Source organism: Nicotiana tabacum, chromosome 1 (genome assembly GCF_000715075.1).
Source record: "Nicotiana tabacum cultivar K326 chromosome 1, ASM71507v2, whole genome shotgun sequence".
Taxonomy (NCBI): Eukaryota; Viridiplantae; Streptophyta; class Magnoliopsida; order Solanales; family Solanaceae; genus Nicotiana; species Nicotiana tabacum.
Genome location: NC_134080.1, coordinates 135,280,328 through 135,352,416, shown reverse-complemented (window position 1 = coordinate 135,352,416; position 72,089 = coordinate 135,280,328).

The following is a 72,089-nucleotide window of genomic DNA, read 5'->3' as shown; positions in this document are numbered from 1 at the left end:
ACATGGGGAACATTTGTGGAATCCAAGAAGTCTTGGAATTCCCATATGTCCCCCACGCTTCATATGTTGGGAAAAGCGCATGGGGAGCATTTGCGGAATCCAAGAAGTCTTGGAAATCCTTATGTTTCCCATGCCACATTTTGAAAATAACAATAAATATAAAAAAATAAAAATACATATAAAAACAAGGCATGAAAATTCAAAAGATTTTGTATGTTGTCATCATTTTCCACAAATTAGAAAATCGTGAAAAGATGAGGAAATGGCAGTGTAGAGATATAACTACTTATTTTTAGAAAGAAAAAAAAACAAATGTCCAAGTAGTGTCGAAACTCTGCCGAAATTTTGAGAATATAAAATAAAAAATATATGTCTTATTAGTTTGTTTTATTAAAAAAAAGCATTAATAGAAAAGAAAATTGTTTGTCTTGCCATAAAAATGAAAAAAAAGAGTCTTGTTTGGTGTGCCATTAAATGAAAATCAAAATGAATCTGGTTGTTTAAAATGTTTTTTTTTTCCTTATTTTGGTTGTCTATGAAAATGCCAAAAAAAATAAAAAGAGTCCGGCGTTGAATGTGATTTTATTATTTGTTCCAAAAATAAGTATATATATAATCCAAAAAAAAAATTCAAAAGAAAGTTCAAAATTCAAAAAGATAAAATAGAAAAAAAATCCGAAAATATTTTGATTTTTTTTTCTTTTTCGAAATTGAAAAGTAAATTCAAAATTCAAAAAAAAAACATTTTGAGAAGCATTTCTTTTATTAAAAGCAAAATTCCGAAAAATATTTTCTTCTTCTTCTCCAGAATAAAGAAAAAGAGCAAATGAAAATTCAAAAATATATATCTTAGAAGTGTTTTTTTAAAAAAGAAAATCAATCAAAAAATAATATTTCCTTGCTGCTTTTAAGGTAGTTCTTTTAAACGAAAATTCAAAAAAAGTTAGTTCATCTGCTTATCATTATTTGCCTACTTATTCTTATTTGCCCGAACTACGCGGGTTTGATTCTCACCGGATGTGAGATACGTAGGCAACCCTCATCGGGTCCAACCCCCATTTTGCAAAAAATGTCCTAAATAAATCGGGTGATGTCCAACCCCACCTTTTTCTAAAATAACAAATAATAAAAACATGTCAAAATTTTAATTTTGTCATAAGTAAGTCGGGTGGTGCTGTTTTGTCAAAAATAGCCGAATGTTCTCGAAAGGAACGCCGGAAGGCTGACTTTGCATAAAACGACCACTTTTGGGTCATGTTTAAGATTTGGTCCAGTTGACCCACACAACCTTCAAAATCTTCGTCCCCGAGGCGCTGAAGGGCCGTGTTTACAACGCCAAGTCTTTTATTAATTTGAAAAGAAAAAAAATCAAAGAGTCAGCGGTCAGGGGAATGTCGTCTTTTGTCATAATAAGCCGAGCCAGCTTCGGCCGCGTCTTAAACCGTTCTTGCCGAGATAGCCTTAGAGTATCTTTCAGTTGTCGAAAGGTTATTTTCGTAAAAGAATGGACAAATTTGTAAAGTGTCATAAAATAATCCTCCCCGGCCTCAAAATTTATATGAAATTTGGAAGGGGCCACATTTGCAAAAAAATAACCGTCTGGTTGCATTAGCAAATGGAAGAAGGAAGTTGGCCATTTTGTTTTTGAAGTTTGTAAAACTTTTGATTAAAATAGGCGGGTTGTTTGATTTTCAAGTTTGTAGGTCATCTTTAAACCTTTGAAACCCAGTTTGTTTTAATATGAAAGTGAAAAGAAAAAATGTTCATTATTGTTTATTTTATTGGCACGAACTACGCAAGGTCTGATTCATGCGGGGTCATGATACGTAGGCAATCTCCATAAGATTCGACCACAACAAGAAATGAAAAAGAGAATGAAAAAAGAAGGAAAAAGCGAAAGAAAATTTTTTTTTGAAAAAAAGAAAGAAAAACATCGAAAAAGAAAAAGAAAAAAAGATGTAAATAAATAAATAAATAAATATATATATAGGTATATTGATAATAATAAGGACCGACTGAGTCCATTCTAACATATTTGATTTTGAATTGTGAAGAAAATTGAGGTGGTTGGTTTGTGCCTCAAAGAAAAATGACAACTAACGTCGAAGCTGTTACAAGTGCTCCAGAGACTCAGAGTGGGAAGGTTCCTCGTCATGAGTCACAATTTGCGACACAACAAGAGCAGTACCACTCTCCTGAGTACCACTCGTACTCGTTTGATCTTGCTGCAAAAACTGAGAAGCCTGCCCGAAAGATGGTACAGGAAGAAATGACCCGAAGAGTGAAAAGCTTAGAACAATGGTTGGAAAACATGCAAGGGTTGGCAGGCCAAAAGAGTGTTGCCTTCAAAGATCTATGTATGTTCCCCGATGTCCACTTGCCGCCTGGTTTCAAGACTCCAAAATTTGAAAAGTACGATGGACATGGAGATCCCATAGCCCACCTGAAAAGGTATTGCAATCAACTGAGAGGGGCAGGAAGAAATGAAAAATTATTGATGGCTTATTTTGTGGAAAGCCTTACGGGAGTAGCCTCCGAATGGTTTATGGATCAAGACACGTCTCGCTGGTATGTCTGGGATGACATGGCACAGGCCTTTGTCAGACAGTTCCAATACAACATCGACATTCCCCCAGACCGCATGTCCCTTTCAAACCTGCAGAAGAAACCAAGTGAAAGTTTCAGGGAATATGCCATAAAATGGAGAGAGCAAGCAGCTCGAGTTAAGCCACCCATGGATGACCACGAGCTAATTACTGTCTTCCTTCAAGCGCAAGAGCCAGATTACTTTCAAAACATGGTGTCCGCAGTTGGCAAAACCTTCTCGGAAGCAATCAAGATTGGAGAAATGGTAGAGAATGGTCTTGAGACAGGCAAAATTATAAGTCAAGCTGTTCTTAAGGCCGCAACTCAGGCTGTCCGGGTTGAGTCAGATAATCTTAGCGGCACAAATGAGGAGATTGAAGAAATCATGATGACATCAGGGCCTAGAAGAGGTCCCAGGAGTACATCTCGAAGGTATGAGCAGCCTCCTCAGATTTTCTATGGCTCCCCTGAGCAGTATTATCCACCTCAGGACGCTCAATACTCTGTCGCTCCACCTCAATATGTTGTCCAGCCACCAAAGCACCCCAGGAGGCGAGCACGAGCATCACAAAATCTCCAGAAGTCTCCACAAAATTTTCGGGTGCCCTATAACCCACAAGCCAAGCCAGTGGTATAAAGGTGAACAAAGGCTGAAAGATAATTTTACACCAATAGGAGAGTCCTATGAAAGCTTATTTGAGAAATTAAAGAATCATGACATGATTGCACCTATTCCTCCAAATCATGTGGACCCACGTGCAAGAAGCTTTGACCCTTCTAAAAGGTGTGAATACCATTCCAATGTCCAGGGGCACAATGTTGAAAGCTGTCGGGATTTGAAAAGAGAAATAGAAAGAATGATCCAAGAAGGGCGGATTGTGATTAATAACAGTGACATGGAGCACTCGAACCTCCTCGAGAACTTGCCTGCGGAGGTTGATGAGGTTGAAGCTGGTAATATTGATGCAAGGCTCAGTGGCTAAAATGCCAATTTTGATAAAGTGGGAGGACGTTTTGTTCCTTGGTCAGCAAGAGAGAAGCTTGTGGTGGCTTATTTTGTTGTCATTTCTGTTGTCCGGATTATTAAGGTTGTAATTTGGATTTTGTCCTGTGTCAAACCTTCTTATCTTTCCATTTTGTCATAGCAATTTGTTTAAATTTTGTCCAGTCTGTGTTAGGATTTTATTCTGGTTGTTTTGTTTGTTTTTTTATTCAAACCATTTCGCCGGTAGTCTAATGCAAAATCCGGTCTTTGATTATTCTCAGTCATCTTTTTGTTTAGTCGTGTTATCATTTCGTTCAATGCCGATTCTAGGGACATGACATGCGCGCACACTTTGGGCCTAGTCTTTAAAGTTAATCATAAAACCCTGGAAAGGCGACCAGACCATTTAAAGAAAATAAGGACGGTTTGAGATTATTCAGAGCTCGAGTCATGTGGAACTGGGGCAAGTAAAATATGAAGAAAAACCGTTAAAACCAAGATTCGCCAAATTGGCATGAAGGGTGTTCATGATAATGAGAGTATCGCCCAGCGGTGTTTAGAAGTGACAAATGAACAAACAGATGTTGAATATAATTATCAAGTCTAGCACCATCGGAAGAGACTATAAATCTATTGTTTAATTGTGTTGTTTGCACTTGGCATGTCTTGAAGACTGGAATGACGAAGGCATTTTGTTCTACTACCCAAACACTTTATCCTTCGTTACCCCTTTTGAGCTTTATTTATTTTCTTTCATACCCCTCGTTCGGAATTAGTAGCAACGAATAAAATACGCGAGCATGGCAGGTAAGAGAAAAGAAAGAAAAGAAAACAACAAAATGGAAAAAGAAGAATAAAAGAAAAAAAAGAGAAAGAAAAAACGACAAAAAGAAAGGAGAAATGAAAAGAGAAAAGAAAAGAAAGATGATAACAAAAAGAACAAAAGAAAGTCAAATGAAAAGAGGAATTGGGAACTACGTTTGACCTGATTCCTCAAAGAGGATACGTAGGCGCTTCACGGCTCGGTCATAGTTTTGAAAAATGAAAAAGAAAAATCGATTAAAATATCCCCAAGCAAGAAACTGGGGCAGAGGTTGCGTTCGTTGTAAATAAATCTGGTCCCAAAGGTTGTAATTTTGAACCCAAAATTAATGCATTTTTGAGCCTTTTATACCCTTTCCTTCTAGCCCTATCCAAAACCCACATTACGGTCCAAAGAAAGACCTTCCGACCAGTCTTCAAAAGATGCCAAGTCAGACAAATAAGATTCTTACCGGCGAACATAACATTCTGTTTCCACAACAGAAAGGACTCTAATCTCCAACAAAAAGAGTCATGTCGGCAACACTCCAAATTCCCAGCTGGAAAGTGATACAAATGAGAGAGTCTTATTGGTGAAAACCTTCACAGGCACCATAAGGCGATAAAAGCTGAGAGAAAACCAAAATGAGAGAGGCTTGATAGTGAAAACCCTTCGGGCACTACAAGTCGAATAAGAGTGAGAATCGGATGGGGAATCGCCAATTGAAGATCTTGAAAGAGGATTGACGGTAAAGGATAGGCCCCATATGCATGTCATGGCCATTAGAGTCGGCATCTGCATTTGATAGGGTTTTTATTTATAGTTTCTTTTGTTAAAGAGTCATGTTTTTTTCCCTTTGTCTTTTTATTCTGTTCCCTTTTATCTTTCTCCTTTCATAGAAAAATCCCCAATAGAGTCTGTCCGGTCAGAACAAGTATGAAATGACTTCAAATAGGCCATCAGCTTTCCAAAATGAGATCTTACTAGTACATCCAAGTGGTATAGTCAGCAGGGAACAAACGCGAGGCCAGTGTCAAAAAAGATATCCCCAGCAAAGGGAATTGACAAAAGGATTGACAAGCGTCAAGAGGGATATCCTTGCCAAAACCAAGGTTATAAACCTCAAAGACAAGGCCCGTGAACAAAGCAAGGAGAGCAGTGAGCACGATTCGGCGAAATCAATGCTAGACTAAAAGGGCGGGGAAATGCCAGTTTCCAAGCTATGCCACAAAAGAAGAGGGATATCCCCTGCAGGAAGGGATTATCCCCAGCACATAATATCATCCCCAACAAGTTGTGGAACACAAAGCAAGGAGGGAGAAAGGGAAAACCATCCCAGCAGGAGTATCACAACCAACCACCATGATTTAAACTAACAATTTTGTTTGATTTGAAACAGGTAAGGGAAATGGCATTGAGGCAGAAACGCATTCCGCAAGGGATATTATCAAACTGGGGCAGAAAATTTTCCTTCCATTTAGAAAATTTTCTGGAAGTCAGGTACCCCCAGCTGATAACATTTTACCGCCAACAGGTAAGTAAATAATTCCTCAACAGTGTTATCCCTAGCAGTTGCGAGGGGTCCAACACAAGGTTGGAAAGTCGGTAGCCTCAGCGGTTAGACTTCAAAGGAGGAAGCTAATAATAATAATAATAATAAATAAATAAATAAACAAATAAATAAAAGAATAATAAAAATAAAATGGGGAAGGTAGAAAGGGAAATCCATCCCAATCCCCAGCAAGTATTCGGGTCTTAAGGATATTTTTGGGTTCATCCGCCCTCGAATAGGATATTTTGGGTTCATCCGCCCTCAAATAGGATATGTTGGGTTCATCCGCCCTCAAATAGGATCTGTTGGGTTCATCCGCCCTCAAATAGGATATGTTGGGTTAATCCGCCCTCAAATAGGATCTGTGGGGTTCATCCGCCCTCAAATAGGATATGTTGGGTTCATCCGCCCTCGAATAGGATATTTTGGGTTCATCCGCCCTCGAATAGGATATTTTGGGTTCATCCGCCCTCAAATAGGATATGTTGGGTTCATCCGCCCTCAAATAGGATATGTTTGGGTTAATCCGCCCTCAAATAGGATCTGTCGGGTTCATCCGCCCTCAAATAGGATCTGTCGGGTTCATCCGCCCTCAAATAGGATCTGTTGGGTTCATCCACCCTCAAATAGGATCTTATTTTCAAAGTTATTGTTGAAACCAGGCGGCCACCTGAATAACGAGAGGAATACTTTTATGTTCTAGTTTGACAGGCGCCCACCTGAATAACGAGAGGAATACATTTTGTCTTTTCATTTCTGTTCTAGGTCACCCACCAGTATAATGCGGGAATACATTTTTTGTCTTTTCATTGTTGTTCTGGGTCACCCACCAGTATAATGCGGGAATACATTTTTGTCTTTTCATTTCTATTCTAGGTCACCCACCAGTATAATGCGGGCATATCATTTTTCATATCTTTACCACCAGGCGCCCACCTGTATAACGAGAGGAATACTTTCAGTCTTTAAAATTCTCACCAGGCGCCCACCTGAATAACGAGAGGAATACTTTTGTCTGTGCATTTCATATTTTAGGCGCCCACCTGTATAACAAGGGAATACATTTTCTGTCTTTACCATTAGGCGCCCACCTGTATAATAAGGGAATACATTCCACGTCTTTACCCATAGGAGATGCATTTCCTCCTAGGTTTGTTTAGTTTTACCCATAGGAGATGCATTTCCTCCTAGGTTTGTTTAGTTTCACCCATAGGAGATGCATTTCCTCCTAAGTTGGTTTTAATTTCACCCGTAGGAGATGCATTTCCTCCTAAGTTGGTTTTAGTTTCACCCATAGGAGATGCATTTCCTCCTAAGTTTGTTTCAGTTCTACCCATAGGAGACGCACTTCCTAAGTTAATTTCATCAATAGGAGACGCACTTCCTAAGTTTATTTTACCCATAGGAGACGCATTTCCTCCTAAGTTTAAGTTTTACCCATAGGAGACGCAGTTCCTCCTAAGTTTAAGTTTTACCCCCTAGGAGACGCATTTCCTCCTAAGTTCATTTTAGTTTCACCCGTAGGAGATGCATTTCCTCCTAAGTGGTTGTTAAAGGTAAAAACAGAAAAAAAAAAAACAACCAAAAAGAAAAAAACCCTAGTCTGACGAACCTTCTCCTAGGATCAAAATCTCAGTCTGATGAATCTTTCTCCTGAGATACCAAAAACAAAAATGACCTAGTCTGATGAACCTTCTCCTAGGATCAAAATCTTAGTCCGATGAATTTTTCTCCTAAGATAGAGACCTAGTCTGACGAACCTTCTCCTAGGATCAAAATCTCAGTCTGATGAATCTTTCTCCTGAGATACCAAAAAGAAAAAACCTAGTCTGATGAACCTTCTCCTAGGATCAAAATCTTAGTCTGACGAGTTTTTCTCCTAAGATAGAGACCTAGTCTGACGAACCTTCTCCTAGGATCAAAATCTTAGTCTGATGAATCTTTCTCCTAAGATACCCAAAAACAAAAAATCTTAGTCTGACGAATCTTTCTCCTAAGATACCAAAAAAAAAAAGACCTAGTCTGATGAACCTTCTCCTAGGACCAAAATCTTAGTCCGATGAATTTTTCTCCTAAGATAGAGACCTAGTCTGACGAACCTTCTCCTAGGATCAAAATCTTAGTCCGATGAATCTTTCTCCTAAGATGCTAAAAAAAAAACATTTTTGAAAAAAAGAGAAAAAAAGAAAGAAAAAAAAAGGTCATTTTCCTAAATCCAGGCGCCCACCTGTATAACGAGAGGAATATATTTCAGTTTTACTTTCAAGTGTTGAAATTGGGAGCCCGCCCATAGAACAGAGGAATACATTTCAGTCCTTACATTTCAAGCATTGAAATTAGGCGCCCACCTGTATAACAAGGGAATACATCCTAGTCTAGTGTTTAGTTCACTCTCAGCACTGCATCAGTAGTATCAATGAGTTACAATTTTGCTAATGACTCACAAACTTTCCCAGTGCAAACTGGGTTAGGAAATTTCATTTGTGTTGTTTGTTTTGGTTGTCAGGAGCCTGCCTATAGAGCGGAGGTTGTTGTACGCCGAAGATTGAAGAAGTTAGGGGTCCGCCTGTAGAACAGCGGGAACATCGTTCAAAGTCAAGCCGCAACCCATTGGAAGGCAGAAGGCTACGATAGAAGTCCCCAGCACTCAATCTAAGATAGAAGCAACAAGAAGCTCGCCCCAAGAATGCGAGTCAACAGTCTGAGAGGGTCAACAAAAGCTAGTCACAAAAACAAAAACAAAAAAAAAGAGAAGAAAAAGAAGAAAAACAAAAAGGGAGAAAAATACGGAAGTGGAGAACAAATGTGGTCTGTTCAAGAACTAGCGCCTACAACTAGCAAGTATCAAGATTCAAATCCAAAGTCTGTATGAAGCACCATTCAAGACTCAAGACCAAGTTTCAGAAGACTTAAGAGATAGGAAACCTTGTAACTAGTAGCTGATAGGCTTAGTTAGTCTTTTTCAGTTTTCATTTTTGTTGTAATGACAGGATCGCGGACCGGAACCTCGACGGAACGGCACCTCGATCGGCTCTCCACCTCGGTACACTTCACTATCTCTCTCATTCCCGAACTACACGTGGCCTGATTCCTGTATAACCAAGGATATGTAGGCAGCTCAGATACCAGGGCTCGGTCACATTCCCTCCCTTTCCTTAAGTGTAGTCCGTCCAAGTAATGGTCGGGTCAAAAACACGTCTAGTCATTCTTTGTCGGAAAACTCTTCGTGTTTCCAGTCAAAGAGGGGCAGCTGTAAGCACGTGATTTTTGACCCTCCCCGAGAATTTTCACATTTTTAGCATGAATATGTGAAATTGGGTCCAATATAGCTATTTTAACTATTTTTACTTTATTTCGTTGCAAAAAGAAAAATTTCAAAAAAAATATATATAAATTTTAGTTTATGTATCTCTCATAAATTTGAAAAATACAAAAAATTGCACTTTATTTTTGTACTTTATATAATTTCGAAAATTACAAAAAAATAAATAAAATATAGTTCTATTAAAGTTTTATAGGCATTTTTAACTTTGAAAAAATACAAAAATATTACCTCATATTTTATCTTAATATTTTAAAACGAAAATTACAAAAAAAATAAAAATAAAATAGTTTTATTAATATTTTGTAGCTATTTTAAACCTTGAAAAATATTTAAAAAGGATATAGTTTTGTTTAAATACTAGTCTTATTTTTGGTAGTTATTTTGCTTACATAGGACTAGTTAAGCAACGTGTTCCTATTTCTCGGGTCCGGGCAAAAGAATAATATTCGGGTTTAAACTACCCGGTTTTAGGCCTAATTTTCGGACCTAGCCCATAATAAACAGTGTCCAGGACACGTGGGGAACCCCACCACGCGTGGGGGACATATGCCTCGAACCCCACCACGCGTGGGGCTCATTTTCATGGGCAAACCATGTCAAATACACGGACTACACATTTGACAAAGGGGGGATTTTTGAAAATTGAAGGGAACAACTACTGTTCATCGTCTTCTTCTTCAACAACAAGAAGAAGAAGCCCTAGCGTGAAAAACCCAGGACGACCTCCCCCAGCGACCAAACAACCAGTCCGACCTCCACCCCGTCTCCTCCCACCTCCTACCAGCAGACCCCTCCACTGTTCGAGCTTCTTCTTCCTAAAGAAGAAGAAGCAGAAAACCTAAAACCATCGTCCAAAACCACCGGTAAACCCCCCACGTACCAGCTCCGTCGAGTTGCTGCTCGCTGCATCGCCACCCCCCCACGACCAGCTTCCTCCATCGACACCATCACTGGCCCTCCTCCATCGTCAACCAACCATCGACGAAAGCCACCCCATCTTCTTCCTCCTTTTTGAAAACCAGAAAACCCGACTTCCCCCGCGTCAAAACACAGCCAAACAGACCCCCGTCCAGCTCCAGTCCGTCGACCCACTAGCTCCTCACCACAACCCAACACCACGACCAACAGTTTTCCCCCGTCGTCAAGTCCGCCATTTTCAGTCCAAGGTCATCAACCTCCAAGCAGTCGTAACTGCGTTTCGCGAGCAGTTGTGGGTCGCTGCGCCCCCGCCTTGCCGAGTTTTCTGTTTTCCGTCGAGGTCCGGTACGTCGAGGTGCTATCCGAGGTTCCGTCGTTGTTCTTCGTTCAGAGAGGTCCGGCTTGAGTTCCGTCGGAATCGTGTTTGTCGTTCTAGGATTGTCGAGGTTCGAAGGTTGGTGTTCTTCGTCCTTTGTTTCGTTTCATTCATTTTTTTGCATATTATGGTTCAAGGCAATAAATGAGAATATTCGATATATATGAATGTCAACAATGCAATTTTTGTTGTTGTGTTAAAAATGTTTATGTTATGTTTAGTCACTGCATGTTTAAAGTAAATGTGAGCATATGAACGAGGTTATCCTATTTTTCATTTTTACCATGGATATTGTTACCTGTTAGAATCGTTTTTTTGTTTAATCTCGGATGGCTTCACTAGTAGGAAATCGTAGTTGTTTTAAATTTGCCCTTAAATAGTAAAAATGAGACGAGCCTCGCAAAAAAAATAAATATAAAAAACGGGACAAGCTTCGCCAAAAATAAAAAATGTACAAATTGCGGGGCCCTCACAAAATATATGTATTAAATACTTAGAATTCGGGACATGCCGTTTAGCAAATTTTACGGCCTTCCCCAAAACAACCATACGTTAGTTGCTTTAGGCGCGTCTTAAATAATCTATTTTTCTTAATTCGGGTGCACATTTATGTGACCCAAATCCAAATCTCAACCGAGTCGAGATATATCAATAACCACGGGTGCATTGATGTAACGTGGTTCGAGGTATATTTTCACGACGTTGCAATTCTCGTAAAAATAATAATAATAGCGGTCAAGAGTTTAAAACTTGCACATAGGTTTAACATGTATAAAATCAGATAATCAAGCCAAATATAACAGTTGAGCGACCGTGCTAGAACCACGGAACTCGGGAATGCCTAACACCTTCTCCCGGGTTAACAGAATTCCTTATCCGGATTTTTGGTACGCAGACCATAATATAGAGTCATTCTTTTCCTCGATTCGGGATTAAAATTGGTGACTTGGGACACCCTAAATCTCCCAAGTGGCGACTCTGAAATAATTAAACCAATCTCGTTTCGATTGTCCTTTAATTGGAAAAACTCCCCTGCGCCCCCCGGGTGCGGAAAAAGGAGGTGTGACAATAACCAAATGTTAACATATAACTCTAGCAAGCATGAAAGTTAAACAAAACTGATTCAATGAGAAATAGGCAAGTCTTGAACAGTCAAGATGAACACAAGCACATAGACTTGATGTAAGTTAGGCTAAGAAACTCAGTAGGAACATATTCGAGGCTAGATAGTCAGAGAAACTCAAACGAGAACCAGTCAGTCACAAAAAAAAGAACCTAAAATTAGGGCTTTCAACATAGATGAGTTGAAGATGTAGTAAAGTCACAGAATCAGTTAAAATAATGCAAGAAATAGAAGTTTAAACACAAAGAATCAGTTAAATAAGGTTTTTAAAAGAAGTTCTGAAACCCTAGTTTTTAGAAGCAGGTGAAAAACACTTAAAATCAATGATTCTTGTAAAGAATCTCAAGGACAGTGTAAAACATTAAAGGAACAAACTCAAATCGTCTTAGATCTGTACAGATCTAGGAGGTATAGAAAAGAAGTTAGGGTTTCGAAAGAAACCCATATAGAGATGAAGAACCTACTTAGAAAACCCAAGGATCGTTGCAAATACAACATGATTTTCCTTGAAATCATACTGGAGTAGCCAAGAACAGGCAGGTGACGAAGCCTAGATGCAAGACGGCATGGCCCTGGGCCCTTGAAGACCTTAGAGAAGGCAGACATGGCATGAGAGAAGCCATTGGAGGCGTAGGAGACGATGAGAGGTCACCGGAGATGACCAGAGATGGGAGGTCGGCGGTTGAAGGGCTAGAGTTAGGTTTAAATTGTACTAAGAGTAGAGAGGATTTTAGGGCGGCGGTATGTGGAAAATAATTAGGGCTAGGGGTTGTTTAGAGTTAAAAAAGGAAGGAATGAACGAGGGCCGTTGATCTAGATCAACGGCCAGGATATGATGGGGCCCTAGGTCGGGTAGATGTAATTAGGGCCTGGGTTGGGTATTTAATCCGAAATTGGGCTGGGGTATTGGGTTTTAATTGGCTAAAATTGAAATCCAATTTGGCTAAGTTTTAAATAACCAACTTAACACTATATAATTTATAATAAATAGTAGATGATTTTTAAAAAATAATTTCGTGTACTAAAATGATTTAAAATAGATATTTAATATTTTAAAAATATAGAAGATGATTTTACGCATATAAAACGTAATTGTACATTAATAGGGCTAATATTGCAATTATATGCAAATTGACTTAAAAAAATATAAATGCAATTATAAAAAATGCACAAAAATATTTAGGCCATATTTTGGCATAAATATAGAATTTAGATGACTAAATTACCACAACAATAGTTTTAGGGATAATTATTGGAGATTTTATGAGTAAAAGGGGAGGAAATAAATCAATTTAAAATCTTTAAAATTATAGAAAAATTATAAAAACCTTGTGCATGCTTATATATGCATATATATACTATTTTGAAAGTATTTATGCATATTACGATATGTTAGTTAAGTCCCTGCGCGCTGAGGACCATTTAACCCATTTACAGGAAACATTCAAAATCTTGAGGAAGTACAACATGAAGCTTAACCCGGAAAAATGTGCCTTCAGAGTTGGCTCGTGCAAGTTCCTCGGCTTCATGGTATCTAATCGAGGAATCGAGATCAACCCCGATAAGATCAAGGCCATCGAAGATATCACCATCGTGGATAGTGCGAAAGCCGTGCAAAGACTAACAGAACGAATAGCTGCCTTGGGTTGATTTATTTCGAGGTCATCATATTGAAGTCATAGGTTCTTTTCCTTTCTCAAAAAGAAAAAGGACTTCACATGGACCCTAGAATGCCAGAAAGCCTTAGAAGAATTGAAGCGATACCTATCGAGCCCACCTTTGCTTCACACCCCGAAGGTAGTTGAAAAGCTTTACTTATATTTTGCAGTGTTCGAGATAGCGGTAAGTGGAGTACTAGTTTGAGAAGAGCAAGGTATGCAATTCCCTGTTTATTATGTAAGTCGAACTCTGGGAGATGCTGAAACTAGATACCCTCTCTTAGAAAAATTAGCATTTGCATTATTAAGCGCATCTAGAAAGTTAAAGTCATATTTTCAATGTCATCCCATATGTGTATTAACCACTTATCCTCTCCGAAATGTCTTTCATAAGCTCGAATTATCGGGTCGATTGGCCAAATGGGTGGTTGAACTTGGCGGGTACGATATCGAATATCAACCCTGAACGGCTATCAAATACCAAATCTTGGCTGACTTCATGGTCGATTTTACGCTGACCCTCGTACCCCAAGTAGAAAAAGAACTTTTTCTGGGATCGGGTACATCATCAGGGGTATGGACCCTTTTCACGAATGATGCCTCGAATGTGAAAAGGTCCGGGCTCGGCATTGTTTTGAAGCCACCGACAGGTAGTACTATTAGACAACCTATCAAAACTTCAAGGTTGACTAACAATGAGGCCGAGTAACAGGCCATGATTGCAAGTCTCAAGCTAGCTAAGAGCTTGGGGGCAGAGGTCATCGAGGCCAAATGCGACTCTTTATTGGTGGTGAACTAAGTAAACAAGAGCTTCGAGGTTCTAGAGGATAGAATGCAGAGGTATTTAGACAAACTACACGTGGCATTGCAATGCTTCAAGGAATGGACCTTAGATCACGTGCCTCGAGATTAAAATAGTGAGGCCGATGCACTTGCAAATCTGGGATTGTCGGTTGAAGAAGACGACATTATCCCGGGGACTGTCGTCAAGTTATCGAGATCCATGGTCGAGGAAGGTCATGCCAAAATAAATTCTATGAGCTTGACTTAGGATTGGAGAAATAAGTATATCAATTATTTGAAAAATGGAAAGCTCCCATCGGATCACAAATAATCGAGGGCTCTGCGAACTAAGGCTGCTAGGTTCGCACTAGATGAAGATGGAACATTATACAGAAGAATGTTCGATGGGCCCTTGGCGATATGTTTAGGGCTGGGGGATAACGATTATGTTCTACGAGAAATCCACGAAGGTACTTGTGGGAATCATTCCGGCGCCGCATCTTTGATTCACAAATTATCAAAGTAGGGTATTACAGGGATAGCATGGAAAAAGACACCAAGGAGTTTGTTAAAAAGTATGATAAATGTCAAAGGTTCGCACCACTGATTCATCAGCCCGGAGAGCAACTATGCCCAGTCATATCCCCATGGCCTTTCATGAAATAGGGAATGGACATAGTCGGCCCTCTACAAACGGCCCCAGGTAAAGCTAAATTCATTTTATTTATAATTGACTACTTTTTGAGATGGGTAGAAGCACAGGCTTTCGAGAAGGTCATAGAAAATGAAGTTATTGACTTCATTTGGGACTATATCGTGTGTCGATTCGGGTATGCAACAACGACAAGCAATTCATCGGCAACAAGATAACGGGGTTCCTCGAAGCACACAAAATAAAGAGGATTCTATCAACGCCATATCATCCGACCAGGAATGCACAGGCAGAGTCAACAAACAAAACTATCATTCAAAACCTAAAGAAAAGGTTGGTCGATGCAAAGGAAAAATGGAGGGAATTTCTACCCAAGGTCCTTTGGGCATAACAACATCGAAGTCCAGCATGAGGGCTACTCCGTTCTCTTTAGTATATGGCTCCGAGGCATTAATCCCGATCGAGGTCGGAGAACCTAGTGCCAAGTTTTGACATGCATCAGAGGAGTCAAATCACTAGGCCATGAATACTAGCCTTAAGCTATTATATGAAAAATGAGAAGCCGCACTTGTTCGGATAGCTGCGCAAAAGCAAAGTATCAAGAGATACTATAATAGAAGGACCAACCTTTGACATTTTGGAATCGGGGACTTAGTTCTACGTAAAGTCACCCACAATACTCGAGACCCGAATGAGGGGAAATTAGGCTCGAATTGGGAAGGACCGTATTGAGTTACCGGTGTTGTCGGTAAATGATCTTACAAACTTAGCACTATAGAAGGTGAACAACTTCCAAACAATTGGAACATATCACTACTCATACGATACTATTGCTATGGTATGATTTTCTCCTTTTGTCCATTTGAATTTAAAACTAACCCATTGTAGATGACCGACAGAAGATATCAAAGGCATCTTTCTACATGAAGACCTTAGGTTTTGTTTACCGTGAAAATGGTAACGGCAATTAAATTTGTAAATGGGACTCTAAAAATACGTGATCTATTCTCGAGCTAGTTGTTAGAGCAGATGATGCTAAGAACGTGAAGTTTAACGATTAAGTGCCAGCTAAACGAGGTAGTAATCAAACCGAAGGGGCCTGTTGCCCGGATGAAGGACCGATCGAAGAGGACCTCGGGGTCGAGGTTCGAGTCGAGCTCGAGCTATTGGGGGCAGCCGGGAATGGGATAACAATTAAGGATACGATTAAGCAAGGCTCTTTTCGGCCAATACTGAGCTATATACTGAAGAACAAGTAAGAGGACGATATATATTAAATCGGTTTTGGGCCAGTGAGGACGAACAAGCTAGAAAGAAAAGAGAGAGAGAGAGAGAGATTATTGCACTTGTAGAGAAATAGAGCAATATCAATCCCTTACAAGGTAGGGTGAGTCCCCTTTATATAGGAGGGGGGACTCGGCTACAAGTATGTGGAGATTAATTACAAAGTATGGGGATGGGATGGCTTGACGTGATGCCTCAACATAGGCCGACTCTGTCAGACTTAGCCATGTGCCTTGGGATCTTCCCCCTCTGTCCTGGCTTCGATCTCCGTTTTCTCTGAGTCGGGCTTCGATGAGCCCTGAGGCCGGGAACTCGGTCGTAGCCTCCCGTCCTCGGGGTCCTGAGGCATGCTTTCAAAATGACTCGACAGCGAGAAATCAAGTCTTCTAATTTTTCTGCGTACAGATAGTCTCTGCGTTTCCCATAATGAAGTGATAGGAAATGATTCTGACACTCGAATCCTCGAGATTCTTTCGGTAATGCCATATCGATGATGTGACTCTTGGCGTGAGCTTTGTGGTAACCGAACATCCACGGGCTCGTGCTTTTCGACCTCATTTATTGTACTCCTGATTCTTGCTTCCCAAGGTGAAGGTACCGCTGTTGATTCGGCTTCTCATGGATGCATTGACTGTGCCCGTCGCTCAATCTTCCAAAGCCTAGATGACTGTGTCATAACCCCCTATAAATGGGGGTGCCTTGGCTTTGCTTTTCCTATCCTAGGGCCTCCGTTGGCTTGTTTGCCTATTTCTTCTTATCATCTTCTTTCACCCTTGAACATCATGCTAGGGGCTCATGACCTTAAGGCCGTTTGAGGAAGTTTCCTTAGACTGTGTCGTGACCTTATACCGGGGCTTCCCTTCATCGAGCATAACCATGTTGTCCTGCTACTACTGTGGCCGTTAACATATTCACTGTGGCTACTGTTGTTGGCCCGAGGTGATGATGGGAGTCGGTTTTCCCTTCGTGTAGACAGTCGTTTGGATTATGCACCGCTGCTCAAAAGGGGGCTCGGATTATACACCGCTGCTCACCTTCGTACCCTGTCTTGACGTGGTGCTCTGCTTCGAGTTGGGGGCTTGCACGGCTAGATGTTCCAAGAAGTGGATTCTAAGTAGCCGTGCAAGCGGGATCGAGGATTGTTCGGTCCGCTATCTCTCCGGAGTTCCCTTGGCCAAAGAGGGTCCTTGAGCTTCGGAAAGCTATGGCATTTTTTCATCCCTCCCTGCCACTCACCTTGTCCCTTGGGGATATCAGTGTGAAAGGTTGGGATGAAACTTCCGAGGAAGCGCGTCCGGAGGTACCTATTGCGGACCTTCGAAGGTAGACCAGTCTTTCGGGCTTTCACTTTGCGTGTACATCCTTTTGTCTCTTCTTTTAGGCACAGAGATCCTCCGTAGGATTTTGTAATTGTATGTAATGTCCCCTTTAGGGCTGTTGTACATGGATCTTTTATGAATATGAATATACTCCAGTGACTTCTGCTTTCGATCTTTGCTTTGTTTCTGTATTATGTCATGCCCTTCGAGGCCCTTTGAATGCCTTCTTTTATTTGTTGACTATTGATATCTGACTTGGGCGTGGGCGTTCTTTCTAATCCTCTACTGATCGACATGGCTCTCTTTTGAACCCATCGTCGTACTTCGGACCAATCCCGGATTGATCTAATAGGCCCGGGCTATCGAGGCCCTCCAAATTGTATGGAGATAATTCGTCGAATTCCGGAGCCTTTGGGAATGTTATCCTGAATGAAGGTCAGCTTTGGGTACCCGGGGGTCCCTTTTGATATTGATGTAGATAAACCCCCATTTTAAAGCATATAGGATAGACTTTTGCTGAGGAGTTGCCTGCTGCCTCGGACCTTCATGGAGCTTTCGCGATCGGAGCTTCCTGCATTTATTCCTCTTTTTAGAAAGAGGGAATCACAAGACCAGGTACTTGCCTTGCGTCGAGTGCTAGTGTTAAAAAACTTCCCGAAGTCCGACTTCTTTGGGTCGGGGATCCTCGAGGTAGGATGTTGTCTCGAGCTTGGAGATAATATGGACGACCCCTCGGGTCTTGACTTCTTGTTGAAAGATGTTATCTAGATCGGGTATTGATCCGTCGATCTGTATCGAGGTTGTCGGCTTCCTGGGGCTCGCATCGGGTAGGCGAGTCGTCGCTGCTTCTCGCATATATGTGGAGCAGCTTCGACTTCTTCGCAAGACCTTACTATTTTTAGATAGCCGCTTTCCTGCTTTGGCACAAGGTACTTCATCTCTTCAGGAGCAAAAAGTGTTGGTGCACGCCCTTGCTTTGACCTATTAGTTTTACCATAGTCATGGATACCACTTCGGGGCCGGTCCGGCAGAGAACGAGGGGTGTTGCTCCCAGCGCTCAGGAACCGAGGGAGTTCGCTCTGAAGACAACATCCTTGATAAGATAGGAACACATGGAGATGGTGAGGAGATACTATAGGTGGAGCGAGGGGGTAACACTGCAGGTGCTTTCTCCAAATGAGGGTATTACGGACTCCACAGATGGATTTTTGAGCGTATACCTATACCCTTTCGCATTTGCCCCCCTGATAGGGTTGTGCTTGATTTTTGCTTGAAGTATCGGGTTACTCTGGCACATATTCATCCGTCGTTTTGGCGAATGGTGTTGATGATGAGGTTCTTTGCGGAGAAGGCTGGGCTCAAATTCACGCTTCATCACCTCGTTAGGCTATACCGGCCCTTTCATCATCAAGGCTTGCTAACTCTGAGGTGCTGTTCGTCCATGCCCTTTGTTGTTGATGATGAAGAAGACGGGGACCGTGAGTGGGACAATTGGTTTATCCGGGTTCGGACGGCTGACATTATCCCAACAGGGCTTTTGCCATTTCCCGAAGGGTGGAATCATACACGTGAGTGGGGCGTCTGACGCTTTTTCAAATTTTGCCTATAGCAAAAATCAGTTGAGTAATAAGTTGTCTCCCTTGTTGCAGCAACTTTGTGGATGCCGGGCAAAGTCCTCGACATGCCTGACTGGGTCCGGAAGCTGGCGACCTATTCGATCTGTGACGAGTGCAGGTGGCGAGCTGTATTTTGCACCAAATAGGGAGTGAAATACCAAGGTATATGTGTATGTTGCCTTTGCCTTGGCCTTCGTATATTCGAGGTAATATTTCCCCCTTTTATTTGTATTGGATTCGCCGTTTGCAGATATAGGGCGGTTCTTTGGGATGAGGCAATGCTCTTCCGAAGAGGGGAAGGAGTCGTCGGCCTTCAAGCCGAGGGACAATGGCGATAAGGGGGATCGACACCCACGATGTGATGGAGATTTTAGTGGCGTTGGGTGGGCCCGGATCTTTGAGGAGAGGGCATCGTCGATGTTCCCGCAGTATCAGATTCCCGGGCAGTGGTTCCTCCGAGTGAATATGCTCTGCTCGAGGTTAGTTCTCCTAGGGCCGGAGAGGCAGGATCAACAAGAGTGTGTTCTGACTAAGAGGAAGTCCGTCGGCTTCTCTTCGAGGTGAGTTTAGGCGCATTTTTTCCTGTATGTCATGCCCTCCTCCCTTTATTGAGTTTTCCTTGCGTAGGCCTGTGATGGGCTTATGTCTGAGATGCTCCGTCAAGGGGCCAGGCTCCAGAAAATCCTAAACGAGGGCGAGTCCCTTAGGCTCCTTAGCGAGGAGAAGGAGTCTGAGTTGGTGCGTTGGCGATATGAGGCATATCAGAGCTCAAACTATGAGAGCTATTTGATGGAGCAGGTAACTTCCTGTAGTACGCGCTTCGCTCCTCTCTAACCTTAAGGCTAACCCCTTTTGTTATATCAGCTACAGAAAAGGCCGAGGCCTTGGAATACCTCAAAGGCAACGTCAATCGCGTCAGAGTTTCTTGTGGAGAGCTAAGGGCTCAAGTGTAGGCTCGAGCTTTGGAGGAGATAAGTGCCTCGGCCAGGGTCCCTGCCTTCGAGGCCCAACTCTGCTTGACTCGTGATAATGCCAAAGTTCAAGCGGACATGATTGGGAAACTCGAATATGATCTCTCAAAGGTCAAAGCTGAGATAATTGATGCCCGAGCTAAAACAGCAATAAGCCGGACCAAGGCTGATCAGCAGATGGCGATTCATGTGAAGGATGCTGCTGATACCCATGCTGAGCTGAAGCAAGCCCTCAACCGGGAGAAGAGGACCAGGAGTATGTTCGTTGCAGATCTCGGAGAGAGGTACTCAAGAAGGTTGGTATACGGAGCTTCGTTCTCTCGAAAGAATTGGCTCGAGCAAGGGCAGATGAGCGCAACGCTCGGTCACTTCTTGCTGACGTCGCGGAGGACGAATTTGACAAGCTATAGCCCTTTAGTCGGAGTGTAGATTTCGCCATTTTGTCGCTTTGTTTATGATATATGTAGATCATGCTTGTAGATGAAAAATGCGCCCTTTTCGCGCATATATATATATATATGAAGAAACTTGAAGCTTTATTTCTTCTGTACCTTTTTTTTGTTATTGCTTTTTGACCGGGCAGGTAGGTTTTGGTGTTTGGCGGGATCCTCGTAGGTCCGAAACTGGTCGGATAGACCCGGGGGCTCTTAAGTGTGATCTTTGACGTGAGCAGGTGCTGGGGCCTCCGTGCTTGGCCTGGCTGTTTTAGGCTTAGTCTTCGAGTCGGGCTTCGACTCGAGCCTTCTTGCCCTTGAATCTTTTATGCCCGCACGGGCAGGCAGTAAGTGTTTTTATTTCTTGCCCTTGGGCATTTGCCGTTTCGACTATTTTGGATCCAGTCTCCGAGTCGCATTGTGACTCGAGCTTCAATTGACCCTCAAGCTCTTTCCTGCCCGCATGGGCGGGTGATGATGGCCGTTTGTGCTCCAGGTCGAAGTGACCTTACAAGAGCGTGGCCCGGAGATTTTCTCGGCTGGTGATAGTGGCATTTATGCCGTGCCCTTAGGCATATTGCAGTTTAACTATTCCGGGTCCAGTCTCCGAGTCACGTTGCGACTTGAGCTTTAATTGACCCTCAAGTACCTCTAGTTTTCAGACTGGCAATAGTGCCTCTTATGCTATTTCGGTCATTGAGACCTTTCAATATGTGGCCCGGAGGCTTGCATAGTTAACTATTTTGGATTCGGTCTCTGAATCGGGTTATGATTCGAGCTCTTTTTAATCCTCAAGTTGTCAATTTTTTAGCTGACGACAATGTCTCTTACGCTGTTTGGTCGTAGAGACCTTTTAATATGTGGCCCGGAGGCTTGCTTAGCTGGCGACAATGGCTCTTACGCTATTTTTGCCCGTGGGCTTTTTTTTCCAGGCTTTGTTTTCTGCTCGTTAAGGTCTTTTGGATTATTTTTGCCTGACCCGTCATCGGTTCTAGAAGAATCTCGATTTCAAGTCATTGTCGGCAATGTTTTGAGCACCTCGGAAGGTTCATAGCTCATGGGTAGAGTAGATCGACGCTTTTGTGATTAGGAGCCGACATGGTCAGAGCTCGTTTTTGCCTGTTGAGGGAAGCCTGTTTTAACCGGTTCTTTCCGAAGTATATTCAGAGTAGTGGCCTACGATTTAGTGACAATCGGGCGTCCCCGAGTCGCGTTATTTTGGCTGTATCAGCCGTTTTGACCGTAGTCATGTGCATTTGGCCGTAGCCATTTTTGATCCCAAGTGATAGTTTAGGTGTCTACGCCGAGGGTATGCCCTTTAGGGATTCTTACAAATGCGACGTATAATCTAAACTTCGGGATTTTCATGCATGTTGAGGTCTTACAATTTGTCATGCTTGTTGAGGTCTTATAGTTTGTCATGCCTATTGAGGTCTTATAGTTTGTCATGCCTGTTGAGATCTTACAGTTTGTGTAATGTAGAATAGATCTAGTTACGCCGAGGCTGCCCGCTAGGGGTCTTACAGTTTCGGGTTTTCCAGCGTATGGCGATTAATGGCAGTCTCCGAGTCATCGAGTTTGTTTAAGCTTGAAGACCGCTCCTCATGAGCTTGGAGTTGCCTTGTGGGGGCTTCTTGAGCCCGGAGTTCCGATCCTGAGGTCGTGCGGGTGTTGAATTGCTGATGCTAACTCTCCGAGTATCTCGGGATGCATTCGGCGGAGAGGCCCTTGCCGCGAGTATGCTGAAATCCCCTTTTCCGAAGTACGAAATGCCAAAAATATATTCTTCATTGCTTGGCGTAAATATATGTTGCAAATACATATTGTCTCGTCGTTGTGAGCTCGGCCCGCGTCGGTACGGCTCTTCGGAACATCTGATTCGTTACAAGGTTCCCTCTTGAAACTCAGTCTGGTATTTTTGGTCCTTTTGAGGGAATGGTGCCTTTGAGAGAAGATCATCGCCCGTCATCCGATTGTAGAAAAATGCTTGTGATCTTGTCGGATCCTGCTGGCGGGACCCTCTTTGGGGGTATGCTACTCCATTAATAATCTTGTTGGCGGGACTCTTTAGGTCTGAAGTTTGATTGAGGGAAGAGAGCACGACGGGCCCTACTAAGGCCTTGGATCTTCGAGTGGAGTTAGAACTTCCGAATGCCCCGGCTGATTGCCTGCATATAGGTTAGTGAAAAAATAACGAAGGAGTGAAGTAGTTCTTCCTCACAGCGGGATGTGTAGGTAACCTTTCGAGGTTCGGGATGTTTCTGCCATTCCGAGGTGCGAGCCATAATACAGCCTTCTGATGTGTTCAACAGGCTTGGCCAAATATGCGGTCCTGCTTATCCTTTGATCCCTTTGAGGGCGGAGGCATTGATGCCGGCAATGCGTTACATGGTGAGGGATTTCCTCTCGCCACGTGCAGCTCCTTGTCGAATACTTTAGTCCCACCCTTGTCGTGGGGTTTCATCCCTTTGGCGGAGTGGGGTCGAAGTTGCCTCCGGGTAGCATGCCCGTTGTCATATGAATAAGACGTCTGTGCCTTACGGGCTCGGCTTTCCAGTCCGAGCTAAAACGGGTTGTATAGAGGGAGCGGTCTTCTTGATTGTTATGGCAATCGGCGTCTGGAATCTGTCAAAGATTCGAGATGTGGGAGTGACTTGGTTCGTTAGTCCGAATCGCCCCATTGGATTTGGTCTGACATCGTCGGTATAATTGATTGAATCACCTGTATTCATGAACACATGTTTTATTTGGAATAGGTCAAATGAGGGAGAGGGTTACCAACGCGTCAATACGAGGCCGAGACGAAGTCTCGGCGTCCCTTTCCTTGGAAGCAAGGGTGTCATTTGGAATATTCCCCGGACCCGTGTTTCCTCGGCGACGAGCACTTTCACTCTACATTTTATAGATCTTTGAAGGGTGCCGCCGCCCCTTCACTGTCGTGGTAATATGTCGTGGCTTGTCAGTTTCATTCTTCCCGGTCTCCTTCCTCCCTTGGAGCTGCATTCGAGCCTGACCGCTCGATGATACTCGGTGGTGATTTTTATTGAATAGCACGGTTGTCGTTCTTTTGAGCCGGTGGCCATTTTTGACTCCGTAGTCGCGTGCGCCCTGCGATTCCTGCGCCGTGCTATGGTTCTTTTGAAGGGGTCTTGGTCGAATAGGTCTGAGTCACCTGGCATTCTTGTTTTCGCTTAATGTGATCATGATGTTTGGTAAAGCAATGCTGAACTCGTACTCAGCTGAGCGGGGTTCCCCTTCCGGCTGTGCCTTGTCGAATCGATTCCACTGGAGATTTCTCGGGGATGTTGCGCTCGAGCTATTTCTCTATCATTGCGAGGTAGGTTGCATCTCGTGTCGTTCTTCCCATTCGCGGTGCATGGATGGTACCTCCATATGTTTGGCATTAGCTTCTGTGTTGGTAGTTTGTTTCGGCATACTGAACCCGATGAGGTTCCTCGACGGTTGTCTACGGCCCTGCTCCGTGGCTGGTGTCGGGTGCGAGTATCCGACCAGATCTCGGCTGGGTATTTGATCAAGATTCATTTAAAATGTCTTGGAGTCGTCAGGCGTGTTTCGTTTAACCTTCGGGCGGAGGCCTGGGTTGTTCAGTCGCCCGAAACCGGGAGCGATCTCATTCATCCTCTCAGGGAATGAGACGTGACTTCCTGTAGTGCTTCACTCGCTCTTTGTCTGGCCCAAGGTGTGTCGAGCCCTTTTTTTATTGCTTCCATGACATCGGTGTGTGCTCCCACGGAGGGGTCTGCTAATATGGTAAGCGAGTTTGTGAGGCTAGGTGCCAGGCTGCGGTGCTGCATCAAGATTTCTTTTGAGAGTGTTTCCTCGAACTTCCTCAACGAGATGGACTCGCACTCATCATTTTGGAGGTCGTTGCCTTTGAATGAGTACGTGTAAGCGGTGGTACGCTCGCAGGAATCCAAGGTCCTATCGCACCTGGGGAGTTTCGGCATTCTGGATTTCCGTGAATCGAGTTCTGGGATCGCTTCCTCGGGAGACGGTTACTGTAAGAACTTCCACAAACCTGACTCGATCCTTTCTAAGAGATTCTCAAGCATCCTTACTGCGGTGGGGTCGGTTACCAATCCATTATTTCTTGATCTCTCGGGTACTCGCTCGTCGTAGGAAGATGTTTTCGGCGCTACTGTGCTGGGAGTCTCCGGGTGACTTTGCAGCTCAGCGATAGCCAACTGTTGTGCCTGCAATATTTCAAAAATAACATGAAGGCTAACTTCCTATTCTTCCCGGGCCGGGGTTTTTTGAGCTTCCTGTTGATCGATATGTTGTATGCTACCATCAGTGCGCGAGGCTTCGTTGACCTGTTGCGCGCCTTGCAAGCCCCCGTCCGCTTGAATTGATCCAGATGCATTATCGGGGTATTGCGGTGTCGCGCCAGCCACTGAACAACCACACCGTTTCAGTCGTGATTTTTGGGGTAGTCGTTCTCTCGACTTTGCTTACCGAGCCGGGCATTTTAACCTGAAATCAAAGGATCTTGGACAAGGAAAAGTGTGAAAGATAACGTTTATTTGTGCGATGAAACCAACAAGAAAATAATCACTATTATTTTTAGCCCCATGGTGGGTGCCAAACTATTTACCGTGAAAATGGTAATGCCAATTAAATTTGTAAATGAGACTCTAAAAATACGTGATCTATTCTCGAGCTAGTTGTTAGAGTAGATGATGCTAAGAACGTGATGTTTAACGACAAAGTGCGAGCTAAAACAAGGCAGTAATCAAACCGAAGGGGCCTGTTGCCCGGATGCAGGACCAGCCAGAGAGGACCTCGGGGTCGAGGTTCGAGTCGGACTCGAGCTATCGGGGGCAGCCAGGAATGGGATAACAATTAAGGATACGCTTAAGCAAGGCTCTTTCCGGCCAATACTGAGCTATATACTGAAGAACAAGTAAGAGGACAATATATATTAAAGCGGCCTTGGACCAGTGAGGACAAACAAGCTAGAAAGAAAAGAGAGAGAGAGAGATTATTGCACTTATGGAGAAATAGAGCAACATCAGTCCCTTACAAGGTAGGGTGAGTCCCCTTTATATAGGAGGGGGGACTCGGCTACAAGTATGTGGAGATTAATTACAAAGTATGGGGATGGGATGGCTTGACGTGATGCCTCAACATAGGCTCTGGATAGGCCGGCCCTGTCAGACTTAGCCGTGTGCCTTGGGAGCTTCCCCATCTGTCCTGGCTTCGGTCTCTGTTTCCTCTGAGTCGGGATTCGACGAGCCCCGAGGTTGGGAACTTGGTCATGACCTCCCGTCCTCGGGGTCCCGAGGCATGCTTTCGAAATGACTCAACAACGAGAACTCAAATCTTCTGATTTGCCGCATATAGGTTTTAAAGCACGCATTGCACTCTTTTTCCCTTAGATCGGATTTTGTCTCAAATGGGTTTTACCGGCAAGGTTTTTAATGAGGCAACAACTATGTGCTACCTAAGGAGAACTCAACAGTATCCATGGCTTCTTTTCAATCAACCTTGAATACTGGGGGCCACCCTCGGAGGATATATTTTCGAGGAAAATACTTCACGCCAAAGAGGGCGTCGATAGAAAAACTTTGTAATGGGCCAAACGGTTAGATGAATCGTGTCCATATAGGATAACCGAGATCGACAACGAAACATGTACGCATGTATGAATTATTCAAAGAAGCATCCCTTTTATATCAAAATACTTTGTGTCTTAAAGAAGTCTACTATTATACGAGATTTACACTTTTAATTCTATGAGAAACGACCCAAGGGACAGAACGCAAATACACCCCGAATACTCGGGGACCGTCATCAATAGCCGACATATTCGAGTCATCAAAACTCGAATTCTTAAGACCTCAAAGAGGCATCCCCTCGATATAAAGGCCAAGGCCATCATACTCGGGGACTAACTTTTCGAACTTGTTCGAAAGGTTATCGGGAAACAGGTCCAAGAGACATACCCGAAGGCTACGGCCAAAATAATGCGGCTCGAAGATGTCCGACTTCCGCCATAAATTAAAGGCCTTCAAACACTTTGAAAAAATCGATTAAATCAGGCTACCCTCGGCAAAAGCAAATGATAAAGGGCTTCGATAAAATCAACCCTTGAATAATCTAAAGGCGTCGATAACATTAGCCTTCAAAAAAACCTCAAGAGGTATTCGATTGTGTTTTCACAAACAAATTACAAATAAGGTTCCGATCTGCCGAACCTTCGAAAAACCCAATGGGTACAAAAACACATGCTAAGGCATAAATAAACTTTCACTAAGTCTTTTAGCCAAAAAGAGGGAAACATTATAGCCATCTTAGAGGCCGAATTGGCCCAATTTAAAGAGCCTATGGTCCGACCTAAAAGAGCCTAAGTGCCAATACAAAAAGAGCCTAAGGGCCGAAACATGCAGAGTTCGAGACCTTGCTCTCACTCAACTCGGACTCAAGAATCTCATCATCCCGGACTCACATCAAATCGACTTGATCATTGCTTGTGGGTTAACCAAAAAACCTTAAGAGGTATTCTGTTCAAAAATCACCCACTGATCACCAAAAAACCTAAGGGTTTATTCTGAGTCTAGACCAAAAGCTCACTTGATCGTTGAAATTGCAGCATCAAAGCTTTTCACAAATAAAAGCAAAGCAGAAATCAACACAAATCGAAGGTAAAGTGAAAAGAAAGGGAACTTCTTATATTCATGGAAAGTATTTACAAATGCCCGCAAAGGGCCTTATACAAAACAAAAAAAAAGCAAAAGAACCTAATCTACTTTTGAGGCCAGTTGATAAATTTCCCCACCCTCCGAAAATTTAACAAACAAATCACATAGTGCTGCAATATAAACTAAACAGTTTGAAATAGTAGGATAATATTGCCCAGAAAATGCATTTGTAGCAATTTGAAAATATTCTAAAAAATCTATAAGAATTTTAACATTCGTCAAATCTTGAGTAGTAAGCATTTCATCATCATCCTCACCACCTACCCGAGCATTAAACGTTGCATTAATTGAGTTTCTATATTCATATGCAACTACTAAACTTTCGTACATACAATTCCATCTAGTCGGGCAAGCTTTAGGAACCTTTCTTTCTCTAAGGCCATATTCATCACATTTTTTAAAATATTCTCTAAGTCTACTTCTACGGTTTGAATAAAAAAGCCAATTAAGAGCCATTCTAACCTTTTCAATTTCTAAATTTAAAATTCGCATACCATCACCGACAATTAAATGAAAAATATGACAAATACATCTAACATGGAATATATTCCTAAATGCAGGATTTAGTGTTGTTGTAAGTATGCCTATAGCACTAGTGTTACTAGCAGCATTATCCATAGAAATTATCATTATTTTATCTCTAAAGCAAAAATATCTACAAATATCTGCAACAGTGTTAGCTATAAACTTACTTGTGTGACATGAATTAATTATTCTATACGCAATAATGCATTTTTGCATTGTCCACTCCTCATCTATCCAATGACTTGTAACAGTTAGATAATCACAATCATTACCACTTCTACCAATATCAGTAGTAATAGAAATCCGATTAGTTATATGAGTAAATAAATACTGCAAATATTGTTCATATTCATGTTTATATTTATAAATATCGCTCTTAACTGTTGCGCGAGGCCAACCTTTATAAGTAGGATTAAAAACTCTTCTAATATAATGCACCCAATTAGGATTAGAAGGAAAAGAATAGGGTAAGCACATAACGGTAACCATCTTTGCTAATTCTTCACGATCTCTATTTGAATCGTAATATAAAATACCTCCGGTCATAGTGTTAATTCCTGGTTGAACTAGATTTGAACCTGTACTAGGGTTAACATCAGAATCTACATGTGTTCCCTCTAGCTGCGCTTTCATTTGTAAATATCTAACTTTATCTCTAGGGTGTGTTTTTATGTGCCTAGTCAAACTACCCGTGCCGCTACGGTCTCCAGTATATTTATGCACCAGTAATTTCCCACATGTTTTACACTTAAGCCTTATTTTGTTCTCTTACTTGAGTAAAAAAATTCCAAACTAATGATGTTTCTAGGTGTTTAGGAGGTTGTCTATTAAAACTAGGGGTTTCTACAGGTGGGTCGAGCGGTACATCAGTTGGGTTATTAACAGGACTAGTAGATGTATCATCTAAATCCGGTTGGGTTTCATCTTCATCCGCATTTTCCTCTTCATTTTCAAAGATAGTTTGATTAGGATAAAGAGCATTCATAGTTTCATCATCTAAATTTTGACCTGGTGCAACATTATGGCAAAATTGACTATCGGAAAATTGAAAACAGGGGTTATCACTATCAAGAATAATAGGAGCAGCAGAACGTCTACCAGGTCTGGGTCGGGGAGCCGAGGGAAGGGTAGTAGGTTGGCCACTACTTTCACCAGTTTTAGCTTTACCCTTACCGCCAAAAATATTTTTCAAAGAAAATGCCATATTAATTATAATTATACTAAATAAAACTATAATATTAAAACTTAAGAGTTGGAACGCGTTTACCGAATTGTTGAACAACTTCTTGAAAATTGAAAATCGCTGAAGGCTTGAATACTTCAATTCACCAACTTCACAATTTTTCACGAAATTTCAACAATAAAATAAGCAATTATAGTAGAGAGATTGAGAGAGATTGATGAATTGGTGAGTAAAAATTGAAAGAATGAGGGGGTATTTATAGTTGAGAATTGGGAAAAAGTGTAATTATATAAAGTTTGGGGGACAAATGGCTATTTTTGAAAGTTCCAAACGGTCAAAATTGCAGCCCAACGACTACCTTTTTAATTTTTGACCGTTGCTATTTTTTGCCGTTAGGCCCGGTAAGACCGGCCCAGGACCGCCAGCTGGTCCCGGGCTTAGCGGTCCCGGGCTCGTGGGCTATTTTATCATACCCGGCCCGCCACGGGTTTTTTGCACCATTAAGGCCCGACCCGCCAGGCCCGGCCCGCCCGGCCCGTTTAGCCCGTTAGGACCGCGGGCCGGTCCCAGCCCGGTCCACCATACAGCATTACTCGGGAGCCACATTTTTGGATGCTGTATCTTTGGGAGAAGCGTCCTCGAGAGCCGCGTCTTCGGGAACCTCCTCCTCGGGGACTCCATTATCATCCCCCCTGCCCTTAGAACCACTAATAGCATCTTCATCATCATAAGAGATGAGAAACCTGGCATCGGTTTCCAACGCCTGTAGACATATAATTTTTGACCCTCCCCAAGATTTTACATATTTTAGCGTTTAAATATTTAGTTTAGGTTTAATATCACTATTTTAAATAGTTTTGACCCTTTTTACTTTATTTTATCACAAAAAATAAAAATTACAAAAATATTTTTTCATCTTTAGTTTAAAGTCAATTAGTATATTTATATTTATAGTATTTTAACATTTGAAAATACAAAAATTAGTTTCACTTTTAATATTTAGTTTATTTTAACTAAGAGTGATTTTTACACTTTATAGATACATTATACTATTTGGTCTTCTTAGCCTAAATTCAAACCCAAAAGACATGGTCTAACCCAATTTCCTTTATCCAAGCCCATTTACCCATTCCCCTTTTATATCCTAATTAAAAATAACCCTTAGATCCTAACCTAGAGGGAGGATACCCTAAGACCTAAAGGAGACCCCTCCCAGCCATTTTCTTTATGATCTGAAACCCTAAGACCCCTTTTTCTTCTTCCTTAAGACTTAACCCTAGAGAATCTCCCTTGAAAAACCAGCCGTCACCCTCACAACAACCAACGACCTTCTTCTTCTTCACCCACATGAAGCCAACGACAGAATCCTAGAGACCCAGAACCTAACCCTAATAACCTTAAACCCAAACATAACCATCAATTTCAGCTTGCACCTCCATAGTCGTCGCCCATCTCCCTCTCATCTCTAACCTACACTAGCTGTTCATCTTCTTCATACCTAGAACACAAGAGAACCAACAATCACGCACACACACTGGGAGAAAGAAACGGATGCGAAAAACCACTACCGTTGTTCTTCTTTGTCATCCGCCGAAGTTCATCGCCGGCGATGGCTGGCGTCGATTCTTTCTTCTCCCCATTCTTCGTTTCTCATTGGTCGCTGTAAATTTAGCATGTTAGCATTCAACCAGTGGTAAAATACTGTTGAAGCAACTGTTTCAGTTTCCATCCAGGTTCGCAACACTACGAGATTTCTGGCAAGGTTCCATTGGAGAAGTCCGTCAAATTTCTTCGGTCCAATTTTGTCTTAAGTTTATTTCTTTCCTCTATTTGAGTTCATCGCTTCCGATTAGTTGTTGTAATCTCTTTGGAGATGCTCGATGATAATGTTTGATCGGTGTCATTTTGGTTCGAGTTTTCCAGTGCCTAGTCTAGTTTCCGTACGCGGTTTGTTACATTTTGAGCTCAAAGCAGTGATACAGTTGATTTCCAGATATACTGAGGTCTATTTCTTTCTTTCCTATAGTATTGTTTTTCCTTGATATCATGCTTTTATTATGTTATTAATCTCTTTGCTCTGTTTTTGTCAATCGTATGGGTTAATGTTTTATTCCTCTGTTTTGGAGTGTGGCTTATTAGTATTTTGTTTGCATCAGTTTTGTTTTTCTATTTGCTATTTGCTGTTTGTATATGGTTTGGTGTAATCTTCTTGGATACATTTTCTCAACTTAAAATGAGTTTGGTTTCCCTGATTTGTTGCTTCCATTAAGATATAAATGTTTGATGCGGTTTGATTAAAATCTTGGTGACTATAAGTATTTGGCCGTATGATTGGAGCTTTGATAATATCTGTTAATTTCCTTTACTTTGCTTTTGTTAATTCGATAATTAATAAGAGCATGCTTAGCCATGAGTTGATTTTTGAAGAGAAACTGAAATTGGATTTGGGTCTTGGTTAAGTATGAGAAAGGTTTTGAATTTAAGAAAGTTCTGCCATTCTTGTTCTATTCCTCTTTTAATTGTTCGAGTCGCTAGGAGCATGCTAGGCCAGTTAATATTATACAGCTTCCCTCTTTAACTAGTCCATAAATAATATTTACAAATATTGTAGTTTGCTATATGCGCGATTAACAATTCATCGTGGTCGTGGGTACGGTTCCCGTGGCATGGTCACGATACTTAAATCCCATTCAGGTGTGTATTTCATGTGACCCGATCACAACTTCTAACAATATTAATAAAATAAATATGTTATAAATCGCGGGTGCATTTCATGTGATGTGGTTTGCAATGTGTACGACAATCGTGATTCGTTCTGGAAGATAATTCCATAAGGGTTAAAAGCGTTTAAAAGGAATAAAATACACATAGGTCTTAAATATTTAATAAATCAAATAGCTAGGCCAATTATTAATAGTTAAGTGACCGTGCTAAAACCACGGAACCCGAGAATGCCTAACACCTTCTCCCGGGTTAACTAAATTCCTTACCCGGATTTTTATGTTCGCAAACCATAAATAAGAGTCAACTTCCTCGATTCGGGATTTTAAACTGGTAACTTGGGACACCATATATTATCCCAAGTGGCAACTCTGAATTTGAATATAAATAATCTCGTTTTGATCAAAGTCACTTTAATTGGAAAAACTCCGTATTCCTCGAGAAAAAGGAGGTGTGACAGCTCTGGCAACTTTGCTGGGGAGAAGAACCCAGAACTTCTAGTTCAGGGTTCAAAATTCGAGCTTAGAATAACTGTTATACTTGGCTTTTGTTTATTATCCGATTTTCACGTATTTGAGCCTAATATGCTAAATGTCGCTTTTTACCGCTTTGATATTGCTTGAACTGTATATAAAAACTGACCCTCTTCTCTGTGAGTCTTCTAAATCTTCTGGGAAGCATGCACTTCGCATGGCTTCTTTTCTGTTAGAGTCATGTCCCAATTTTAGAACGAGGTTCGGACAAGTCGCAAAGCCGGTGAAGCTTTTGTATTCCCGATACGCTGCCCTCTCGGCTTGAGTAGTCCGTTCGGGTAAGCCAGGTGTCGCGCCCCCCTTTTTCCCCTTTTTTGTTAGGAGAGGAGTTTCCGGGTTCCGACATTTATGGGGTGTAATGACTCATTTCCCTTTTTGGGAATTGGATATTTTGAAGAGTTGCCACCTAATGATTTAAGGAGCATTAGGACACCTATAGAGTTTATTTTACAAATAGGTTTGATTATCAGAGATTGGGTAAGGGCTTGAAATTATCCTAAGGGGAAGGTGTTAGGCACCCCTTAGGATCCACTAGTGTGGCTCCCGGCCAGATGATTTTTGTGAATTTGTGCAATTTAGCAAGTAAACAAATAAAGGCTCAAGCAAGAGGGGATTTAAGTTAAACACACAAGCGTTTGAAAACAATTATTGAAAGGCAAGGTTTTGAAAGAGTTATAAGCTAAACATGCTTGTAAAAAAAAAGAATAAAGGGGGTCCTAAGTTTGTTTGTAATATGGATCACCTCAATGCAATACTCGATGTGACACTCCTCAAAAGAGGGCATACACGTGATATTAGCGCACCTGTCATCATATCCATATCTACCTTTCCCACCCGTTAAGGCATTAAAGCGCGGATCGGTCTCGACCTCTATTGCATGCTATTACCCATCACATTCCTATCAGTCCCGCAGGAATTTAGGACTACTATTCCTATAAAAGGGAGGGTTTTAGGTTGACTCTTGGGTTTAAAGGTAAAAAAACTAGGCGACATACAAAAACACGTAGGACTACATTTAGAGGGAAACATGTAAGCAGTTAAAAAGCTCATATAAACCTCCGCAAACAATTTATATAAATAGCATGACTTAAAACATAGTTAAGGTCTGAATCGTAAAATCCTAAGGCAGAGTTTGAGTCAGAACCAGGTTCATTATATAACTCAGAAAAGAAGTTCGAATTAGGCTTGTCTGCTGGTTGTAGTAGTTGGCAATTAAACAAAAGCAATTCCAGTTTTATTTAAGTGATTACCTAAGGCTTGCCTAGGCGGAGTAGTGATGTCCTATGAGCATGATATCTATTACTGATTGGGAGTGTAGTAAAACCGTAAACAATTTTAAATGAGTGATTTGGATCCTATAGGCTTGCTTTCTAACCGTATTATTTTAAAAGAGTAAGTTATTTAAACTGATTCAGACAGGCACGAGTCAAACTGATTCTTTAACTAAACTGATTTTAGATCTTATAAGCATGATCTCTATTATAGCTAATTTTAATTCCTACAGACATGGTATCTAAGTATTAAAGGCTGATTTAGTCCTATAGGCATGGTATCTAATTGAACATGAAGTGGAGTAGGTAGGATTTATTTGATCATAGCGAAGTTCCTATAGGCATGATTTCTATTAAAAGGCAACTTAGATCCTATAGACATGGTTTCTAATCATGTAAAAACATGCAGAGTTTTGTTAAATCAAAGCAGATCCTATAGGCATGTTCTCTAACAGATCATATCGAAAATACACCTATATGCATGTTATCTACCCTTCTAATAGCTAAAGCATATAGAATCACCCCATCCCTTTTCACTAGCCAGCCCCAATATTGTTTACAAATTATTATAGCCCAAATGATTGAATTACAAAAGAAGTGCAGAAATAAGAAAAGTACAACCAAAGGAAAGCCTGATCTTGATTTCCCCTCTGAGTTATGTAATGAACCACTTCAGTGCCAGAATTTCAAAGCCTTTCTTATACCTGGGTGTGTCAAAGTTAAATAGCAGAAAACATACCTCAGCCGATATATAAATTACTTCACTGACCGAGAGCCAACCAAACGTTCATTCGATCTTGTTTGCAGTCAAGGATCTCAAGTGGGCATGCCAAGCTTCTGTACCATCCGGGAACTCATAACCTTCTACCCGCTTTTCATGTTTTTGAATGCACTCGAGGCCAGTCATACCACAATTCAAGTATCTAGGACGGTGGCAAAAGTGTTTCTCCATCTATAATTATAACAGCATATTGCACCCTTCAAAGAACTTTCCCCCTTCTCGACAAAGGGTCAGAGCTCGGTAAATTTCTGCCAAAATCATCGGCACTATGGTCCCATTTGCCTTTTTCATCATAAAGTCAGTTATCCCCACGAGCCCCAACTCTATGTTCCCGTCTTTTCTGGGGCAAATCAAAATACCCAGGAATGCCATTATTAAAGCTAATCCTCTCCGAGCTTCCCATTTGCTTTGGTTTACCGCGTGAGTAAGACCGGTATCTAGCGTCTCGAAGCCACGGGGATTCCCGTAATGTCGATACAAAAAGTAGAAGGTACAGAATCCTTTGGCCAAATTTTCGTCTCGGATGTCCCGACTGATGCTTAACAAGTCCAAATATTTGTGAGGGGTAACTGTTCTCGGTGCTACCGGGTATTGATTTCTAATATTCCCCTCAAAACTGACGTAGCCTGCTATCTCTTCCAGTGTAAGAGTTAACTCGAAATCAGCAAAGTGGAATACATTATGTGCTGGATCCCAAAATGGTATCAAGGCCTCAATTATGTCCTTTCTCGGCTTAACCTTCAAGAGCCCGACAAGACCACCCAACGCTTTTGTCACAACTTTTCTGCTATTGTCCCCCAAATCATGCCACCACATATGTAGCTCCAACGGGATCTCTTCACGGACTGAGAAGGTTCATTTTGAATTGTGCTCATCCTGCACATTTATTAAGGTGATTTTAATTAAAAGAAAATTATGACTCATTTTGACTCAAGAAAAATGACCATTTTTTTTCAAAATTTTCACAAAAATATCTGTCTTTACCAATACGACCTTTTAGCACTCCGAAAACGAAGATTTTAAGGATGTGTTCACTAACTGGCAAAAACCTTGAAAAATGACCAAAGGTGGTTTTTCTTGCAAAAACGGCCTTCCGATGCCCTTTTGGGGACATTCGGCTATTTTAGACAAGAATGGCATCACCTTACTTATTTGCAATAAAATTAAATTTTTTGTTCTTTTGGGCTATTTTTGCAAAAGGAAAGTTGGACCCGATGGGGGTTGCCTACGTATTACACACAGGTTTGCATAACCAGACAAAAATGAGTGCAATATGGAGGGGGCCAGCCCTTATGTGTCCAAGTTCTGAGGGAGCTCAAAAGGTCCCAAGGCAAGGCTCACACAAGAGGGGCAGGACCTAGGTCTAAGAATATAGTGGAAGTGGAGAACATAGTTGAAATAGATTTTGTTTAAAACTGGACTGGGCAGAAGTGTTTGAAATCAGTTGGGGCAATGAACAAAACTCAAACACACAGAATCAGTAGTCACACAAAGGGGACAAGGGGTTTTGGGGATACATTGTATGAAGCATGTGACCCCAGTAGGGGTCAGGTTTGGTCATGCACAACAATAGGTGATGCTGGCATGCCCACAAACCAGCCAGAGAACACAAACATATAGAGGGGATATGGGGGTTTGGGATTCATAAGTCAGCAAACACATAACAAGTGACTGACAGAATACACACAGGGAAGTATTAGTTTAAAATGGGAAGGGAACATACTACAACATGCTAGTAATATAACTTAACTACAGAAACATAAGTAGGAGTAGACAAGAATGAAAGAAATTGGAACAATCTAAGAAAACATGTTGTTGTTGGGGCTTTAAAAAATATCTAGGACATACCAGTAAAGAAGCAAAGTGCAGAAAGGAAAAGTAAGCAAGATTCCACAGTCTAGCCTTGGCTTTTAGCCGGCTAGGCAAAGCAGTAACACAAGTAGTAGTAGAGAAAGAGAGAGTTTTGAGTGTAAGTGTGTGTTATGAACTCAAATTGTTCGTGTGTCTGAAAGAAAAGAGGGTGCAGGGTATTTATAGTTTTGAAAACGAGTGAAAAATAAGGTAATAAGTAAGTCTGAACACAAACATGGAAATAATTACAATCAAAATTAATAATACAAGTGATTCTCTTTAATTAAGAAATCACTGCTTAACAGGTACTAACAGGTTTAATTAAGGCAAGAAATCAGTTTGGGACAGATTGATTATTGCCATATAAGGAGGCAGTAAAAGCATGAAGTAAATAATCAAGTCTAAGTACAAAATATGCTTAGTTTTGGGAGAAGATTCAGTAAGATCAGACATCACAGTAAAGGAAAACAATCAATTAATTTTAAACAAATGAGTAAAAAAAATTAGGGTTTATAAGGGAACCCTTTGCAATCAGTCGTAAAATTGAGGGAGTGAGAATCAATCAAGAAAGGGTCATGATTCTGCACCTCAACATATAAATAGCAAGGAATGAACAGGCATGCAGGGTCAAACATGTTGACAAAAAAAAGCAACACAAACATACAGTAGCAGTAAGGGTAAGCTAGGATTCAGTAGTAAGAAAATATTTGAAGCACAATAGTCAAGTAGTCACATAGAATCAATAGTGAGGAAGAACATGGTAACAGGTAAGAAAAATCAGTAACAAGTAAAGGTCTCACAGTAGTAATAAGTGAGAAAAAAACCCCTTTTAAGAAATTAGGGCTTCTACAGTAGCCAAGTTTAAGAGATGATAAGAACTCAGAATCAGATAAGTCAAACAAGGAAAAGAGAGTCAGAACAAAGAACTTAATCAAACAAGCACACATTTAAACAAATAGTTTTAGAACTCGGATGAGACCAAAAGGAACTAGGGGTTTAAACATGCTGAATCAAATAGAAGGAAAGCATAACAAGTGTTTGAACATAGTAAAATCATAAAACAACACAAAAAATCAGAGAAGAGATCTTTAAAAGAAGTTAAGAGAAATCCTAATCATTGAAAAATGAAGAGTCATTTTAAAAGAAAATCGAAAACCTTCACGAAAACACTTAAGAAGTTCGTAGTAAGCACAAATCTAAGATAGATCTGAAAGAAATTCAAAAGACCTTGAAGCTAGGGTTTCAGAGAACCCGAAAAAGGTGAGAAAGACTTTGAAAGTTACCGATCTAACCAGAAAAAGTCAAGGATCTAACTTGAACGGCCAAGGGTGACCGGAGAGAGGCTAGGGATGGCCGGAGAAGAGCCATGAATGGGAGTTGAGTAAGAATTGGACCAGATTTCTTCGAGGTCTGGCCATGAAATCACACAAATGGGCTACTAGAAGATGTAAGGGGCCGGTATACATCTCAATCGGCCATGTGAGGCCATGGATTAGGTGGGGATTGAGGTGGATTAGGGTGAAATTAGATGGCGGCGGCTAAGGTTCATATGAGGTTGCATAGAGAATTGAGAGGGAAGCGATTCAGAGCAGCGAGTGGTGGGAAATGAGTTAGGGTAAGGGGTCATTTGGGGTTAAAAATGGAAAGGGTGAATGCTGGTCGTTGATCTGAATGATCAACGACTTGGATTAAAGAGGGTAGGTAGGGGATTTGGGTTGGGCTGGTTAAATTGGGTTAGGGGTCGAGTTTGAATTGGAATTGGGCCGGGGAAATTGGGTTTAATTTGGGGTTAAAATTAGGCTAAAATTGAAATGCAATTGGGCTATTATTTAAATAGCCAATTTCCCCCTTTTAAATTGTAAAAAATAGTAAATAAATTTTTAAGAATATATTGAAAGCACTAAAATGATTCACAACATGTAAATAACAATTTAAAAATATAGGGCTTAATTTTATGAATATAAAGCACAATTAAATCTTAAAATGGCTAATATTGCAATTATATGCAATTAGCTTTTAAAAATGCTAAATAAAATGGTAAAAATATGTGAAAATTACCTTAGCTATATTTTGGAATAAATATAAAGATTCAATAAATGAATCATAAAAAATAATAATTTTAAACATAATTATTGGGATTTTATGGATGAAAAAAAGGAAATAAACCGATTTAAAAAATCTTTAAAAATTATGGAAAATTAATAAAGCATTTGGACATGCTTATGTATGCATTTATATATTATTTTGAAGGTATTTTGCATATTGAAAATATATAGGGGAAAATTGGGTTCCAACAGCTGCCCCTCTTTACCCGGGAAGAATGAAAGAGTTTCCGGGTAAAGAAATGATGGCCAATTTTGACCGAGTGAAATAGTTTGAAGAGGTTTAGGTCACACCCTGGCTTTTGAGCTGCCTACATATCCCTGGTATTACAGGAATCAGGCCGTATGTTGTTCAAGATCCGTCAGCGGAATATGTCGATGGAGATTTTTTCAAGAACGGACGCAATACCCAAGGTGGGGTGAGTTGACGACTTGTGGGAATGGTTAGGTTTGATAAGGCTGTGGGAACTAGAGTGGGTCGCTCTTGCCGGGATGGCCGTTGCTCGCTGTCTTACTTGCAAATAGAAACAATACAAGCGTATACTGTGCATAAATTTAAACATGATGCAAATTCCTGTCGGACCATGAATGTTGTATTTGAACGATTAGGATGACGTCCTTAGACCATGACGTCCTGGGCCATGAAGCGTATGATAAAGGATTCGCAGGCCATGAAATGATGCTCTCGGGCTATGAGGATGGTGCCTCCGAACCATGATGCCTTTGAATAATGATATGCAAAAGATTGAAAGGGATCCTCAGGCCATGACATGGTGTTCTCGGGCTATGAAGATGGTGCCTCTGAACGATGACGCCTTCGGATGAGTTGGCGATATTTCAGCCCATGAAGGATGTAGTAGTATCATGCAGACAAGATAGAGCTTAGTCTTGCGAATTGAAGGGCAAAACTTAGCCTGTAAGAAAAGCGAAATAAATAGTGCTTGGGATAGTGCTTGGTTCCGAAGAAAGTAGGAAGTAGAGCTTAGCCTCGGAAGGCAAAATGATAGCCTTATGCAAAGTTGCGAATGTAGATGGAGGTAGAGCTTAACCTCGGAAGGTAGAATGGTAGCCTTACGCATGATGCAGATGGAGACAACATTTAGTCTCGAAAGACAGAAAGGTAGCCTTATGCAACGTTTCAAATACAGAGAGAGGTAGAGCTTAACCTCGGAAGGCAGAATGGTAGCATTATGCAATGCAGATGCAGATGGAGACAACGTTTAGTCTCGGAAGGCAGAATGGTAACCTTATGCAACATTTCAAATGCAGAGAGAGGTAGAGCTTAACCTCGGAAGGCAGAATGGTAGCCTTATGCAAGAATGCAGATGGAGACAATGTTTAGTCTCGGAAGGCAGAATGGTAGCCTTATGCAAGTTGGAAGGCAGAATAGTAGTCTTATGCAATACAAATGCAGATGGAGATAGCGTTTAGTTTCAGAAGGAAGAATGGTGGCCTTATGCAAGTTGGAAGGCAGAATAGTAGCCTTATGCAATGCAAATAACGAATGATAGTAGAGTTTTCTTAGCTGATAGCAGACTGCGATGTCATGATTACTGAGAGCATTGTGAAAGACGGAACATCACCGGCGTGTGCGAATAGCAAATGTTGGTAAGTGCGACGGTTCTGAGAGTTGTATTCCTGAATACTGTTTGTCCTATGAGTGTATAGTATGTTTGATGATTTTGCAATCCTAGTGCCTGCATCCAAAGAAAAATCGTGAGTTTTGTAAGGGGGGCAGGTTAGTTCATACCCCCGCTTGCTTTGCTTGATTGCTTGGCTTTGATCTGGTGATATCGTATGCATCATTGGGGTAGCGTTGCTAAACAAAGCAGTTCCAATAATAAACATGCATGATTTTTTTTGTAAAAGTATGCCATAAATGTATAATTAAAAATGATTTTTAGATGAACCGATGACTGTGATGTGGTTCGGGACATTGCAACCTCTCTTGCTACGGAATTTTGAGGGTCCTCCTCAAAATTCTGCCCTAGTTTAATGGGTTGATGCTTCTGACTGTTGCTTGCAATGATCGGCTGAAATTACTTCGAAATTTTGAGGGTCCTCCTCAAAATTCTGCCACAGTTTCCAATTGTGGGGGGAAATGAAAATTTTATTGAATTGTGACCGAACCCATAGGGCTGCCTACGTATCCCCTCTTAAACGGGAATCAGGTCAGGCGTAGTTCAATTTACATCATATAAGGGAAGCATAAAGATTACACATAGTAACGCTTGACTGCATCTGAATTGAACGGCTTCGGCCAGACTTCTCCGTCCATTTCTACAAGTATGAGGTCTCCTCCTGTCAGAACCCGGTGAACCATGTATGGACCCCGCAGTTAGGAGAGAACTTCCCCTTAGCTTCATCTTGATGCGAAAAAATTTTCTTTAACACCAGCTGCCCCGGTGTGAATTGTCTCAGCTTGACTCTTTTGTTGAAGGCTCTGGACATTCTGTTCTGATAGAGTTGACCATGGCAGACCACATTCATTTTTTTCCGTCTATAAGGGCTAGTTGCTCATAACGACCTTTTACCCACTCTATGTCATCGAGCTCAACTTCTTGTGGGATCTTTAGGGAAGGAATTTCCACCTCAACGGGAATGACAGCCTCTGTACCGTAAACCAGCATATACGGGGTTGCCCGGTTGATGTGTGGACTGTGGTGCGATACCCCAGTAGAGCAAATGATTACTTCTCGTGCCACTATTTATGTTTCTCTATCATTTTCCTCAATATCTTCTTGATATTCTTGTTGGCGGCTTCTATAGCTCCATTCATCTGAGGCCTGTAGGCTGTGGATTTCTTGTGTTTGATCTTGAAAGTTTCACACATAGCTTTCATCAAGTCGCTGTTGAAGTTGGAGCCATTATCAGTAATGATTGACTTTGGAATTTTGAATCGACAAACAATGCGGTTGCGGACAAAGTCTGCCACGACTTTCTTAGTCACTGATCTGTAAGATGCTGCTTCGACCCATTTGGTGAAATAGTCGATTCTTACTAGGATAAACCTATGTCCGTTGGAAGCGGCATACTCGATTGGTCCAATAACGTCCATTCCTCAGGCGGCGAACGACCATGGTGAGCTTGTTGCATTTAGCTCATTTGGAGGTACCTTTATCATGTCTGCATGTATCTGACAGCGGTGGTATTTCCGGACTTACTGGATGCAATCCATTTCCATGGTCATCCAAAAGTAACCAGCATGTAGTATCTTCTTTGCTAAGACAAAACCGTTCATATGTGGACCGCAAGTCCCAACATGAATTTCCTCTAGTAACTTGGATGCTTCCTTTGATTCGACACACCTTAGTAATCCCAAATCGGGAGTCCTCCTATACAGGATTCCTCCGCTGTGAAAGAAGTTGTTAGACAATCTCCGAAGTGTGCGTTTCTGAGTAGGATTTGCAAGCTCTGGGTACTCTCCTTTTGCCAAATATTCCTTGATATCATGAAACCAAGGTTTTCCGTCTGCCTCTTCTTCAACATGGGCACAGTAAGCTGGCTGATCATGGATCTTTACTGGAATGGGATCAATGAAATTCTTGTCTGAATGTTGTATCATAGATGACAGGGTGGCCAATACATCGTCGAACTCATTCTTGACTTTGGGAACATATTGGAACTCCGTCTTCGTGAACCTCTTTCTCAATTCCTATACATAATGCAGATACGGGAGTATCTTGGAGTTCTTAGTTGCTCATTCTTCAAACCTGATGTATAAGCAAGTCTGAATCTCCAATTACTAGTAGCTCTTGAACATTCATGTCAATGGCCATTTTGAGCCCTAGGATGCAAGCTTCATACTCAGCCATGTTGTTGGTGCACAGGAACCTGACTTTAGCGGACACTGGATAATGCTGACCGATTTCTAATACTAGGACTGCTCCTATTCCAACTCCTTTGAAATTTGCTGCTCCATCGAAAAACATTCTCTAATCGTCAGAGGGTTCTACAATGTCTTCTCCTATGAATGATACCTCTTCATCAAGAAAGTACATTTTCAGGGGTTCGTATTCTCCATCCACGGGATTCTCAGCAAGGTGTTCTGCCAGTGCTTGTCCCTTGACCGCTTTCTGAGTTATATAAACAATGTCGAACTCACTCAATAGGATTTGCCACTTGGCTAGCTTGCTAGTGGGCATGGGCTTCTGAAAGATGTACTTCAAAAGATCCATCCTTGATATGAGATATGTAGTCTAGGCACAGAAGTAGTGCCTTAACTTCTGAGCTACCCAAGTCAAAGCACAACAAGTGCACTCTAATACAGAATACCGGGCCTCATATGGGGTGAACTTCTTACTAAGGTAATAAATGGCCTACTCCTTCCTCCCCGTTTCATCATGTTGCCCCAGAACGCAACCGAAAGCTCTATCTAATACTGCAAGGTAGAGTAATAATGGTCTACCTAGCTCGGGCAGGACCAAGACTGGTGGTGTTGACAGGTACTCCTTGATTCTGTCAAAGGCCCTTTGGCAGTCATCAGTCCATTTGGTAGCGGCGTCCTTCTTCAACATCTTAAAGATTGGCTCACAAATAATCGTAGACTGTGCTATGAATCGACTGATGTAATTGAGCCTTCCCAAGAAGCTCATCACATCTTTCTTATTCTTTGGCGGTGGAAATTTTTGAATAACTTTGACTTTTGATGGATCCAGTTCTATTCCTCGGCGACTCACAATAAACCTAAGCAATTTTCTAGAAGGAACCCCAAATGCGCACTTCGCGAGATTCAGTTTCAGGTTGTACCTTCGCAATCTATTAAAGAACTTTCTCAAATCTTCCATGTGATAAGTGGCTTCTTGGACTTGATGATGACATCATCTACATATACCTCAATCTCCTTTTGTATCATATCATGGAAAATGGTAGTCATGGCCCTCATGTAGGTGACCTCTATATTCTTCAGGCCGAACGACATCATCTTGTAACAGTACATTCCCTACGGTGCAATCTACAAATGACTGCAGCTATTTTCTCAGCATCTTCTTCATCCATCCAGATCTAATGATAACCAGCGAAGAAATCTACAATTGACTGTAGCTCATGCTTGGCGCAATTGTCAATCAGGATGTGCATATTTGGCAAAGGGAAGTCGTCCTTTGGACTGGCCCGGTTGAGATCCCGGTAGTCGACACAGACTCTGACCTTCCCATCCTTCTTTGGCACTGGCAGATGTTGGCTAATCATGTCGGGTATTCTACTACCCTGAGAACCTTAGCTTTGACTTGCTTTATGACTTCTTCCTTGATTTTCAAACTCATATCAGGTTTGAACTTTCTAAGCTTTTGCTTTACCGGCGGACATGTCGGATCGGTCGGCAATTTGTGAGCCACAATAGACGTACTCAGACCAGTCATGTCATCATACGACCAGGCGAATATGTCCTCATATTCCTTTAGAAATTCTGTATATTATTTCTTTTCTGATGGCGATAGGTGAACGCTGATTCGTGTTTCCTTGACATTTTCTGCATCTCCCAGGTTAACAATTTCGGTTTTGTCCAGGTTGGACTTAGGTCTGTTCTCAAAGTTCTCAACTTCTCTAACAATCTCGTCAGGTATGTCATCTTCCTCTGATTTAATGTCCGTTTGTTGCATTGTCTCATTGCATGTCACAGTCATTGGTTCATCAAGATAAGTAATAGTAATGTTGTATAAGTAAAGTAATGAGAGAAAATGATAATGAGTGTTGATTCATAAGAAAAGTCAAAATGCTTTGATAAATTGCATAACTGTTTTGAACATTGAAGATCTTATTGCGGGAATTGAAAATGCGAAAATAAAATCATTTAATAAATAAAAACAGTGCATGATGCTTGTTTTAGCCTTGCTATCCCGAGGCTCGTCGGGCTCTAGTTGTCCTGATGGTCCAATTATTGAGGCGTGCCACTATGCTCACAGCCTATATGGAAGGGTCTTCCTCCCCCTCCTCCTCGAGAACAACACAAAAGTCCATGTCATTGTCTTCTAGGAGCAAGTTCTTCACCGTTGCAAGTGCTTCTTCTTCGTCTGACCCGTAAACAATGTCAGCCTATTGGAAAGTCTGCTCCAGATGCGGTATTGGCTGCTCTAGTAGATAATAAGGACAACGCCATGGTGGCAACCAGTTGTTGAATTCTTCCCAAGTGTAATCATATTCCAAACCGAAGGTAGTGCCATGTTTTTTGAGTTTTATAGGCTTAGTGATTCCTTAGAGGTTCTTGCCGATCCCCTTGCCAGGTTCGTACCCACTCCAATTCAGTATACTCTCGATTTTGTTATCCCACAATTTGTCCTTGTCAACAACATTTACCCGTTCAATGTGATGGTAAGTCTCTCCACCTAGCTTCCTTCTTCCTCGATTGCCGGAATGGTCTGTCGACTGTATATAGGGTTGCTACCGTCGCTGTGAATGATCAGCTCTTGGTGATTCCATTCGAATTTTACTGCCTGATGCAGTGTTGATGCTACGTCCCCAGTAGCATGAATCCATGGCCATCCCAGCAGTAGGTTGTAAGATGCTGGCACGTCTATCACCTGGAAATCGACATCAAACCATGTTGGTCCCATTTGCAAGCATAGGACAATCTCACCAATGGTGGACCTCTGGGAGCCATCGAAGGCTTTCACATTGATGACTCCATCTTTTATCTCGTGTAGTCCTTTACCCAACTTCTTGAGTGCTACCAGTGGACAAATGTTGAGACTGGAACCTCCATCGATCAGGATTCTGGTGATAAAATAGTCTTCGCATTGCATGGTGATGTGCAGTGCCTTGTTGTGCCCCAACCCTTTAGGTGGCAGCTCGTCCTCATGAAAGGTGATCTTATGGCTCTCTAATACCTGTCCTACCATGTTAGCCATTTCCCCGCTAGTGATGTTACTTGGCACGTATGCTTCACTTAATACCTTTAACAAAGCATTCTTGTGTGCCTCAGAATTTTGTAGCAAAGCAAGAATGGAGATTTACGCTGGTGTTTTGTTCAACTGGTCGATGACCGAGTATTCCTTGGCCTGTATCTTCCTCTAAAGATCATTTGGACCTGTCTCAATGAGGGGTGGCCGATTGGAGGCCTACTTGCTTGACTCAGCTAGATGTTCAGGGGTATAGACTCTACCAGTTCTTGTCATACCCTGTGCTGCAATAGTCTCTTTGAACCTGACCTTGCCTTTCCTCCCTACCTCGGCTGTATAGTCCCAGGGTACAGCCTTTGTATGGAATGGTGTCATGGTTGACATTGCCACTGGGATCGGCGTGGCTATCCTTACTCCGAACGGAGCATGTGCCTTGGGTGGTAAAACTGCAACCTCAAATGGTGCGGGTACCTTCACCGGAGACATGAATTCGACATCAATTGGTGCTGGTGTCTTTTGCAGATGACGTTGCTTCAAACTCAAGTGGCACAAACATATTCACCTCAGTGCCCTCAGACGGTTGAATCTGGACTATGATTGGATTAAGAGTAACTATTGGCTTCTTTGGGTCATCACCTTCTGCGATCAACCCGATTGATCCCTCGGGATCCCAGTCATCTTCTATTTCAATCATGTGGATACCTCCACCCTTATGGTTTGGAAGAGGGTTGTTGCGAACATTTGGAGCGGGTTCCTTTGCTACAATAATCTTGTTATCAATTAAAGACTGGATTTTGTCTTTCAAGGAACGACATTCATTGACGGTGTGCCTTTTCATACCGGAGTGGTATGCACATGATTTGTTTGGGTTAACCCACTGAGAAGGATTCTCAGGGGTTGCAAGAGGGATGGGGGTGACATAACCAGTGGCTTTGAGTCTCTCATACAACTGGTCAATGGGTTCGGCGATGGCTGTATATTGTTTTGGAGGTCTGGGATCAAAATTAGGTCGAGGTCTAGGGAAGTTTTAGCGTGCAGGAGGTGATTGAAAGTGGGATGTTTGAGCATTATAGGTTTGGTAGACATGAGCGGGTTGGGAGTATTTGGGTGAAGTAGGTTAATATGTAGGAGGTGGAGGTGATTGATAGGTTGGAGGTGGAGCTTGGTAATTTGGGGTTGGCTGATATATAAGTGGAGGTGTTGGGTAAGTTTGGTATTTGAGGGGAGACTTGGTCCTTTGTGCAACCATTACGGCCACTACGCCCCTCTTCTTGGACACACCACCAGACTATAAAGCCTTATTTGTAGCTTGCAAGGCCTCGAAGTTTGTAACCATACCGCTTTTGATACCCTCTTCAATTCTTTCACCCAGTTTGATAATGTCGGAGAATTTGTGGTTCTCGATCATCATCAGTCGTTCATAATATTGCGGGTCCTGAGCCCGGACAAAGAATTTTTTCATCTGTTCCTCCTCTAAGGCAGGTTTGACCTTAGCAGCTTCGGACCTCCAGCGAGTAGCATACTCGCGAAATGTCTCTGTGGGATTCTTCTTTAGATTCTGAATAGAGAACACGTCTGGCGCATTCTCTATATTAAACCTGAATCTGTCCATAAAGTCGGACGTCATGCCTACCCAGCTTGACCACTTCTTTGGATCTTGGCTGATGTACCAAGATAACGCGTCTCCTTTCAAACTCCTCATGAACAGCTTCATGCAGATTCTCTCATCTTTCCCTACTCCAACTAGCTTGTCGCAGTATGTCCTCATATAGACCCTTGGATCACCCATACCATCAAACATTTCGAACTTAGGAGGTTTGTACCCCTCGGGCAGTTTGACATCAGGCTATATGCAAAGATCCTCATAGTTCAGCCCCTCGATTCCTTTGCTTCCCTCAACGCCCTGAATCCGGCTAGTCTATTTCTTAAGTTCCTCAGCCAGGTTTCTGATAAGCAAATCTTTTTCATCAGACTCGGGTGTGCTTGAGATAGGTTGGGTGGAGTGTGGCATGGTTTCCACGTAGATAGGGGTGTTATGGTGGGTGTGAAAGTGATCATTTGTGGAGTTTTGGGGTTCTAGGATGAGTAGTGGAGTATTGTTCGGGGTATGGCAGGTGTTGCATTGGGTTTTTGGTGGAGCAGTGTGATGGTGAGGAGCAGGATGATTCTGCTGCTTTGGGATATTTTGAGGAGATGTAGGGTTTTGAGTGTTGGGAAAGTTGATATCTAGGGTGCTAAAGGAAAATGACAGGCTTTCCAGATTTCGAACCTGATCGAGCTCTTCTTGGAATTTCAGCAACTTCTGTTCTAGTTGTGACACATTCTCTTTAGGAACCTGAGTACCATGACCATTAGTGGCCTCTACACGTTCAGTTGGATTCTCCTTTCTGATGTTGTTCAAATCTTCTATCTTGCTTTTGTTCTTATTTTTGACAGGACTAAGAGGAGGAGTGGGTGGAGGGCCCCTGGATCTCATGGAAAGAATGATGATGCCAAAGTACACGAACTAACCTTTGGGGAGGGAAATAATAAAACAAAAAGGTAACCAAGTTAGTGAGGATCATAAAAAGGTATTGCAATATTTAAACACATAGTGCGAGAATGTAAATCGTGTCCTAATTTGGGGACCTCTTTGTGCCCGAGGTAGGCCTAGCGACAAATTGGTTTGGAGAACTTAGAATTCTAAATGCCTCATTTTATTAATAGAAAATAAGACGAATCCCAAATCGACACTAAATCGACAGGAAATAAAAGTCACTAATGGCAGTTTGACCTTATTACATTTATAAAGCGAAAAGATAAACTCCTATCTACTTAGTCCTAGAAGGACCCTCCCCAGATTCGACATCCTTGGCTCCATCAAACAGTTTCCCCAACTCGCGAAGTCCCAACAATAGGTATGCTCTGGCTAGATGTCCGCCTTCGGTCCCTTCAACATTTTGACAATCTTCGACCCTTTTGAGAAACTTTCTCTCCAATTCCACTATGCCTCGCTCCAAGTATCCTAGCCGCTTGTTGGCACTAATAGCCATGTTCTTCCATTCCTCAATCAGCTTCTGGTTGGACTCTTGTATCTCACGGTGTTCACTTTCGTACTCCTATATCCTTTTGTGCAACTGGTTGTACTTGACCTGCACCTCGGCCCTTTCATCTATAATCCTGTGACCTCGAGCAAACCCCGGCTGGCCCGGACCATCATGATTGTCTTCCAACCAACCAGAGTAGAAAGGAGCACAACCAGCATGATACCTGTCTGGCTCGATGGTATCTCTCCCTATTATGATCTTGCAGTGCCACATATGCTGAGTTTGGCATTTGTAAGGACTATCATCATTTTGGAAGTCAGCCCGGAAATGACTCATCTTGTCGACCCTGGGTATAACTTGCTTCCTACTAGTTCACCTAATAACTCAGAGAGGGATGTAAGGGTATGTTCCTCTCAGGCCGATCAGTATCAAGAAAGGTGCATCTCTGGATCAGGCGATGAACTCCTCGGTCGGAAACCACTCGAACATCCATTGAACTTGTTCTTCAGTCAGATTATCAAATAGCTCAACCCATCCTTTGGCATTCTCAAGCTGAGCGAACATGTCGGGGATGTAATTCATTCGCTTTGGATGGTGGAAAGTGATGTGATCATCCCAGTCCCTTCGCCGAATCTCTTGTCGGTATTCGCCCTTTTGGAAATGTTCCATGAGCCATAGTTGAAGCAACAAATTGCAGCATTCGAAATGTTTTGCTCATTGTTGGCACTTCTCCAAGGCTCGGTATATATCTGCAATGATCATGGGCATGATGCTGAATGGCTGCCCACCCATCCCTTCCATTAGGGTCTTAGTTACCATAGCCAGCTTGGTATGGATTCTTTCTTTCTTCATTGGAAACACGATCAGACCCAGGAAACAAAACATGAAGACGAAAACCCTATGATGAATGTGTCCTAAGGATGTGATGGCAAACTCGTCAGGGTAGGTACGGTAGGATTTGCTGTGACCATACCTTTCATATAAATAGTTAAAAGGGATGTATGATTCCTTTAGGCATGTCAATTCTGGGTTCTTCTTCAGACCCATCATTTTGAGGAAACCCCTGCCTTTTCGGTTCTCAGGCATTAGCAGACCCGGATTTTCCCACACTAGACCGGCCAGTCCTTCTATCTCCTCTAGCAAGGGTGTTATTTCAATGTCCCCAAAGCAGAACACAACCCTTTCACAATCCCAAAACAATGTGGCAGCTTCTATGATCTTGTTGTCAAGTCGGATCTCCAGGAGGGAAGGTAGGTTTCCCAGATACTTTCGGACGAGAGTTTGGTCACTAGAGTGTAGATCTTTCCACCAACTTAGTAGTCTTGGGTGGATGTTGGTGACCATGCCGAATTTAGGGACTTCGTGCCTCATATTTATGCAAGACAAATAAGGTTAGGCCCTTACCCCCACCAGACTCGACTATTTAATACCAACAATTAGCATGCAACATTTAGTTCTCCAAATAAATGCATAGAACGTGGTGTTGTCCGTTTGGGTTTAGGGAAACCCAGTGGGCTTTGGACAAGGCTGTCTTAAAGGATCATTATGTGGATAACATAACTGACCCGGCTAGGTTTGACCATGATGCATGCACAATTTGAACAGAATAAGGTTTCTATGGGGTTTTAGACTGGTCCCCTTGAGCGGATAACTCAAGGGGGAAGGCACGGAACTGTCGACTACACCGCTGATCGACTAGTTTTACCGCCAATATGCTTTTTCGAATTTAGGGGGGTAATGATATAGGAAGAGCGCAACCACTCATTAAAAGCATTGCTATGGTATTTGTTTGGCACGAGTGGAGTATGATGTTGAGCATGATTATGCAATAATTAAAACATGTTGGCACGTATTTGCACGTTAAGAAAGCGATAAATACAGCAGTTTCATAATTTAAAGCAGCAATAAAGGAAGGAAACAAAGAAGATAAGTCAGTTTTGCTTTTGAAAAGAAATTAAATGCTTAAAGGAATTAAACAAGTAACTACACATAAGGGAGGTAAAAATTCACAAGAACAATCTGAAATGGTAAAAGCCTAAGTATCCCCAGCAAAGTCGCCATGCTGTCGCGCCCCCCCTTTTTCCCCCTTTTCCGTTAGGAGAGGAGTTTCTGGGTTCCGACATTCATGAGGTGTAATGACTCATTTCCCTTTTTGGGAATTAGGTATTTTGAAGAGTCGCCACCTAATGATTTAAGGAGCATTACGACACCTGTATAGTTTATTTTACAACTAGGTTTGACTACCAGAGATTGGGTAAGGGCTTGAAATTATCCTAAGGGGAAGGTGTTAGGCATCCCTCAGGATCCACTAGTGTGGTTCCCGGCCAGATGATTTTTGTGAATTTGTGCAATTTAGCAAGTAAATAAATAAAGGCTCAAGCAAGAGGAACACACAAGTGTTTGAAAACAATTATTGAAAGATAAGGTTTTGAAAAAGTTATAAGCTAAACATGCTTGTAAAAAAAAAGAATAAAGGGGGTCCTAGGTTTGTTTGTAATATGGATCACCTCAATGCAATACCCGGTATGACACTCCTCAAAGAGGGGATACATGTGGTATTAGCACACTGGTCATCATATTCATATCTACCCTTCTCACCTCGTTAAGGTATTAAAGCGCGGATCGATCTCGACCTCTATTGCATGCTATTACTGATAAGTTAGGATTTTAACGTGTTTTATGCCCCTACTTAGTTATGTTTTTAGTATAAATTGCTACAAAATAGTCCTAAAAAGGCTCACAGTTTGTGCTTGATTGCAGGTTTGAGTGATAAAATGACGAAATGTCCAAGATTGGCTCAAAAAGGAGTGAAACCTGCTCAAGCATCAAAGTCCAAGAAATTCAAGAGGAGAAGGCCTAGTGCGGACCGCGCAAAAGTGACAGTGGCCGCACTAGGAGGTTTAGAGACATGGTTATTCAAGCTGAAGTTCACGCGGCCGCGATAGGATTTTCGCGGTCCGCTGTAAGGCTAAGAGGCCACACTACTTATTTGTGCAGTCCGCGTCCAGAGATTCAGAGAACCATCATTTTTGACAAGACCCTACCATGCGGGCCGCGGTCGTCACCGCGCGGTCCGCGCCAGAGCCCCTCCGCGGCCGCACTACTTATTTGTGCGGTCCGCGTCCTCCAGTTCAAAGAGCTTAAAGTTGAAGTCAAAAGAGCCAGTGCGGTCGCGGTTGCTTTTGTGCGGCCCGCACTAACCCCGCAGGGGTATTTTTTTCCAGTTTTTCCAAACTAGTATAAATAGGACATTTTACCATTTTTAGGTCAAGTTTTGTATTCAGAAACACAGCTGAGCTCGTGAAACCGATATTGTAGCCATTTTTGGCACTTTTGCTTCCCATTAACAATAGATTATTGTAGTTTCTTCTTAGTAATTAATTAATATGTTTAGTTCTTCATCTATTTCTTCAGTTTTTTCTTTAATTATATGTAGCTAAACCCATTAGCTAGGGTTGTGGCTCAACCCAAGTGTGGGTAATTGATAGGTGTTGCCATCTGGGGTTAGATTGATATTGGGTGTTTGATATTTGGGTTGATTTTATGTTTTTATTCAAGAATTGGTGGTTGCAAATACTAATTCAAGCTTCGTGGGTTTAACTCTTCTTGATAAAGAGAGTCTATGACCCCAAAATTGACCCAACAAGGAATTGGTATGGGCCCATGAGAAATGGTAGTCCCAATTAACGGGTTAAATCTCGAGAGAGTAATCACCCTATTTGAACCCTAGTTGCTTGGTCTCACTGGCCTACCCAATTGGTCTCGAGAGAGTCAATTGGGCAAAATCACTCTCTCTACCGAGAGGTGTGAGAGTGGGTGCAATTGTGCAACTGTTATAACATAGTCCCCAAATATGTCAATCTATCCTTAGTCACATCTGCCCGTCAATTAGCCACCTAGGTGATGCTACGACCCTAGTGCCCTTTTTCCCATTAATTACAACTTAGAAATATTCTCTTAGCATAATTTAGCTTTAATCCTTAGTTTTATAATAGTAGTTATAAATATAAAAACTCAAAAAAGTTTGAAGTGACATTAGAAGCACAACCGCAACTCTAGGCTAGACAGAAAATACAACTCCACTACTAGCTCCCTGTTGAAATTTGATCCCGGACCTCTAGTCGGTTAAAGCTATTGCGACCTGCTCTTCCTACCTTAGTGTTAGCATCGAGTTGGCTGTGATCACTTTTTGGCGCCATTGCCGGGGAGCTTACGGTGTTGACTATCTGTTTATTTAGTTTTGTGTTTTGCTTCTCTTTCCTTCTTGTTTACTAATTTTGTTTGTGTCGATCAATTAGGTACAATGACTCTTAATGCAAATGACCCTCTCGGCAATGTGATAGCAGGGGAGGAGGTAGAGGATCTAGAACAAGATGAGGTCTTTTCTCAAGTTCCATGGAGAGGCCGAAATGCCAATGTAAATGCAAATGAGAACAATAATATTCCAGACCCTCCTTCCGCACCGCCGAGAGTGGCTCCCAGAGTTTTACCAAATCAAGGATACACCAGTGCTATTGTTCCTCCCCGAATACGGGCGGGGAACTTTCAAATCATAAATATTATGTCGACCTTGCTTGAGCAAAAAGGATATTTCACGGGTGCCTCCAATCAAAATGCCTACAAGCACTTGAAGGGGTTCGTGGATACATGCTGGGGTAGCAAGCAGACAAACGTGTCCTAGGATGCGCTGAGATTGAGGCTTTTCCCGTTCTCTCTTCTGGGTAAAGCATTGGATTGGTTAGAAAGGCTCCCTAATCATTCTATTACAACATGGGATGAGATGCCCCTCAATACAATTCTCGAAGTGGATATTTTTGATGTTTGGGGCATCGATTTCATGGGTCCTTTTGTGAGCTCTTGTGGGAACACTTACATGCTCGTGGCGGTGGACTATGTCTCAAAATGGGTTGAATCCGTGGCTTTGCCCAACAATGAATCCCGGAATGTTGTGGCATTTTTGAAAAAGAGTATTTTCATAAGGTTTGGCTCTCCTCATGCTATCATTAGTGATGAGGGGTCTCACTTTTGCAACAAGGCTTTTGACACGTTGCTTTCTAAGTACGGTGTCAATCATAAGGTTTCCACCCCCTATCATCCCCAAGCTAGTGGACAAGTGGAAGTCTCCAACAGAGAAATTAAGAGTATCTTGTCTAAAACGGTCAATGCTAATAGGACCGATTGGTCGAAAAAGTTGGATGATGCTCTTTGGGCTTATCGGACAGCTTACAAAACTCCGATTGGTATGTCACCGTATCGGTTGGTGTTTGGAAAAGCTTGTCATCTTCCGGTGGAATTAGAGCACAAGGCCATGTGGGCTTTGAGGAAGTTGAACTTAGACTGGGATGTTGTGGCAAATCTGCGGGTTGAGCAACTTAATGAGCTTGATGAGTTTAGATTCCATGCATACTTCAGCTCGTCCTTGTATAAGGACAAAACTAAATACCTTCACGACAAATATGCTCGGGGTAAGGAGTTCAAGGTTGGAGATATGGTGCTCTTGTTCAATTCCCGGTTACGTTTGCTTTCGGGTAAGCTCAAGTCAAAGTGGAGTGGGCCATTTGAAGTTGTGTTCATGACCCCATTTGGTGCTTTTGATCTAAGGAACAATAACGGTGAAGTATTCAGAGTAAATGGACATCGGGTCAAGCATTATCTTGGGAAATTTGATGATGGCCACGTGGTGGCACTTCTCCATCTAAAGTGATGTGCTGGTAACATGCATCGTGCCACGATGTTAAATCAGGCGCTTCTTGGTAGGCAACCCATGTCTTTTTTTCTTTCGCCTTCTTTATAGCTTAGGATTTTTGGGCTAATTATTTGTGAGATGATGCAGGGATTGTGTTGAAGCAGTGCAAAACAAAGTAGAAAAATTGCAGTCTCTGAAGTTCTCCAGTGCGACCGCGGTGCACTTTATGCGGTCCGCACTGGCATGAGCTGAATAAGATACTCTCTGAAGTTTCCACCGCGGCCGCGGTCCTGTTAGTGCGGTCCGTGGTGGATATATGCGGCCACATTCCATTTTTGTGCGGTACCCGTAGGCTGCTTACTAAAGGGTCATACAAACAAACCTAGCGCGGTCCGAGTTTGCTTTTGTGCGGCCGTGCTGTAGGTGAGTAAGGGCCATGGTTGTCTATAAATAGAGGTCAAGGGTCTCATTGTACCCTTTTCGAAATTTAAAAACTCAGAGACCTAATACTACTGTTCATCCTTCTTCTAATACCGAAATTCTTGCTTGCTTGGATAGATTGCATTCATCTTCCTAATCCTGGTAACATTTCATGCATTTGTCAGTAATTAATTTCTTATTTGCATCTTATTTGTTGCCCAGTAGTTGTCACTTCTCTTTTTTTCCCATTTTTCTTTGAATTACTAGTTTAGTTTAGATTTCTTGTTAGTTTTCATATGCTGAACATGATTAAGGATTGGGTAACTAAGTAGGGACAAGTAGTTCTCAATTGAACAAAAATGGACAAAGCATGAAACCCTAACTTAGCTCCCGTAAATCTGTCTCATGCGGCCCGCGGTCGCCTTAGCGCGGTCCGCGTTGCCCTGACGCGGTCCGTATACCCTTTTGCGCGGACCACGATGCCCAACTTGATTGAAACATAACTTGCTTCCAGCGCGGCCGCGTTGCACATTGTGTGGTCCGCGCTGGCCCACCGCGGCCACGACCCCATTTAGTGCGGACCGTGGTGGGAGATTCAGAGAAGTCTCTTTCTAGGGCATTGTTCAGTGCGGCCCACGATCACCTTAGCGCTGTCCGCGGTGCCTCTAACGCGGCCGCACTCCTAATGGTGTTGTCTGCAGTGCCTGGTTCTGCAGCAGTGTTTGCAACTTTAATTTATTCACCTGCTTCACTGCTTATGCTTAAATTAACAATGTTAGATGCGTTGCTTGCAGACAATGGTAAAACAACGAGGAAGAGGTGCCAAACAACCCAGCCGAGGTGACTCCTCCCGGGGAGGAAAAGGGAAACAAGTTAAACTCACTCCCCAACCTAAACCAAAAATAAGGAAACAAGTTGTTATAGATGATGACAAATCGGGGAGTGAGTACGTACCCTCTCAAGACCTCTCTTCTGACTCAGGGTCAGATCCCTCAGTCCCAGCTTCACCTACTGCCCAAGCTCCACAATGTGTACCTTCTGAGTCGTCTGATGGCTCAACAGCAAGCAGCGGTGAATCCTCCACCTCCCCCACAACTTCAGTATCTAGGGAGAGTGCAGAAGGTGGGACTAATAGTGATGATGAGGTACCGGACAGTGGTGTGCCCCAGGTTGGGGGTGTTGAACGAACTAGAAAACCTAAAGTTTGGGAAGATCGATTTGTCATCCAGGTGTCATTCCACAAGTTTAGGGAATGGTGACCGTCACGAAAGTTGATTCTTGAGAGGAGCTTCATTGACAAAGACCTTCTACCCCTACACCCCAATGTGCATAGACAGTTTCAGGCTCGAGTGGGTTGGGAGTTCTTTAAACACAATTGTGTGAAGGCGAATGAGCATATGTTCAAGGAGTTCTATAGCAATGTGGCCTATATCTTGAAGGGCACTAAGGTGACCAAAGTGAGAAACAAAAATGTGGTATTCACCGGGAAGGCACTGAATGAATACTTGGGGTTCAATGATGAAGATGAGTCCCTTTACAATGAAAAGTTAGCAATAGGTGAGAAGGTTCGTCTGTGGTTAGCTTCATACCTGGAAATTCCGGGTAAGGTTCCAGAGTGGTTACAAGCAGGGGCCAAAATACTTCGGAAAACTTTCAACATCGAGGATAGAGGGTGGTTGACCTTTGTGTACAGTCAGCTCGACCCAACTACCCATGATCAGACTATTCCACTTGCTCGGGCGGTTCTTATTGCTTCTATTATGGCGGGATATCCTATCAACATGGGCAATGTGATATCCCGCGTCATTTCTACAGTGGGGGCTGAGCATGACCGGAACTACACTTTTCCCAACATCCTCACTATGTATTTTCGGGACATGGAGGTGGAGAAGAGACCGTTTGACGTCAATGTCAAACCTGTGGCTCCATTCTCTTGGTACAGTTTGAAGGGGTCAGACAACCCCAAGGACAAAAATTACAAGCCGCCTGCTTCTGCCCCAACCGGCCAGTCTGAAGAGTCGATTACGGTAAAGCCCTCCATTGAGACTACTTCCACAGTTGCTGGCATGCCTCCCGGACCTTCCACTACTGCTGGTCCCTCTACTTCAGCTGGCCCGGGGATTCCATCTTCCCGGGCCCATCCTATCACCGCCCACCAGCTAAGCCAGACACTTCATAGCTTGAACAACTGGATGGCGACTGCTTCATCCAAGTTGTCCACCTTGACTTCTACCATTGCGGCTCAGTCGGCACCACAGCCAGTGCAGGTGCCCCAGCCTATCGAGGATGCACTTAAGGAGATTCTTGCCAACCAGCAAAAGATCCTCGATTCTTAGGCTGCCTTGGCTAAGGCAGTGGATTCACATGAAAAGGCCCTTAGGGAGCTTGCCAGGGAGCACAAGAAGCTTTGCAAAACACGGGTTTCCAAGGAGTCTGTGAAGGCGTTGAGAGAGGATGTTGACAAGCTAAAGGCAGACCAGATGCCTTTAGACTTGCTATTCGGGGATCCAGCCCCAGCAGCAGCACCAGAGCCACAGCCACAACCATAGCAGGAGCAGGAGCAGGCACCCAGGCCTCCAAGGAAGAAGAGGAAGCTCCCCAATTCAGTTGGTGTAGTTATTGAGCTAGCAGACCCACATGAGACCCCCTCCAGTGATGCACCTATCATCCAGCCGGTCCAGGAGCAGGTCCCAGTCCCAGCAGCTGAGCAGCTAGAGATCAGGAACCAGTTTGAGGTTCCCGCACATACAGAGGACTTGGGGACCACTGATGATCCCATGCAGACGGACCAGGCCTAGGAAGCTCCTATATCCTTTACTTTGTTTTTGATGATTATTTGTTAGTTGGCATTGAGGACAATGCCAACTTTTATTCGTAGGGGTGCACTCTACTTTTATCTGGATGACTGTATATATAGATTCTTAGTCAATGTTTTTGTTGATTTTCTATTTTGGGCTATATATAACTTTACATTTAGCTACTTTTATCGTACTTTCTACTTTTTATTCTCTCTTTTGGTCTGTATATAAAGTTACATTTCCGTATATATTCATCTCCTGTTGTATATTCTACTCCCTTATTGTACATATTCATTCTATTTTTCTATTTTCGCAAAAGAATTTCGTTTTTAGCTTTGTAGTTAGGCTCGTAGCCTCTTGTTTTGTTTTTGACGCTTCCAATAAGCCCTTGGTTTTCTTAATGCCACGGTTCTTTCCTAGGGTGGAGTATTGTGCGAACCGGGTGGCTCTTCCCAATGATAGATGGCGTGATAACCTTCTTAAGGGTTTGAGTCCGTTTCTTTAATTTATCTATTTTTTTGATAGTTGTAGTTAAGGAAACCTCAAGCAAAGCTTCACTTGGGCCTAGCACATTTGCCTTTGATCCCATGGTCAAAGACATAATGTTATGTTCAGGATGGTGAAAGTCGTGGCTTTGAGACTCTTGCGTTCATCATGTGGTTTATTCGGACCATTGTGTGCTTGAATCGTAACTAAGGTCGTTGTGGGCCCTCTACTCAATGTCTTTAGCAATCCCCTAGCATGTGTGGTGAGGAATCGAAATATAAGTCCAAGTCCCAAGCCAATGGTCTAGAACTTGCCCTGAATATTTGTTGAGGCGAAATCCTAGGTGAAATTTGACTTGAGAAGTGATTATAGGCTCTCCTTGATCCAAATGTTAAGTTGAACAATTCCATAGCCTACCAATGAGATGATCCCTAGTTAACCCTTTTGAGCCTTAAACCTTTTTCTTTCAAGAACCAATGCTATAAGCCTATACCCGTTCTAAATGATTACCCTCTCTTGGCACCCAAATCTTCCCTTGAGTAATGGCAAATGTCTAAGTTTGGGGGGAGAGATAAGGAAGTAAGCAAAGTGGTAAAAAAGTAGAAAAGCAAAAGAAAAGGAAGGCAATGAAAAAGCAAGAAAATAAAAAGACAAAAAGAAAGTCCAATGTGAACAAGAATAAAAAGGGATTCAAGGAAAACAAAAGTGAAAAAGGTGTGAAAAAAAAGTAGAAAAGGAGAAATGTTTTGAATTGCATAAGAAAGAGTGACAATGTGTCTCTCTAACCCCGTGTAAAGAAGTGAAATACTCAAAAGAGTCAAGAGAGTTGTGCCAAAATGAATCAAAAGAAGTGCTTAAGGGAAGATTGAACCCACTTGAATAAAAATAAGTCCTACCCTTACACAAAAGCGTTCACAATGACTCCACAAAAGCCCTATTTGATCTTGAGTTGAAGGGAGCATTACATTAGTGGATACTTACATAAGGGGCAAGCATATGGTACTTAGAGCCGGACTTGTGACCTTCTTCTTGAGAGAGATGAGTGAAATTCCATTAACCTCGGTTTGTGTGTCAATACTTAAAAGGTGAGGTTCGCTTAGGAAAAGTTGAGGAAGTGGGAGTTTGAGTTCCCCAATGACCAAAGTAATTGAGAGAAGTTCTTTGATGAAATGTGTCAACTCTTGATGCTATTGTGTCACACTTGATCCATAGTTTTCAAAGTTTAAATGTGTTAATGATGCATTCGTATTGAGGGCAATTGTTAGTCCCAATTGATGCTTGTTGAGGTTACTTTAGGATAACTGGAATTACTTGGATTTTCCTTTAAGGGGTGGGTCTTATTTTGTTTGCTTGAGGACAAGCAAATGTTTAAGTTTGGGGGAGTTGATAAGTTAGGATTTTAATGTGTTTTATGCCCCTACTTACTTATGCTTTTAGTGTAAATTACTACAAAATAGTCCCAAAAAGGCTCACAGGTTGTGCTTATTGCAAGTTTGAGTGATAAAGTGACGAAATGTCCAAGATCGGCTCAAAAAGGAGTGAAACCTGCTCAAGTATCAAAGACCAAGAAATTCAAGAGGAGAAGGCCTAGTGCGGACCGCGCAAAAGTGACTGCGGTCGCACTAGGAGGTTCAGAGACATGGTTATTCAGGCTAAAGTTCACGCGGCCGCGGTAGGATTTTTGCGGTCCGCTGTAAGGCTACGCGGCCGCACTACTTATTTGTGCGATCCACATCCAGAGATTCAGAGAACCATCATTTTTGCCAAGACCCTGCCATGCGGCCAGAGCCCCTTCGCGACCGCACTACTTATTTGTGTAGTCCGCGTCCTCCAGTTCAAAGAGCTTAAAGTTGAAGTCAAAAGAGCCAGTGCGGCTGCGGTTGCTTTTGTGCGGCCCGCACTGACCCTGCAGGGGTATTTTTGTTTAGTTTTTCCAGCCTAGTATAAATAGGACATTTTACCATTTTTAGGTCAAGTTTTGTATTCAGAAACGCAGCTGAGCTCGTGAAACCGATATTGTAGCCATTTTTGGCTCTTTTGCTTCCCATTAACAATATATTATTGTAGTTTCTTCTTAGTAATTAATTAATATGTGTAGTTCTTCATCTATTTCTTCAGTTTTTTCTTTAATTATGTGTAGCTAAACCCATTAGCTAGGGTTGTGGCTCAACCCTAGTGTGGGTAATTGATGGGTGTTTCCATCTGGGGTTAGATTGATATTGGGTGTTTGCTATTTGGGTTGATTTTATATTTTTATTCAAGAATTGGTGGTTGCAAATACTGATTCAAGCTTCGTGGGTTTAACTCTTCTTGAGAAAGAGAGTCTATGACCCCAAAATTGACCCAAAAAGGAATTGGTATGGACCCATGAGAAATGGTAGTCCCAATTAACGGGTTAAATCTCGAGAGAGTAATCACCCTATTTGAACCCTAGTTTCTTGGTCTCACTGGCCTACCCAATTGGTCTCGAGAGAGTTAATTGGGCAAAATTACTCTCTCTACCGAGAGGTGTGAGAGTGGGTGCAATTGTGCAACTGTTATAGCATAATCCCCAAATATGTCAATCTATCCTTAGTCACATCTACACGTCAATTAGCCACCTAGGTGATGCTACGACCCTAGTGCCCTTCTTCCCATTAATTACAACTTAGCAATATTCTCTTAGCATAATTTAGCTTTAATCCTTAGTTTTATAATAGTAGTTATAAATATAAAAACTCAAAAAATATATGAAGTGACATTAGAAGCACAACCGCAACTCTAGGCTAGACAGAAAATACAACTCCACTACTAGCTTCCTGTGGAAATTCGATCCCGGACCTTTAGTAGGGTAAAAGATATTGCGACCCACTCTTCCTACCTTAGTGTAGCATCGAGTTGGCTGTGATCACTTTTTGGCGCCATTCCCGGGGAGCTTCGGTGTTGACTATCTGTTTATTTAGTTTTGTGTTTTGCTTCTCTTTCCTTCTTGTTTACTAATTTTGTTTGTGTCAATCAATTAGGTACAATGGCTCTTAATGCAAATGACCCTATCGGCAATGTGATAGCAGGGGAGGAGGTAGAGGATCTAGAACAAGATGAGGTCTTACCTCAAGTTCCACGGAGAGGCCGAAATGCTAATGTAAATGCAAATGAGAACAACAATATTCCAGACTCTCCTTCTGCACCGCCGAGAGTGGCTCCCAGAGTTTTACCAAATCAAGGATACGCCAGTGCTATTGTTCCTCCCCGAATTCGGGCGGGGAACTTTCAAATCACAAATGTTATGTTGACCTTGCTCGAGCAAAGAGAATATTTCACGGGTGCCTCAAATCAAAACGCCTACAAGCACTTGAAGGGGTTCGGGGATACATGCTGGGGTAGCAAGCGGACAAACGTGTCCGAGGATGCGCTGAGATTGAGGCTTTTCCCGTTCTCTCTTCGGGGTAAAGCATTGGATTGGTTAGAAAATCTCCCTAATAATTCTATTACAACATGGGATGAGATGCCCCTCAATACAATTCTCGAAGTGGATATTTATTATGTTTGGGGCATCGATTTCATGGGTCCTTTTGTGAGCTCTTGTGGGAACACTTACATGCTCGTGGCGGTGGACTATGTCTCAAAATGGGTTGAAGCCGTGGCTTTCCCCAACAATGAAGCCCAGAATGTTGTGGCATTTTTGAAAATGAAGTCTATAGGCAGGATAAAGGCTGATTTAGTATTAAAGGCTGATTTAGTCCTATAGGCATGGTATCTAATTGAACATGACGTGGATTAGGCAGGATTTATTTGATCAAAAGCGAAGTTCCTATAGGCACGATTTCTATTAAAAGGCCACTTAGATCCTATAGACATGGTTTCTAATCATGTAAAAGCATGCAGAGTTTTGTTAAACCAAAGCAGATCCTATAGGCTGTTCTCTAACAGATCATATCGAAAATACACCTATATGCATGTTATCTACCCTTCTAATAGCTAAAGCATGCAGAATCACCCCATCCCTTTTCACTAGCCAGCCCCAATATTGTTTACAAATTATTACAGCCCAAATGATTGAATTACAAAAGAAGTGCAGAAATAAGAAAAGTACAACCAAAGGAAATCCTGATCTTGACTTCCTTTCTGAGTTATGTAATGAACCACTTCAGTGCTAGAATTTCAAAGCCTTTCTCATACCTGGGTGTGTCAAAGTTCCCTAAGGATCTCATGGGATCCCAGGTAGTGCTTACACCCAGGTTTGCATAACTAGACAGAAAAGAGTACAGTGTGGAGGGGCTAGCCCTTATGTGTCCAAGTTTAGAGGGAGCTCAAAAGGTCCCAAGGCAAGGCTCACACAAGAGGGGCAGAACCTAGGTTCTAAGAATATAGTGAAAGTGCAGAACATAGTTGAAACAGAGTTTGTTTAAAACTGGACTGGCAAGTCCATTTTGAAAGTAATCAGTAGTAGAAGTGTTTGAAATCAGTTGGGGCAATGAACAAAACTCAAACACACAGAATCAGTAGTCACACAAAGGGATCAAGAGGTTTTGGGGATACATTGTATGAAGCATGTGACCCCAGTAGGGGTCAGGTTTGGTCATGCACAACAATAGCTGATGCTGGCATGCCCACAAACCAGCCAGAGAACACAAACACATAGAGGGGATATGGGGGTTTGGGATTCATAAGTCAGCAAACACATAACAAGTGACTGACAGAGTACACACATAGGGAACCATTAGTTTAAAAGGGTAAGGGAACGTACTACAACATGTTAGTTATATAACTTAACTGCAGAAACATAAGCAGGAGTAGACAAGAATGAAAGAAATTGGAACAATCTAAGAAAACAGGTTGTTGTTGGGGCTTTAAAAATTAACTAGGACATACCAGTAAAGAAGCAAAGTGCAGAAAGAAAAAGTAAGCAAGATTCCACAGTCTAGCCTTGGCTTTTAGCCGGCTAGGCAAAGTAGTAACACAAGTAGTAGTAGAGAAAGAGAGAGTTTTAAGTGTAAGTGTGTGTTATGAACTCAAATTGTTCGTGTGTCTGAAAGAAAAGAGGGTGCAGGGTATTTATAGTTTTGAAAAGCGAGTGAAAAATAAGGTAATAAGTAAAGTCTTAACACAAACATGGAAATAATTACAATCAGAATCAATTAACACAAGTGATTCCCTTTAATTAATGAATCACTATTTAACGGATACTAACAGGTTTAATTAAGGCAAGAAATCAGTTTGGACAGATTGACTATTGCCATATAAGGGGGCAGTAAAAGCATGAAGTAAATAATCAAGTCTAAGTACAAAATATGCTTAGTTTTGGGAGAGGATTCAGTAAGATCAGACATCACAGTAAAGGAAAAGAATTAATTAATTTTAAACAAATGAGTAAAAGAAATTAGAGTTTATAAGGGAACCCTTTACAATCAGTCGTAAGATTGAGGGAGTCGGAATCAATCAAGAAAGGGTCATGATTCTGCACCTCAACATATAAATAGCAAGGAATGAACATGCATGTAGGGTCAAACATGTTGACAAAAAGAAGCAGCACAAACATATAGTAGCAGCAGGGATAAGCTAGGATTCGGTAGTAAGAAAATATTCGAAGCACAATAGTCAAGTAGGTCTAGTAGTCACATAGAATCAATTGTGAGGAAGAACATGGTAACAAGTAAGAAAAATCAGAAACAAGTAAAGGTCTCACAGTAGTAATAAGTGAGAAAAAATACCCCTTTTAAGAAGTTAGGGCTTCAACAGTAGCCGAGTTTAAGAGATGATAAGAACTCAGAATCAGATAAGTCAAATAAGGAAATAAGAGTCAGAACAAAGAACTTAATCAAACAAGCACACATTTAAACAAACAGTTTCACAACTCGGATGAGACTAAAAGGAACTAGTGTATTCAACATGATGAATCAAGTAGAAGGAAAGCATAACAAGTTGTTTGAACAAAGTAAAATCATAAAACAACACAAAAAATCAGAGAAGAGATCTTTAAAAGAAGTTAAGAGAAAACCTAATCGTTGAAAAATGAAGAGTCATTTTGAAAGAAAATCGAAAAACCTTCATGAAAACACTTAAGAAGTTCATAGTAAGCATAAATCTAAGATAGATCTGAAAGAAAATCAAAAGATCTTGAAGCTAGGGTTTCAGAGAACCTAGAAAAGGTGAGAAAGACTTTGAAAGTGTCACGACCCTAAACCCGGACTCGATCGTGATAGCGCCTCTCGTGAAGACAAAGCCAGCCAATTAAACCCAATTCACTCTTTAAACAGTTAAACAACATAAAAGTAGTCTAAAACATTATCTAGCAATACTAAGTAGCGGGTAATATCAATGAAGTGCGGAAGTACAACCCAACACAGCCCTAACCGGGGTGTCACAAGTCACGAACATCTAACAACACTGAATACTCAAATGTAACTACAGAGTTTAACACTGAACTAAGGACATAAGGAAAAGAGATAGGGAGGAGCTCCGGGATGAGAACGCCAATAGCTACCTAAAGACTCCTTGAGATCCGTCTGAAGCTGGAATGAATCAGCACTCAGGAGCGGGACCAGCTACGTCTGAATCTGCACACAAGGTGCAGGGAGTAAAGTGAGTACTCCAACTCAGTAAGTAACAAATGTAAATAACGACTGAAAGTAAGAAAACACGTAAGGCACAAGGCGTTCTATAATGAAGCAGTAAAATCATTTAAAAGCAATAAATCAGTGAAGGTTAAATAAAATCCTTTTTCAACAAGTAAACAAGTAATTGACAAGCAGTTAAGGTAAAGTAAATAAATAGAAGTTTGCCCCTCGGGCACAGTATCAATAAATCCGCCCCTCGGGCAATATCTCAGAATAGTACTAGCACCTTGGGCTCAATCTCACATCACGATAGGTATCTGCGCTCAGTAGGGGTGTGCAGACTCCTGGAGGGGCCCCTTACGGCCCAAGCGCAATAAAAAGCCATCTCGCGGCATCAAAACTAGGCCCTCGGTCTCATATCAATCAAGCCACCTCATGGCGTACATATCTCATGCCCTCGGCCTCAAATCAATATCAATGTTTCCTCACAACATAGGCCCTCGGCCTTACTCAGTCAAAAATCCTCACAAGCCACTCGGGCAACAGTAAAAACAGTGTTTCTCAGCCCAAACATCATTTAAAATATCACTTAAGTAATAAAACTGAGTAAACATGGCTGAGTATAAAAACAGTGGGAAAATAGCATGACTGATTTCAAATATAAAGTCAAACAGTGAGGAAATATCAGTAAAAAGTCCCGAAGGGTTCAAACAGTTGGCACGAAGCCCAAATATGGCATTCAGCCCAAATAGTGATGATAGCAAATAATTTTTAATCAAATACGCGGTAAAATCATCAATCGGGACAGACCAAGTCACAATCCCCAATAGTGCACGACCTCACGCTCGTCATCAAGCGTGTGTCTCACCTCAATATAGCACTACGATGTGCAATTCGGGAGAACATCATTTACAATCATTATTCACCTCGAACCGGTCAAATCTCTAGGTCGCAACGCCTTTGCCCCTCGAATCGACCTCCACGCGCGTCAAATCTATCCAACAATCAGAACGAGAACGTCAAAATATGATAAGGGAATGAAGCCCAAGCGAAAACAATCAATAAAAGGCACAAATCCCGAAATTACCAAACCCCGACCCCCGAGCCCACGTCTCGAAATTTAATAAGTTTACATCAATAGGTTCCTTATCTCCCCAAAGTTCTCAAATCCGACCCCAAATGGTCTTTCAAATCCTCAATTAAAGGATGAATTTCCCAAGCCCTAGTTTCCCCAATTTTAACCTTTGATTTCCATAATTTTTAGCTCTAATCCATGAAATAATAGCATAGGAACGAGTTTTAGGTCCAAATTTCTTACCTCAATGAAGTTCTCTTGAAATCCCTCTCTAAAATCGCCCAAAAAGCTCCAAGGCCGAAGTCAAAAATGGTGAAATAGCTCAAATTCGCGAAATGAAATAACTTATATGTTCTGCCCAGTTGTTCCGCATCTGCGGCACAATAGCCGCTTCTGCTGTATTGCATATACGGTTTTTCCTCCGCTTCTGCGGAAATCACTTAATGGGCCAAATCCGCATCTGCGATCAACTCTCCGCACCTACGACTCCGCAAGTGCGGTCAAACTACCGCATTTGCGGTTCCTGACACTTCCTCCCAAATTCGCTTATGCGGCTCCCCTTCCGCACCTGCGGTCCCCAAACCGCATGTGCGAAAACACCAGAAGCAGCAATTTGAGCAGCTACAATAACATCTCAACTTCTCCGTTAACCACCCGAAATCACCCCGAGGCCCCCGGGACCTCAACCAAAAGCACAAACATATCCCAATACCTTATTCAAACTTGTTCCAATCATCAAAAAACCTCAAACAACATTAAACCATCCAAAACACATCGGATTTAAGCCAAACTTTCTAAAGTCTTCCAAATTACGCTTTCGATCAAAAACCCAACCAAACTACGTCCGAATGACCTGGAATTTTGCACACACATCCCAAATAACACAACGAAATTACTGAAACTCTCGGAATTCCATTCTGATCCCTATATCAAAATCTCGCCTATCAACTGGAAATCGCCAAAATATCAACTTCGCCAATTCAAGCCTAAATCTACTACAAACCTCCAAAATTGATTCTGATCACGATCCTAAGCCACAAATCACCTCCCAAAGCTAGCCGAACCATAGGAACTCACATCCGATCCCTCTAACACATAAGTCAACATTCGGTTGACTTTTCTAACTTAAACTCACTCTAAAGGGACTAAGTGTCTCAAACCTTGCCAAATCCTTTTCGGATTCTATCCGACCAACTCGATGCCAAAAAACACGAATAATGAAGCATAAAGAAGCAGTAATAGGGAAAACGGAGCGGTAACCCATGAGACAACTAGCCGGGTCATCACATCCTCCCCAACTTAAACAAACGTTCGTCCGCGAATGAATCAAGAAACATACCTGAAGCCTCAAATAGGTGAGGAATCTGCTCCGCATCTCTCACTCGGTCTCCTAGGTAGCCTCCTCCACGGGCCAACCTCTCCACTGCACTTTCACTGAAGCTATATCCTTTGACCTCAACTTCCAAACCTGACGACCCAAAATAGCTACTGGCTCCACATCATAGGTCAAATCATCATCCAACTGAACCGTGCTAAAATCCAGAACATGAGACGGATCCCCAATATACTTCCAGAGCATAGAAACATGAAATACCGGATGCACACTGGACAAGCTGGGTGGCAATGCAAGCTCATAGGCCACCTCCACAATCCTCCGAAACACCTCAAAAGGCCCAATGAACCGAGGACTCAATTTCCCTTTCTTTCCAAATCTCATAACACCCTTCATGGGTGAAACCTTCAACAGAACATTCTCACCAACCATGTAGGACACATCTCGAACCTTCCTGTCAGCATAACTCTTTTGCCTCGACTGCGTTGTACGAAGCCTCTCCTGAATCACCTTTACCTTTTATAAGGCATCCTGCACCAAGTTTGTCCCCAATAGCCTAGCCTCACCGGGCTCGAACCAACCAACTGGAGACCTACACCGCCTCCCATACAAAGACTCATATGGAGCCATCTGAATACTCGACTGGTAGCTGTTGTTATAAGCAAACTCTACAAGTGGCAAAAACTGATCCCATGACCCTCCAAAATCAATGATACAAGCACGCAACATGTCCTCCAATATCTGAATAGTGCGCTCGGACTGCCCGTCCGTCTGATGATGAAAAGTTATGCTCAACTCAACCTGAGTACCCAGCTCTCGCTGCATAGACCTCCTAAACTGCAATGTAAATTGAGTGCCCCTATCTAAAATGATGGAAACTGGGACACCATGCAAACGAACAATCTCCCGGATATAGATCTCTGCCAACCGCTTTGAAGAATAGGTAGTACATACAGGAATGAAGTGCGCGGACTTGGTTAGCCGATCCACAATCGCCCAAATAGCATCGAACTTCCTCAAAGTCCGTGGAAGTCCAACAACGAAGTCTATAGTGATTCTCTTCCACTTCCACTCTAGAATAACCATCTGCTAAAGCAAGCCACCCGGTCTCTGACAATTGAGACACCGAGCCACAAATCCCACAATGTCTTTATTCATTCTTATCCACCAATAGTGCTGCCTCAAATCCTGATACATCTTCGCGGCACCCGGATGAATGTAATACCGCGAGCTATGAGCCTCTTCCAGAATCAACTCCCGAAGCCCATCCACATTGGGCACACAAATCGGGCCTTGCATCCTCAACACCCCATTATCACCAATGATCACATCTCTGGCATCATCACACTGGACTCTGTCCTTAAGGACAAGCAAATACGGATCACCATACTGGCACTCTTTGATGCGATCATATAAGGAAAACCAAGAAACCACACAAGCCAAAACCCGACTGGGCTCCGAAACATCTAATCTCATGAACCGATTGGCCAAGGCCTGAACATCAACCGCAAGAGGTCTCTCCCCAACTGGAATATATGCCAAACTCCCCATACTCATTGCCTTTCGGGTCAAAGCATCGGCCACCACATTGGCCTTTCCTGGATGGTACAGTATAGTGATATCATAATCCTTAAGAAACTCCAACCATCTCCGCTGCCTCAAATTAAGATCCTTTTGCTTGAACAAATGCTGAAATTTGCGATTATCAGTGAACACCTCACAAGATACGCCATACAAGTAATGCTTCCAAATCTTCAATGCGTGAACTGTGGTAGCCAATTCCAAATCATGAACGGGGTAGTTCTTCTCATGGGGCTTCAACTGACGAGAAGCATAAGTAATAACTCTACCCTCCTGCATCAATACACAACTAATACCAACTCTCGAAGCATCACAATACACGGTATATGAACCTAAAGCTGATGGCAAAACTAACACTGGAGCTATGGTCAAAGCTATCTTGAGCTTTTGAAAGCTTTCCTCACACTCGTCCGACCATACAAATGAACCACCCTTCTGAGTCAACTTGGTCAAGGGCGATGCGATAAATGAGAATCCCTGAATAAAACGGCAATAATAACCCGCCAAACAAGGAAAACTGTGAATCTCTACGGCTGAGGATGGTCTGGGCCAACTCTGAACCTCCTCTATCTTCTTTGGATCGACTTGAATACCCTTGATGAACACCACGTGCCCCAAGAAAGACACTGAACTGAGCCAAAACTCACACTTGGAGAATTCTGCATAAAGTTTCTCCTCTCTCAATCTTTGCAACACAACTCTCAAATGCTCCGCGTGCTCCACCTGACTACGCGAATATACCAGAATATCATCAATGAAGACTATGGCAAACGAGTTAAGATAAGGCCAGAACACGCTGCTCATCAAATGCATGAACACTGTTGGGGCATTGGTCAGCCCAAAAGACATTACCAATAATACATAATGACCATATCGGGTCCTGAAAGCTGTCTTAATAATATCCGAGTCCCTGATCTTCAACTGGTGATAACCTGAACGGAGATCAATCTTGGAGAATACTCTCGCTCCCTGAAGCTGGTCGAATAAATCATCAATGCGAGGCAAAGGATACTTGTTCTTAGTTGTTACCTTGTTCAATTGCCTATAATCAATGCACATTCTCATTGTGCCATCCTTCTTCTTCACAAACAGAACCAGCACCCCCCAAGGTGATACACTAGGCCAAATGAACCCCTTATCAAGGAGTTCCTGAAGCTTCTTCTTTAGTTCCTTCAGCTCCGCTGGTGCCATACGATATGGTGGAATAGAAATGGGCTGAGTGCCCGACACCAGGTCAATACCAAAATCAATATCCCTATCCGGTGGCATTCCCGACAGGTTTGTAGGAAACACATCGGGATAATTCCTCACAATTGGAACAGAATAAATACTGGGAGTCTCAGCACCGACATCCCTCACAAAGGCTAGATACGAAAGACAACCCTTCCTAACCATACACTGGGTTTTCAAGAATGAGATCACTCTACTGAGAACATAATCAGTCACACCTCGCTACTCAATCCGTGGCACACCCGACATAGCCAATGTGACTGTCTTAGCATGTCAGTCCAAAATAGAACGACACAAAGATAACCAATCCATGCCCAAAATGACATCGAAATCCACCATACACAATAATAAAAGATCCACTCGAGTCTCCAAACCCCCAATAATCACCACACACGACCGATACACACGGTCCACAATAACAGTATCGCCCACCGGGGTAGATACATGAACCGGTGAAGCAAGAAACTCACGGGGCATACCCAAATAATGAGCAAAGTATGATGACACATAAGAAAAGGTGGAACCGGGATTAAATAATATAGAGGCATCTATGTGGCAGACTGAAACAATACCTGTAATGACAGCATCTGAAGCAATAGCATAGGGTCTGCTTGGGAGTGCATATAAACGGGCCTAACCGCCTCCTAATCGACCTCCCCCTCTGGGATGGCCTCTAGCTGACTGACCCCCACCCATAGTTGGCTAGGCGGGTGGTGATGAAGCAACTGGCACTGAAGCCAATGACTGACCCCTCTTCTAGGATGAACTAGCAAAACGATGAGGATAGTGCCTCCACATTTGACCCATCTCACTATATTCATAACAACTCCCAGGTGCTGGAGAAGGGTACTGAAGGGAACCCCTTGCACCGGAGTGACTAGCAGATGCACTCGGCATAGAAGAACCCTGAACTAATGAAGCACGGGTCGAACTCTGAGCTGGAAGGGCACTAAGTGATGACTGGCCCTGCTGAGAACTGGGATAACCATGACCCGAAGACGCCCCATGATATCCTGGGCAAGCTGGATGAGCAAACCTGAATGAACAGCCTCTACCGTGCTGGAACTGACCCCTCGATGGAGCACCACTAAAACTACCAGATCCTCGAGGCCTCTTGGCCTCCCTCTCCTCTCACTCCTGGCAACGAACAGACTAAATCTCACGGGCAATATCCACAACCTCCTCAAAAGTAGCATTAGTCATCCTCTCCCTAGTCATGAGAATACGGAGCTGATAAGTAAGACCATCCATAAACCTCCTGATCCTCTCTCGATATGTCGGAACCAACCAGATGGCATGACGAGCCAACTTAGAGAACCTCAACTCATACTATGACACGGTCATCTCCCTCTAACACAACCACACAAACTGCCTACGCAGCTCCTCTCTGCGAGACTGCGGCACATACTTCTCCAGAAAGAGAACAGGGAATTGCTGCCAGGTAAGGGGTGCTGCACCAACAGGCCTACGCCTCTCAAAATCCTCCCACCAAGTAAAGGCAGCTCCCGAAAACTGATAAGTAGTGAAAGCGACCCCGCAGGTATCTACCCGCTATATGAAGCATCCTCTGGCACTTATCTAAGAAACCCTAGACATCCTCACCCTCTGCACCACTGAAGGTCGGAGGCTGTAGTCTACCAAACCTCTCCAACCTATACTGCTTATCCTCCAGCATAGTAGGACCTATATAGTCCTGAGCAGCTGCAACCGGATGGGCTGGATGTGCCCCCTGCGTCTGAAGTCCCTGCACGACCTGCTCAGGAGTGCCAGCAACGGGAGTCTAATTGCCTCCCCCAGCCTAAGAAGTAGCTGCGGTTGTAGTGGCTGAAACCGCTTGAGCCAGGCCAGTGCAAACTGATAAGATCTGAGTCAAGGCCTCCTGAAGACCCAGAATCACAATGGGCATAGCTGGTGCTGTTGGAGCGTCCATAACTGGGACTTGATCCGGAACTGGGGCAGCTGGTGGATCTACAGGTGCTGCCCTCGCTGTTCTACCTCTACCACGACCACGACCGCGTCCTCGGCCTCTGGTGGCCACAACTGGTGGCATTGGTGGTCATCCATCCTAACCGGTAGCGCGTGTCCTCACCATCTGTGATAGAATGAAGTAACAAAAGTTTAGTAATCGGATCAACAAGTTCGCACGACAAGAATTCCAAGAATATGAAGTTTTTCCTAAAGGTTCTGCATCCTCTCGAGGATAAATATAGACGTCTCTATACCGATCCGCAAGACTCTAGTAAACCTGCTTATGACTCGTGAGAACTTTGTAACCTAGGCTCTAATACCAACTTGTCACGACCCTAAACCCAGACCCGATGGTGATGGCACCTCTCGTGAAGACAAGGCCAGCCAATTAAACCCAATTCACTCTTTAAACAGTTAAATAACATAAAAGCAGTCAAAAACATGATCTAGCAATACTAAGTAGCGGATAATATCAATGAAGTGCGGAAGTACAACCCAACACAACCCTAACCGGGGTGTCACAAGTCACAAGCATCTAACAACACTGAATACTCAAATGTAACTACAGAGTTTAACACTGAACTAAGGACATAAGGAAAAGAGATAGGGAGGAGCTTCGGGCTGCGAACGCCAACAGCTACCTAAAGAATCCTCGAGATCCGCTTGAAGCTGGAATAAATCAACACTCGGGAGCGGGGCCAGCTACACCTGAATCTGCACACAGGGTGTAGGGAGTAAAGTGAGTACTCCAACTCAGTGAGTAACAAATGTAAATAACGACTGAAAGTAAGAAAACACGTAAGGCACAAGGCGTTCTATAATGAAGCAGTAAAATCATTTAAAAGCAATAAATCAGTGAAAGTTAAATAAAATCCTTTTTCAACAAGTAAACAAGTAATTGACAAGCAGTTAAGGTAAAGTAAATAAATAGAAGTTCGCCCCTCGGGCACAATATAAACAAATTCGCCCCTCGGGCAACATGTCATAACAGTACTAGCCCCTCGGGCTCAATCTCACATCACAATGGGTACCCGCGCTCAC